General features: G+C 38.8%; 2 protein-coding genes, 1 non-coding gene and 2 pseudogenes across 15 annotated transcripts; 1 reads left to right on the top strand and 4 right to left on the bottom strand.

Annotated features, from left to right (window-relative positions):
- Window positions 1-7,258: 7,258 nt before the first annotated feature.
- Window positions 7,259-9,397, bottom strand: LOC125756065 (phosphoserine aminotransferase-like; annotated as a pseudogene).
- Window positions 9,398-14,868: 5,471 nt separating this feature from the next.
- Window positions 14,869-27,048, bottom strand: HNRNPK (heterogeneous nuclear ribonucleoprotein K). 10 transcript variants are annotated; one of them, XM_025423198.2, is made up of 17 exons: window positions 26,898-27,048; window positions 24,847-24,923; window positions 24,654-24,738; window positions 24,164-24,261; window positions 23,480-23,536; window positions 21,987-22,030; window positions 21,035-21,107; window positions 20,438-20,509; window positions 19,825-19,938; window positions 19,352-19,480; window positions 18,488-18,795; window positions 18,300-18,354; window positions 17,954-18,037; window positions 17,676-17,691; window positions 17,516-17,598; window positions 16,954-17,123; window positions 14,869-16,235 (listed from the first exon to the last, which is right to left on the bottom strand). In XM_025423198.2, the coding sequence occupies exons 3-17, from the start codon at window positions 24,709-24,711 to the stop codon at window positions 16,202-16,204; spliced, it is 1,395 nt and encodes a 464-aa protein (XP_025278983.1). In that variant the 5' UTR covers window positions 24,712-24,738; window positions 24,847-24,923; window positions 26,898-27,048; the 3' UTR covers window positions 14,869-16,201. The 10 variants fall into 10 exon arrangements, with proteins under 10 accessions (XP_025278983.1, XP_048972179.1, XP_048972181.1 ...); XM_049116222.1 differs by having other exon boundaries at window positions 14,869-16,175; XM_049116224.1 differs by having other exon boundaries at window positions 17,516-17,583.
- On the top strand, window positions 26,241-44,957 carry RMI1 (RecQ mediated genome instability 1). Of its 4 annotated transcripts, none has more exons than XM_025423190.3 (4): window positions 27,081-27,265; window positions 34,128-34,188; window positions 42,037-42,126; window positions 42,920-44,957. In XM_025423190.3, the coding sequence occupies exon 4, from the start codon at window positions 42,952-42,954 to the stop codon at window positions 44,902-44,904; it is 1,953 nt and encodes a 650-aa protein (XP_025278975.1). In that variant the 5' UTR covers window positions 27,081-27,265; window positions 34,128-34,188; window positions 42,037-42,126; window positions 42,920-42,951; the 3' UTR covers window positions 44,905-44,957. The 4 variants fall into 4 exon arrangements, with proteins under 4 accessions (XP_025278976.2, XP_025278975.1, XP_035556216.1 ...); XM_025423192.3 differs by lacking the exon at window positions 27,081-27,265 and adding an exon at window positions 27,575-27,742; XM_025423191.3 differs by lacking the exons at window positions 27,081-27,265; window positions 34,128-34,188 and adding an exon at window positions 26,241-26,392.
- LOC112645692 (U6 spliceosomal RNA) lies at window positions 36,101-36,211 on the bottom strand. The gene has a single exon (XR_003127197.1). It is a non-coding gene; the product is annotated as a U6 spliceosomal RNA (small nuclear RNA).
- Window positions 40,942-41,973, bottom strand: LOC112643503 (V-type proton ATPase subunit G 1-like; annotated as a pseudogene).
- Window positions 44,958-71,140: the final 26,183 nt, after the last annotated feature.

The following is a 71,140-nucleotide window of genomic DNA, read 5'->3' as shown; positions in this document are numbered from 1 at the left end:
GCCAGCTGGCAGCGGCGCTCCCTGCGGCCCCGGCGTGCGGCTCCGCCATTTTGTGGACGTTTCCGCCTCCCCCCGGGCGCTGGTAGTGCGGCTGGCCGCCGTGGCCCGAGCCGCGGAGACTCCAGGCGCTTTGTGCGGCGCTGCCCTTCCCGGTCTCCCGCCCCTCCCTCTCCGCAGCGGGCGAAACGCGGGCCAGGCGCTGCCGGCGACGCTCGGCGTCCGGATTCCTGGGCCGGGACGAGCCTCCCGGCGCCGGTTCTAGGGGGGAAGGGGGCAGGGAGCTGAACCGCCCCCGCCGGACCACGACAGTAGTCGGCTGGCGGGTCCCCCCAACACCATCTCCCAGCCTGGATCCTTCTGGTGTCAAATTCCAGGCCCACTGGGAGGCCGTATGGACGTTTCAGATAAGCTGAGACGTTCGGAGAAACGGATGAGAAAACAAATGTATTGAGAAGTTAATGTCGTGTGCCTGGAATCGTGCTCTCCTAGTGAACCTCACAGAATCTGTACTCCTTTTTGCGGGAGAAGCTGTATGGATCCGTGGTTCGCCCCTGGTGACAGCCGTGGGATTCAAGCCCTTCTTGATTAATCCCAAGTCTGGGGCACTTTCTATGGACCATGCTCACCGATGCCGACCATGCTGGTCAAGTGGTGACTTTGTTAGTGGCTCCAATGAGGAGACATTATAAGAGGAAATAAGTATCATCTTTCAGCCCCAAACTTAAAAAAAAAAAAAAAAAAAGACTTTTTAAAAGAATGAGTAGAGAGGCACCCTATCCATTAGTGATGATCCAAATTTGCCTAGTGATGAAATTTTAGTGTAGAGGCAATGTATTTTTGCTCTCCTTCAGAAGCTTAAATCTCTATGGGTAATATGAAATGTTCCTACCCTTTTGAAAATCAACTATTAAAAATAACAGTAGTCATCTCCAGTTATTGACAGTAACGAATCTTGGAATTGGAGAATTTGGGGAAGATTCAGAATTTTTACGTTTGACAACTGTGTCCCCAGAGAAGAATATCTTCCTATCTCCAGTTTCATTTTGCTAAGAAAAGAAACTTTAAGGACTTCACTGTGATTTGTTTTTCCAGAAGTCACTAGTACATTAATACACTTGTTGAATAAATGTAAATCTGTTGACTTGGGATTTCTCCTGTCTACCCCAGGAGCTCTAAGTCTTGGGAGTTAAATTGATTAGCAAGAGAGGGCCTGGGTGGCTCAGTCAGTTAAGAGTCTGACTTTGGCTCAAGTCATGATCTTGAGGCCTTGGGATAGAGCCTCAACCTTTTCACCGCACCCCCCCACACACATACACACACACCCTGATGTGGTTCCCTACTCACTCGGAGGTCTGCTTGTCCCTCTTCCTCTCCCTCTACCCTTCTGCACCCGCTCCACCCTGCTCATGCCCTCTCTTTTCCCTCAAATAAAATCTTTAAAAAGGTTGATTAGCAAGAAAATCTGGCAATCTACAAAAGAATTCAGGAGGGTATATAATAGAGGCCATTTTCTCTGAGGCTTCTTGACAGAAAACAAAAACCAACAACTTAGATTCCTAATATGTTAAGGATATTGAGTTAGACACTAAGAGTAGTGTAAATAATAAAATATGCTTCCTTCTCTCCACTTATTACTGAGATAAAGCATAAATTGTGTGTGGTAGATGGCTTTATTTCTTTAATATGTGTACAAGATGTTAGGAATACAAAAAGGGAATTATGTACTCGGTGTTCGCTCCCTCCTTCTTCCTTCCCGGTAGAATCCTGATGTCATTCAGGGATCCCTTTTACCCATAGCTGATGTAGCTCAGCATTATGAGCTCCAGGAATGGTCTGGACTGATCTAAGATCACTATCTTGCAAGGGCTGGGTTAGGATCAAATATGTTCCCCCACTTCACCTCAGTGAATTGCAAGATAGGCTTGAAGGATGCTTCCAGAAAAGCATTTCCAGGAGAACCTCCAGAAGTGATTCATACTCCCTGTGGACATGATTGAGCTTGGATATGAGGTGTGAAATTGCTACCATCCTTTTGATGGCAACCTGCGTATGAGGTCAACACATGGATAAGGCCAAAAGAATAGCAAAGAAATGGAGCTGGAATAGATTATGTCAACTCTCGAGTCTGTCCCATTTTTGGATCTCGTTATGTGAGCTAATAAACTTCCTTACAATTTAAAGCAATTTTGAGTTGGGTTTTCTGTAACTTGCTATGAAGTTCTGTCTTACACAGGTAGCAAATACAGATATGGTCTCTTATGATCTAGTGAGGAATGCAAATGTCTGGTTAGTAGTATATTTCAAGCAACAGTAAACTATAGTGACTAATTACAAAGGGGATTGTTTGTCTCATATAATAAATCCAGAACTGATATGGCTGTTTGAGAATGTCAGCAAGGAACTAGGCTCCTTGGCTTTGTCACCAGGGATACCTAGAATATGACTTTTGTCTTTATGGTTGGAGGATGTGCTCTATCCTTATGGCCATTGTGTCCACAAAAAGAAGAATGAAAATAAAAGGGGCAAAGAGCCCAAGGAACATGCCTGCTGAGTTTTTTTCTTTTGAAAATCTTTGCCAGGAGCTCTACTCTGCAGGCATAGGCTTTTGAAGAGAAGATCAAGATGACCTCTAAATAGTCCCTGAACTTGCATTTTCAGGGTTAACAAAGGGAGAAGGCATGATAAATGATGTGTCCCTATCACCTTTCCCCCTCCTACACAATTTCCAAGCTAGATTATTCCAGTCATCAAGAAAGCCATCATTCTGAATAGCTAAATTAAATGTCATGCATTGGCAACAATCACTGCTCCATCTGTTATTTTCTCTCATGATAGACTATGGCAGAAACTTAAAGAAATGGTGGGGTAAGAGGTATTCTTGAGGAAAAGTTGCAAAAGTTGTCATGTGCAATGGATGGACAGTAGACATTGCTAGGAGACTAATTTTTCAGATATGTGGAAGGAAAGCAGAGAAGTAAAATGGATTTTTGAAGACAGGACATCTCAATTATTTTCATTTCCCCTGACTCTCCTGAAGTGATCAACAGACAAAAGATCCAAGAAGGCTTAGGAGAAAAGAGATACAGTTCACTAGTGCAGTAATTTTCCTCTGTTCCTTTCCTCCTTGCTTTATCCATTTATAGCATTTAAATGGACCACTTCCTTGAAATTTACTCTAGGCTCCTGGGGCATTATATTATCCTGGTTTTCTTAGCAGCATTCAAAGCTTTTTCTCTTCCTACTCTCTTACTGTGTGTAAAATGTTCCATCTACAGGCTTTGGGTTAGGGATAGAATGGACTCTTTCTGGTGAAAACTCTGACTCTTAAATAGTTTATGCTTTGAAATATTTAGTTATAATGGAATAAATATATAATCTCCAACATAAATCATTAACATGATTATTTCAGTTCAAATTCAATTAGAATTTTTGAACCATAGTTTGCCTTTAACTAGAGAAATTAGTATTTCCTACTCAGGGGGAAGAACCAAACATCACAAAAACAAAAAACAAAAAACAAAAAACAGTGCAAAACTTCCAGTTTGATGAACACTTAGAGGTTTGAGGAGAATGACATGCTCAGAAGAGCATGGAAACTTTTTGCCCCTTTTCATATAATTTGCCCTATATGTCTATCTGGTTGTTCCTGGATTTTATCCTTTAATAATAAACGAGTAATCTATTGTTTTCCTTGCTATCTAGAAAACACAACAGAGGGGTGCATGGGTGGCTCAATTGGTTCAGCATCTGCCTTCGGCTCAGGCTGTCATCTCAGGGTCCTGGTATCCAGCCCTGTGTCTCCCTCCTCCCTGCTCAGCAGAGTCTGCTTCTCCCTTTCCCTCTGCCCCTCCCCCTGCTTGTGTTCTCTCTCTTTCTCTCAAAGAGCATAAACAGGAGGAGCAGCAAAGAGAGGGAGAAGCATGCTCCCCCTGGAGCAGGAAGCCGGACACAAGGCTCCATCCCAGGACCCTGGGATCATGACCTGAGCCAAAGGCGGATGCCTAACTGACTGAGCCATCCAAGCATCCCTCAAATAAATAAAACGTTAAAACAGACACACACACCAGAGTTGTGCAACAAACTACACAGCCCTTGAGAGATTTTCTGAGTTCTACTGATGTTCGCTTACAAGTCATGCACAAGACTAAAAGGTCATCAAAGAGGTGATTTTTTTTTTTTTATGGTTTTATTTATTTATTCATGAGAGACGCAGAGAGAGAGAGGCAGAGGGAGAAGCAGGCTCCTCACAGGGAGCCTGATGTGTGACTTGATCCTGGATCCTGGGATCAGGCCCTGAGCCAAAGGCAGATGCTCAATCGCTGAGCCACCCAGGTGTCCTCGAAGAGGTGATTTAAATGATGTTGAAAATCATCAGTTCCTGACAGATTCTCTTCACCACAATCCAAACTTGGTGTATGCACTGCTTTACAAATGAGATCTCTTTGAACAATCTTGAACTGTCCACTTCTGGATTTAATGCAAAATATTGATCCAGTAATCACCTTCTTTAGTTCCAGGTTGCTAGAAGCTGAACCTGAGCTGATAGTGGAATGGATCCTAGAAATGATCAGGCAAGGAATCGTTGCACCAACAAGCTGAAGAAATTTCTAGAACTGAAATTCAAATATGTAGAAGAGGGGCAGCAGGTCTTTGAGTTATTTTATTTCCGGGAAACAGAAGTAGATTGCCTGACATATCCTCTATTAAGGAGGATCACACAAATGTGTTTCCCTTGCACACTTTGATTTGGAGAATTGGTGCCAGTTGGCAATAGATCATTCAGCTAGACTATAGTGCAAAAAGTGAGGGAGGGGTCACAACAATAATAAATGTAAAAACCTGCTTTTAAAACAAGTACAGGGGCACCTGGCTGGCTCAGTCAGTAGAGCACATGACTCACTTGATCTCGGGCTTATGAGTTTGAGCCCCACATTAGGTATAGAGATTACTTAAAAATAAAACCTTAGGGTGGAGGATGGGAAGATGGGGTAACTGGGTGATGCGCACTAAGGAGGGCACTTGATGGGATGAGCACTGAGTGTTATACTATATGTTAGCAAATTGAATTTAAATTTAAAAGAAAATAAGAAAAAAATTTAAAAAATAAAATATCATTATAGAAACAATTAAAAAACTAAAACCTTAAAAAAAGTACAAAAAGCAACGAGATACAAAGGACTAACTATCTGGAAGAAGGGCAGAGATTTATCTGAGGCAGGGATTAAGTGCTGATGCTTTCTTTGAGAGGTGCCATCTGAGGACTTGGACAGTGAAGGAAAGGAAGAAAGAAGGTTCAGATGGAAAGTAATACAAGGGGACATGATAGTGTGCTAGCAGCAGCTTTGTGGTGAACGTGGAACAGACACAGCTAGTCACGGTGTAGGAGTGTTGTCATAGCCCACATTACACTGGACAGACTCTAGAAGAAACTTCCTCAGAGCAGTTTGAGAGGAAATTCTCCTTGCTCTGTCTCTGTGTCTCTCCCTCTTTTTAGATATTTTAGGGTTTTAATGTTCTTCACATATTTAACATGAAACACTGACACTGTGTAAACAATAGAGGAAAAGAATCTTCAGCAAAGATCTTCCAGAATTCATAATATCATTCTGGTCAAACACTATAAAGAGAATCATCAAATAACAGAGGATAAGGAAGTTTGGCAGAGAATTTTAGTTCGATAGCTTTTTTTTTTTTTTTTTTTTTAAGATTTATTTACTTATTCATGAGAGATAGAGAGAGGCAGAGACATAGGAAGAGGGAGAAGCAGGCTCCATGCAGGGAGCCCAATGTGGGACTCGGTCCTGGGTCTCCAGGATCAAGCCCTGCGCCAAAGGCAGGCGCTAAACCACTGAGCCACCCAGGGATCCCAGTTCAATAGCTTAACTAAAAAATAACCAACCATAGGGCCTTCTCTTCTTCTACCTGAAGAGAAAGGAAAGCAAAAGTGAATCGGAGAACTAAATCTTTTTGTGAAGTAGCTTAGAAGGTGGAGGGGAGGATGGGGTGGGGTCGGTAACTCTTGCTAATATAATGTTATAACACACAGAGTCAAGAATTCTGACAACTGTATTACTAGAAATATAAATGCATAAAGATATAAACTATTTGGTATATATTTTTAAAGATTTTATTTATTCATGAGAGAGATAGAGAGGCAGAGGGAGAAGCAGGCTCCCTGCTCCTTGTGGGACTCCATCCCAGGACCCCGGGATCACAACCAGAGCCAATGGCAGATGCTCAACCACTGAGTCACCCAGGTGCTCCTAAACCAGTTGGTATTAAAACCGCATCTTGGGCAGCCCCGGTGGCGCAGCGGTTTAGCGCCGCCTGCAGCCCGGGGTGTGATCCTGGAGACCCGGGATTGGGTCCCACATCGGGCTTCCTGCATGGAGCCTGCTTCTCCCTCTGCCTGTGTCTCTGCCTCTCTCTAGCTCTCTCTGAATGAATAAATAAATAAATCTTAAAAAAAAAAAAAAAAAAAAAAAACGGATCTTGGGGATCCCTGGGTGGCGCAGCGGTTTAGTGCTGGCCTTCAGCCCAGGGTGTGATCCTGAAGACCGGGGATTGAGTCCCACATCTGGCTCCCTGCATGGAGCTTACTTCTCCCTCTGCTCGTGTCTGTGTCTCTCATGAATAAATAAAATTTTAAAAATCTAAAAAACAAAAAACAAAAAACACCAAAACAGATCTTGCTATATAAACATACAGTATGGGGATCCCTGGGTGGCGCAGCGGTTTGGCGCCTGCCTTTGGCCCAGGGCGTGATCCTGGAGACCCGGGATCGAATCCCACATCGGGGTCCTGGTGCATGGAGCCTGCTTCTCCCTCTGCCTATGTCTCTGCCTCTCTCTCTCTCTGTGTGACTATCATAAATAAAAATAAAAATTAAAAAAAAAATAAATAAACATACAGTATGTCACTTTTATCTCTATGAAAATGACAGGATAAAGAAAGATCCCAAGTTTGTCCTTTAGCCTGGAACCCCTAAACACTCACCACATGGGCAGTGTGGACCTGAATTAACAGGTGCAGAACCCAGAAGATTCCACTGCTGTCATTTTGGAAAGGATCAAGATTCAGCACCCAGAGGACCTTATGCACCCTCCATGCTGTGTGTTTGTGTATCTCTAAAAGCAATTAACTGCATTTGCATAATTAAGTCCACAGACAAGTTTGAATACTGAGATTTAGCTAGAAAAGGTAGCAACAAAGATACATTCAAAAAAAAAAAAAAAAGGAAAGACAATGTAAGGTAGAATTTGTTAGAAAAGCAAAAGGAAGATTTTAAAAAATGTTTCCAGTTCAAGTCAGAATTAAGGTGTCTATTGGAGTGCCTGCTTGGCTCAACTGGAAGAACATGTGACTCTTGATCTTGAGGTTGTAAATTTGAGCCCCATGTTGGGTGTAGAGATTACTTTAAAAATAAAAAATCTTGGGATGCCTGGGTGGCTCAGGTTGTGATCCCAGAATCCCGGGATCAAGTCCTGCGTCGGATCCCAAGGAGCCTGCTTTTCCCTCTGCCTATGTCTCTGCCTCTCTCTCTGTGTCTCTCATGAATAAATAAAATCTTTAAATAATAAAATAATTTTTAAAATCTAGGGGCATGTTGGTGGCTCAGTTGGTTAACTGTCCAACTCTTCATTTGAGCTCAGGTCATGATTTCAGGGTCATGAGATCAAGCCCTGCATAGGCTCCCTGCTGGGCATGGAGCCTAATTAAGATTCTTTCTCTGCCTCTCCCTGCCTGCTCTCTCTTAAAATATTAAAAATCTTAAAAAAAAGAAGAAGAATTAAAGTGCCTGTTAAGTTCCACCAGCTTTGCAGAGATATGAATGTTTTGCTGTTCTTCAAAAAAAAATGATAATCTATAATAAAATGTTCAAGAAAAATACCATGTTTATTGTTTTTGTAGCCATTCCCAAGTTACTTTAAATTTTGTACATTATTCAAGGGCAGAGTATATATTGGTTGTGTTCACAGCTCATGCATCTCCAAAGAATGTTTCATGAATGCTGCCAGATTCTAAACATCTTCTATTCTGTCAGCATTATACAGAGAGGCCAGATGACTCCCACAGACCCACTCACTTTCAAGGAGATCATATTGAGTTCAAGAGTTTAACAAGCAACCTTTTTTTCTAAAGCATCATCCCCTTTGGCATTGCCAATGCAGAATGAAATATTTAACTTGCTTCTATTCTGGGATCCATATACATGGAATCCTTGAGAATTATCAATACTATCATAAATCATTTGTGCTTCTCCAATGGCTGCACTGTCCTGTTCTTAATCTACTTCAGGACCAAGCCCATGTCACAGATGCTGAAACTCAGAGGTGTGTCATATGAGGAGTGGTTTGGGGCCTGTACTTTGTATTCCAGGACCAAGGAATACTCTGAAGGCAAACCCCAGGAGGTCATCCCCAGTGATCACCAATGTGGTCCCTGCAGAGCCAGCATTCTTCTGAGCACCAGCAAAAATCACACCAAACTAGGAAACATCCATTGGCTTGGATAGGAAGCTTGAGGGCAGGCAGCAAACCACCACTGGTCTCTTATGTCAGAGATAAAGGCAAACTCCACTTTATGCATGGTCTTGTCAGTGCAGAATGCACAGAGGAGGTATCTGGGCTGAGGTTCCAAGGGCTTGGATTGGAATTCTTGCATAACTCCCAAGTTTAGGGTAGACAATATTCACTTCCCAAAGTTCTAGGCTTCTGCTGCCTCAGCTAACTAAGCTCCTGTCATCTTGTATGTAGCATACCTTCTTGCTTTCAGGCCAATCAGGTTTAAGAGGACCAGCAGGGAATTGGCCTTGACATACCTCTCTGCACAAAAATCACCTTGTGGTTGTCTGGAACAGCTGACAATTTCTGCACAAGATTCTCTGTGTTAATAATTTTAGTAAAAGCTGGCAGTCTGGGGATCCCGGGATGGCACAGCAGTTTAGTGCCTGCCTTTGGTCTGGTCATGATCCTGGAGTCTGAGGATCGAGTCCCACATCAGGCTCCCTGCATGGAGCCTGCTTCTGCCTCTGCCTCTCTCTCTCTCTCTGTGTCTCTCATGAATAAATAAATAATTAAAAAAAAAAAAAAAAGCTGGCAGCCTGTGGCTCATTTCTAGAATACTAGTGCCAACTTGTATTGTAGTCAAATACTTCTTATTCTATCTCTAAAAACATGGAATGTTTTATTTTTTTATTTCTTTTTTTAAAGATTTTATTTATTTATTCATGAGATATATATATATATATAGAGAGAGAAGTGGAGACACAGGCAGAAGGAGAAGCAGGATCCATGCAGGGAGCCCAACGTGGGACTTGATCCCGGGACTCCAGGATCATGCCCTGGGCCGAAGGCAGGCGCTAAACCGCTGAGCCACCCAGGGATCCCTTATTTTTTTATTTCTTTTAATATTTTGTTTATTTATTCATGAGAGACACAGAGAGAAAGAGAGAGGCAGAGACACAGGCAGAGGGAGAGGCAGGCTCCATGCAGGGAGCCCGATGTGGGACTCGATCCTAGGTCTCCAGGATCATGCCCTTGGCTGAAGGTGGCGCTAAACACTGAGCCACCCGGGCTGCCCATGGAATGTTTTTAGACAGGTTGGCAGCCAGAGCAGAACTGACTGCCTGCCTGGGACAGTCCACCGGGCGTCCGAGGTGGGCAGGCTTGTGGGCTGGAGGGAACTGATCACTCTGAGCATGACTCTCTCCTTGCTCTAACTCCCTTCGGTCAGTTTTCCCCTCCAGAACTGACTCCTCATTCATTCCAAATTGCATCATCCAGCCCCTTTGATAGCTGCTCCAGAAGTCAGTTCTCTCCTCTGTGAGGTGTGGCATTTTATTCAAGTCTGAAAGTGGAGGCAAAAGCCAGAAACTTGAAGCATGTTGCTGGTTCCCTAGGATAATCAGGGGCAGCCTTCAGATAGGGCCTGGCAGTCCCCCAGAAAATGACTGATTTATGCCCCAGATGGCATAATGGTGAAGGCCCAAGTGACATTTGTTGGCAGCAATTGCAGCTGAGGTGGAGCACGTAGTTGCCACCTATACTTTTTGTTGTCCTCCCTGAAATTAGCAATGCTGCCTGTACAAAATAAGCTTCTTTGATGGAAGGGTTGCATGTGACAGCAACTGACTGGCTTATTAATTTAATCAAGAACAACTTTTTGAAAAGGAGAAAGCTCTCTGGATAGAAGAAGGGAAGGCTGGGAACCAAACTTAGAAATTGGGAAGTTCTAGAAACTGCCCAAAGGTTTCTTCTACTAGTGCTGCTAAAACTTGACCATCATCATTGTAACTTGCCTGCAATCATTCTGCTCAGGATTCAAATTCCCAGGACAAATTCCCGGGTTGGGCAAGCCAAGGGCAGATGCCTACTCTCTTGGTGTGATAAGGACTTTTCAAGGACCGGGATTTCTATCTTGTCAAGTCTACATACAGCTGCGAGAGAAAACTCCAAAGCAAAGCCCAGTACTATTACAAAGGGCAAAGTGAAAGCTGCATTAACAAAAAGGTCCATTATAATTCACCCCTATTACTATTTTGTTCATATACATATACTTTAAAAAAATACTGCCTGACAGAATGCAGTTATTCTCCATAAAATGAAAAATTCTCACCCCTTCCTCAGGAGATAACTTTATGTCTCATTACTTACTGCATCAAAATCTAAGTCAGGGATGTCTGGATGATGTAGATTTCTGCTCTAGCTGCAGCTCAATTGTCTTAGGTCTTGTCCCTAAAAGCAGAGCCCTAGCCAGGGATTCTTGTTCAAGTAATCCACTAGAGGAATGCTCTCAGGTGAAAGGAAGCCAGGGAAGCAGGACAGGCAGGCAGTGAATCAAGCCATGATTTTGTCACAACTGGAGATGTGTCAGATGGATCCCAGAATTCTGGAATCCGAACTGTACACAGAATTGGTGACAATTTGAAACACAGGTATGAATAAATAATCTACATAAAGAGCCACCTGATCTACCAAGTGAAGGCCCCAACCCAACTGGGGCCACCTCCACTTAGAACTTATGATTTGATTATATATATCTCACCTTTCTTGCTTTTATGGGGACTTCCAGAGCTCTCAAATACCCATATGCTCCTTCTCATATGCTCCCATTCTCAGAGATGGCAGAAAAAAACACATAAATATGCCAAGTTAAATGCAAGTTTGTCTTTTCCAGTTTTAAATGGTCTAATATTAGGGAAATAATTATTGTTAAAGGTCAGACCCCCTATAAGGGCTGTTTTTTCTAAATGGTCTTTCACTACCACCTTTCCAAGACCAGGGAGGTTACTGCACTGCAGGGCTATCTACCTTACAGCCTCTGGCATGCAGTAACCTTCCCCTTCCCCATGGTGAGTCCAAGGCAAGCCCATTAGTACTCCTACTCAACTGGTGTCGTTTTTTCTTTTTTTTTTTTTTTTTTTTTAAGATTTTATTTATTCGTGACAGACACAGAGAGAGAGAGGTAGAGACACAGGCAGAGGGACAGGCTCCATGCAGGGAGTCCGACGTGGGACTCAATCGCCAGGTCTCCAGGATCATACCCTGGGCTGAAGGCGGCGCCAAACCACTAGGCCATCAGGGCTGCCCAACTGGTGTCGCTCTTATGCCGAATGGAATTCAAAGGAAATCCTGTGGAGTAAGCATGTGTGTGTGCCATGTGTAAAAACCTCAGGTCTCTGTACCAAAACACGATACAATTTCTGCCATGCTTTACTAGACCATGTGGTCATAGGGATACTTTGCACAGGGTTCCAAATAGAAGTGAGGCTTAAGCCTTCTCTGCTTTTAGCTTCCTGTTTAATCTACCCGGAGTCCCTGCTCTCACTAATCCTGTACTTGTCCAGCCTCAAGATCCCTAGGGAGGTCTCTTGAGGGACCTCACTGGTACCTGCTCTTCTCCGCTGTTCCTAATCTCTTTACTATCAAGATAACTTCTCCCCCTTTTGCTCTGATAAGCCAGCTGTCTTTATGTACCAACCCCCCTGCAATGCTGTGTCTGCTGACACACCATTTATTTCTCTCACAAGTGTGGGGGTTACAGGTCTGAGTTTAGGGAAGCAGGGGGAGAGGCACTGAGTGGGAGGACAGGTTCTGGACATATGAAGTCGCTAGGAAGGCTAAGGTTTGAGGTCACAGGATGGCTGGTGTATCCGTTAACCACAACCCTGTTGCTAGTGTCTGCTGCTCAGCTGACAACAGAACACAAGCCTATAAAAATTTACATCTTAGGGGATCCCTGGGTGGCTCAGCAGTTTGGCGCCTGCCTTTGGCCCAGGGCGTGATCCTGGAGACCCGGGATCCAGTCCCATGTCGGGGTCCTGGCATGGAGCCTGCTTCTCCCTCCTCCTGTGTCTCTGCCTCTTTCTCTATGTCTATCACAAATAAAAAATTTGCATCTTAGATTTCCAATATCCTCAACTCAGATCAGCTCCCCATTTTAAATATTGACAAATGTAAAATACTTCATTTTCTACTATTCCTTTTCCCCCTCAGGTCAGATTTCTTCCCTGACCATATGTGTTGAGGCTTGGTTTGGGCAAATGATGGCTACCTGTCTAGACCAGCTGTCTTTTTAAAAAATTTTCTGAGGAGCACCGGACTGAGAATTTTGGGTCAACAGGCAGTAATTCTCCTAGTTTACAATGTTTCAAACAGGCTTGTGGATGCGTATACATATATGTACACACAATTGGTTTCTGCTTTTCTAAACACCTCTCACAACACTGGTTTTATTGTTACTGGATTGTTTCTCCACATGAACTATTCCTAACCACTGTATCTTTAGGGCCTATCACTGTACCTGTATACCTGGGCACCGAAGAATGCCTGAGTTAAAGAAAACGTAGGGTAACATACTTGTATATCTTACTACACATTCCCATATTTTATATTAGTCATTAATTCAAGCTTGGGAGCCTTGGTAGATCCGTTGGTTGAGCACGCACCCCTTGATTTCAGCTCAGGTCAGGACCTTGGGGTTGGGAGATCAAGCCCTGTGTGGGGCTCCTCACTCAGTGCAGCCTGCTTGTCCTACCCCTGCTCCTCTCCCCACCCTGGCTCATGCATGCTCTCAAGTAAATAAAATCTTAAAAAAACGAACATGAGTTTGTTAAATATGCAGATTCCTGGTACCTCCTTCTACAGATTGTGATTTCAGTGAAACTGAGATGTGGTCCGGATATTTTCATGTTTAACCAGCACCACTGATTTTAAAGGTGGTCCTAGAAATAGTTTGAGAAACACTGATAAAGCTTTCCTTAAGTTCGGTGGCTCCACGAAGTAACAGTCCATTTCACCTCAAGCCTGCCAGCAATGGGCAAATCTTGGTAGTAAGTGGGAGACACAAAGTATACTTATGATATACATTTAGCCACAATCCAATCCTTTTCCGAAAAATTGATGGTATTAAACACAAAACCTCCAAACTTTATAAACATCTTCATTGGCCAAAAGAGAAAATGTAATGATTCTTTATCCAGTAGCAATCTTAAGCAAATCACCTTTGTTTTTAGAAAAGTCCATTTTAAGTACTAACACTGTGAAAAAAACAAGATTGAGAAAAATTACTGTATTCATTTTCTTGTCTCTATGTATTCCAGAAGAATCAGTGATCAGATTTAAGAGTAAACTACTAGATTATTCGAAGAAATTACTTTAAGTTTCATTTTTTAAAGATTTGAGAGCAAGCACAAGTGAGCACGGATGGAGAATCTGAAAGCAGCTTATGTGGAGTATGGAGCTTGACATGGTGTTCTTCTCATGACCCTGAGATCATAACCTGAGCCAAAACCCAGAGTTGGAGAATGCTTAATAAGCTAAGCCAAATCAGGTGCCCCTAGTCTCATTTAAAAGGCAAACTTAAAATGTGAATTGGTTTTTAAAATCATTCCTAAAAAAATTGGTGCAACCTGGTTTCCGACATGTCTGTTGACATTTTGGTAGTAACTTTATAAGCTCAAAATATTTTAGAAACTGCATTTAAATTTTTGAAGCTTCTATAGATCAAAATATGTACTAATTTCTTATAAAATTGGTTCAACGTTCCATTTTTTGGGTTCCATTTTAATTTAGTGAATTACTTTTCAGTACCAGATAGTCTCCAATCTTTTTTAATTTTTGGTAGTTTATGCTCAAGGTCTGAATTTGTTAGAGAAGGCAAAAATGAAAACCCTTCCAGTTAATAATCCATGTACTTAGAGGACTAACTTTTGAGTATCAATGACTTGAAAATCAGCCAATGCTCTCTACCAATTACAATAATGGTTCAACTAAAACATTACTTTTCTCTAGGAGACTCATTTCAACAGAATAGGCTATCCTACCCTAAAACCACCCCAACTCACCCATACAAAATACCCAAGGGGTGTGTGTGTGTGCTTAAGTAACATTCATGGGGCGAGGAGAATGTCATTCTCCTTTTGGGAAATTATACTAGTAGCATTCAGTTTAAAGTGCTGTTGTGACACATTTATTTCACTTATCAAGAAAACACTCAATTCCTCTCTCTAAACTTTCACTGAAATTCTGCCTTTAGAGGTTTGCATGCATATGCTACTTATATATATTCCAGGAAAACTACCTACACTTCATCTTCAAGTCCTTTCTCCTAAACTTAAAAGAACCGTACTGTACAGTTGTTGCATTTATCTGTCATTCTTTTCAAAGATTAAAATAGACTAGAGCTATCTTAAAAATTAAGAAACCCAAAATTTCTCAGATGTGAGAACATTACTTATTAAAAAATTGGATAATGACGCTGTGTTCATCATGCTAAACTCCTTACTTTAACAATTGGGATTTTATATTTACCACCCTTACCAGATTTCACTTATAAATTCTAGAAACACACTTCACACGAAAAAAATACAACTTAAGATTACTGTATTTCCTTACAAGAGGAACGTTTGAACAAATTTTACAGGTAGTCAATCAACCCTTGTTCAAATTGGGCACACATCAAATCTAGCATTATGGGAGTTTTATTTATTTGGAAGTGAACTTTTAACTATCCATACAAATGCCAAAATACTACACAAAACATCCACAGGAACTTTTTTTCATCGTTTTTTTGAATTTTTCACAAACATTTCCTACATAATCCAACATACAACAGAGAAATGGTACATCTTTTTCCTTCAATTTGCATACAATGGAAAAACAAGAATATATATATATTTTACAAAGTTTAACTAAGACGCTAGCAGGCTGACAGTTTGTCTATAAGTGAGAAATTATCTAATAAAAAATAATAAGGATTTATTTAGCATCAGTCACTTCCATAACCAAGTATTATTCTGATTAATAAAACTTACTGCCATTAGACTTGTGGCATATACTTATACTATTACTCAATTTGTAGTATTGCTCCCCACCCTTGGTTCTCCTTCACAATTACTAACATAGAAAACTGTTGCAGAGTAGGGGCAAGCATTTGCAAACAAAAAAAAAATCCCCAGCTTATTATAAGCGTAGATGTGTATGACGGAATTTCTTCCCAAACAATGGACTTTCAAATCATTAATAAATCACCAGAATGGAATTTGCCAAGATATTATGCCTATGTCCAAGAAGAGATGCATTTATTTATATCCAACAGAGGAGCTGAAAATCAAACTTAGTGTTTAGTTTGGGGTGGGTTGGGGAATCCAGCCATTTGAAAAATGACTGCCTTAAAAAAAATGACCACCAAAAATAGGTTCACTAAATTTATTTTAAAAATCATAAAACGTTTCTTACAAAAGAGCATTACATTCTGCACACTGCTCTGAATAGATGCCAGGGACATATGGACTATTGTTACTTTTCCTCCCTGTCCCACCCCCCCCAAAATGTTACAGTGACCACAAAGCAAAGTGTTCACAATAATTACATGGGGGGAATTTTTCTTTTAAACCACCAACAATGAACAAAAATTAAAATTCACTCACTCTGCTGCTGTTTCAAAATTTCAATGTTAGTTTTTGCACGCCCTTCCCCCCCCCACCCTGTTTGTAAGGAACTAAAACATTACATCTGGTGAACAGCAAAGATTTCACTACACCTCAAATGCAGAACACCTATGAAGCAGAGGAATGTTGGCTTTTTAAACAGAAGCAGATAAAAAAAAAAAGATGCAGGACTCCTTCAGTTCTTCACTAGTCTTAGAAAAACTTTCCAGAATACTGCTTCACACTATAAAAAAGAAAAAATATCTTGCATTAGAATCCTTCAACATCTGCATACTGCTTCACACTATAAAAGAAAAGAAAAAAAAGTACGAATTAGAATTTTTGTTCGTAACATCTTAATCAACATTAAGACAATTTCAATGCTAAATTAAAATGATAAATATGTCCATTACAATTAGAAATAAGAATTAAAAACATTAGCAATTACAAAATTAGAGCAATGTAAACTTCAAGAAAAATGAGTAGTAAATCAGACATTAGTAGAGCAGAATTAGGAAAATGAAATTAAAAGTTGTTAATATTTGGTAGAAAAGACGAAGAAATGCCAGTAAGGTGTGAAATGCTGCATTTTACAGCACCAATCATTTGTCCTGTAGAGGCATGGCCTGTGCCATATGGCAGACTGTGATTTGTTGTCGATTTAGTTATCTAAAAACAACAAAATCACTAGTCTTCCACACAGAACTAGACCAACATCCACTGAATCTTCTATATTTTCTACAGGCTCTGTATAATTTATAACAAGTGGTTTTGGCAGCAGTTTTCACCAGAGAAATGAGAAGTTTGCTTGGTTAAGGCTTCTTCCAGCAAGATTAGTATTGAATGTCTTCGTTTTTAGTAAGAAAGCAGAAGAAAATTAAAGCAAAGCTATTAGAATGTTTAGAAGTTAGGTCCCCAAAAGGTTGAGACACCATGGCTTCTAAAAGAAAAACCAATTGAGAAGAAAAGCTTTTTAAAGTTTTAGTATGGGTATGTTAACATAAAGCTAAACTCAAACTGACCTGTTCTGCAGCAAATACTGTGCATTCTGTATCTGGTCCTGTGTTCCTGTAATGGTAATGATCCGATCTTCAGACCCTTCTAGAGGTTCATCAATTTTGATCGAAGCTCCTGACTCATGACGGATTTGCTTAATCCGCTGACCACCTTTGCCAATAATAGATCCAGCCAACTGAAAAGATTTTAAAAACAAGTCTTTATGACATACTTTAAAAATAACTATTACTGGTATTTTCAATGAGTATCAGGAGTATTGACATTTCAATTCATTCTAGGATTACTTATTTAAAAAACCTCTCACCAGTCAAATTTTGAATTATAACGTATTTACAGTGCACATCAGCATTTCCTTTAACAAAAAAGGGGCTTCAGACCCTCTGCTTTTAAAAATAGTACAAGACTCAAACCAGAGAAAGATCTCACTGAAGTCCATAAACAAATTTAATCCTAGGATACAATAGCTTTATTAAAACCTTTTATTAAAAACCAAGAAATGTAAAGAAGAGGATTTATTAAATGTTCCTTGTAACATTACAAGAACATAAAAATTGAACGAATACTTACATCTTTGGGAATAGTTACTTGTGTAGTAATAATAGGTCCACCAAGATCACCATATGAGCCACGACCCCCTGCATAGGAATAATCTGATTTAAATAATGAGCATGAAGTTCATTTAGAAAGCATGAAATAATGTTTTGATTTTATAAAGGAAAAGACTTACCATATCCGGAGCCACCCTAAAAATGGAAAGAAAAAATAAAAAATTACTTTGCCTTCAAAACTATTCTTCAGGTTAATATTCCCAAAATCTTAGTTTAGGAAACTAAAGTCCTCCCATATTCTCCCTAGTATGTTTCAGAAGACAATCCTTGGGGAAGGAAACCCTTCAGGTACATAGCATAGAAACAAAACGTTGTAGGAGGGGAACTAAAACATGGACAAGTAGGCAAGCATTTAAAATTATTACTGATATGAATACAAACACCCATGATACTCAACCTGTGGTTCATAAGCCATCTGCCATTCTGATGGGCTCCATGTATCTATTGCAGAGTCCCAAGTTTCATCAGCACTGAAACCAACCTGTGTCAGAGACAGAACTATTAACATAATCTATACTGTGTTTCAGCTACAGAGCTACCACTTTCATATGCCCAACTTCTATTTCACATCACTAAACATGTATTGTTGGCAACAAATCACATATTCTCACAAACAAAAATGGCTCAATAAAGTCTTAATGTTCCAATAAACAACTGAAATGATTAAACTAGTCATTAATCATCTTCAACAAGATGTCAACTACATGATTTAAAAAACAAAACAAAAAAGAGTTCTTACTTACCATGCCATCGTAGCGGTCTCCAGGTCTTCCTCTTCTGTCATAGGCCATGAGATCCCTGGAAACACATAGGAATTGTTGTAATCTCAGCTTATTTACATGTCACACATACCAAACAAACATCTACCATATCTACCCATAAAGTGAAAAGTCTTATAGATTAAGAATGTGTGGATGGAGAAGAAACTTACCCTCCTCTAGGTGGTGGTGGAGGAGGAAGAGGAAGATTCCGAGCTCTACTACCACCCCGGCCACCTCTTCCAGGAGGTGGAGGAGGAGGTCCTCGGCGAGGGCTCATATCGTCATAATCTCTTCTGGATGGAGGCATAGGACGCCCACCCCGACCAGGAGGCATTCTGTCAAAACCACCTCTCCCCCGCATGGGAAATCCCACAGGGCGTCCACGGCGGTCATCAAACATCATTGTAAAGCCACCATAATCGTAGGTTTCATCATAAAAATTGGGATCATAAGGCTGTGCACGTCCTTTGATGGGAGACTAAAACAAAAATATAGCAATGTTACAGATCGAAGGAAAAGAGCCTTGTTTCATATCAACAAGCTGAACATTTCAAATCCTTTATTTTTCCTGAGAGGTATTGGTGGCAGGGAAAGGAATCTAGGCAAAAGTTAATAGTAGGAAGGAAAGGATTTTTAAAAAAGCAGTATTTTTGGTGTGTTTTAGCTGCCTGCTTTTCTCACTCCATCTCAAGAGACTACAACCCCATTCACACATTCCAAAAAGGGGTCTGTAAAGAACAAAGTAACCATCTCAAAGGCTGAGGGGACCAACATGTTATCTAAGCCTGTAATTCACACTAAAGCATATCAGTCTGGAAGCTGTGCAATGTAGTACTATAGAGAATTATAGAAGCTTCATTTGAAGGACCAAAGGTATTAAAAATTCTCACCAATGATCAAAAGACCCTCTCTCAAAGAATTTTTAAATGAGTAAGGACAAATAACTATTTGCCTCAACATTGCATAAACAGCTTAGAATAAAATAAAACATTAGTTACATGAAATTAAATGTAAAAAAAGTATTCCGAAGATACCTCTGATATAAGATCAAGGATGATCTTGATGCACTCTACCACCCTATCAGGTTTTCCTCCAATAAGAACAACTCTGTCAGTGGAATGAGGACAGCATTCCTGGAAAAGCTTGATTGTTGTCTGTGTGTTCTAAGTTTACAAAAAAACAAGAAATATTAGTTAATCAGAAGAAAAAAAAGATTTCCTGGGTTCAGATAAATTTACCTTCACAATCAGGACCCCTCCCCCCCCCAATATAAAAACCCTGTTAGTAACTCTAGGACTTTGCCATGGTATTGGCAGAAGAACTTGCCCCAGCATGTCCAGGCCTTTGTTATACTTTAAAAGCAAATTAGATAAAAACAGAAGTAATGGGGAATTTTGAGGAAACTCCAAAGGGGGGGGCGGGGGGGACGAGAAGCCTACTGACCCAGCTCTATACAGAGTACTATTCTTTAGTACGGCAGGAAAAGAAAATAAAACACTGCTTTTACCTCTCGAAGTTCTTTGATTTTAGCACCTTTGACCCCAATAATTCCTCCTGCCAGACTCTGATGAATCAACAGTCTCAACTCGCAGTCAAAGTCACTTCCTTTATAGTGTTGGTACTGCAGAGGGAGAGTTATAAAATTTTAGTCCCGAATTAAGGAATACTCAAAAATACACACTTATCTGCTATAAGCATGACAATATACTGTTGCAGTGAGCAACCTGAATTTATATTTCAATAACTTTACCAGTTATGTGCTTATTATCCTCAATAGCCAGGCCCAAAAAGGACATTCTGCACCACCTTAAAAAACTATTTTATTTTCAGGTCCTGCAACACCATACCCACACTGCAGCCATTTAGCATGTCGCTGTTACCACAAAATTATTATCAACATTCAAATAACACCATAATAAAAATGACTGCAAAGCACTTTGCAAATGTAGTTAATTCCCACTGCAGCATGGAGCAGGGTCAACAGTGAGTTGTAAGACCATTCATTTATCATGTTTTTAAGCCTTTTTCTAGAGATGGGAAAGTACACTATGTTAAAAATAAAATTGATCCTATGGGCCAGGCTCCATACTTCAGTGGGGTTCAATGGCACTATGACATACATTTAAGCATTCCACAGCATCAGATTCGAGCGGGAGCTGGCTGGTTGCAGTGGGTGATGGCAACTGCAGGCCCTGAAAGTAGAAAAATAAGAGTAATAGGTTAAGTGTCTAGTGTGATCAGGCTATTGTCGCATATATTGGTAAAGCTACTACAACACATTTCGTATCTATACCATTACATGAGAAATTGCTTTATCTACTCTTAAAAATCAACATGTAATTTTTCTATACATCCAGCAAATACTGTAATAGAATTAAAATCCGTAACTAGATCAAACACAGTCCTTTCCGACAGTCCACAATCAGTATTTTAATTTAAAAAACATATCTGTAACTACAGCCCATTAAATACATACTACACTCATGTGCAAGACACAAGTAGTTTATATTTACTCTGGAGTGGCCAGACTACATTAAAAAAATTTTTGAGATCACATTTTAAAACAAGCTATAGAATAGTAATCCTGCACATTATATAAAACACTGCTGCTACAAACTGTTACAGCCACTGACTCTCCACCTCCCCCCATTAAGCCCCAATAAAACATTTAAAAAGCCCCCAATTGCCAAATACATTAAAAAAAATATAGCACCTACCTCTTCCAAGGTAGGGATGATTTTCTTCAGAATTTCTCCAATTGTCTCAATATCAGCACTGATACTCAATATGCTGTCAAACATCACAAATACCAGATAGTACAAAAAAGGTGAAAAAGAAAAATGAGTTTTGTGTTCATCACCAGTAGTCATACAAACTTTTACAGAGAAGTAACATACAATTATTTAATCTCCCCATTTAAAGTAGCCTATTTATAGATTTTTCACATGCATTTTGTTTTATGCCCAATACAGACATGATAACAATATTAGGAGACTTGCAGAGAGACAGAGAGAATGGGCTCTTGGAAGGGCTCAGATTAAGTGGGCAATAAATTGACCAGAACTGAAGCAGAGTCGAATATTTATGTTCCCCGCCACCACTAAGTTAATTAAGGATACCCTCGCTGTTAACATTGGTAAAACTGGCACACCTTCTCTTAGGCAAAAGTGGGGGAATATGCAAGTGGTGAACATTATATTTGGAGTAAGGTTATGGATACCAGTTAGAAATTAGATCACTAATGGGCTCTGCAAGAAAACAAATACAAATGCGAGACAAAACAAAGACAACACAAATGAGAAGTGAAGGAAAGTGAACCAGAGTTAGCATTTCATCAGAAAAAATTATGAACAGGCAATGTTGGGAAGCAAGGTGGGCCACAAAGACAGAGCGAGAGACTACTTTGGTAACAATTTGATTTACAATGCAGCAAATATGCAACACTTGAAGCTGTGCTCCTTCCATCGAAATAAAATTAGTGGATCGTTTGGGTGGGCAACTCACGGTAAAAGTTCAGTGACAAAAAGACTTAATGGGGAAAATAAGACAGAAACTTGAAAAACAATACACCGTCTAAAGGGGATACTATTTAATTATATAAAAGGCAGGTAATAAAATACATTTCTCTCTTTCTAATCAGGCAGTGAGGCATAAACTGTTGGGACATACCGCTCGGGGCCACTGCTGTCTGGGACTGAAACACTGGCATTGTACTGCATTGGTCATTGGCGTTCGTGGATGTTGGCATTGGGCATGGGCATTCAATCAGAAGTTGTCAAGTATGGTACCCGTTTGGCAACGAGCACATTTTTGGGCATAGCCAACCAGGGTTTTCACATGGGCGTTCAGGGGCGGATGGGCCAACGTCATGGTGGGCAACGCAGGGGTAAGTCGATCCAGTACATGGGCAACGGAGATATATGGCCAAAAAAACAAGGAGAGGGAAAAGGGGGAAAAGCAATAAATTTTAATTTAATACAAACTATACTCATACTCTCAATTAATGAAACAAGCTTAAGTTGTTCTGAAGACTAACACAATAATGGACTTCTCTATATCTGACTGTGGCTTAACATTTAAGGACCTTAAATGATGGTACTATTTTTTTTTTTTTTTAAACAAACGATGTTTCAGTAGCAGGCTGGCTCATGAGGGTAGACACAAAACCTGTCATGACTCAGTTCACTGAAATTCTTGAGGAAATGGGGAAATTAATAACCCAGATAATTATATAGAACATCTGGATTAAGAGGAGAGAGGTTTATAAAAGACAAAACAAAAATTCCCACACCACCAAAAACCCTAACTCTTAAAAAAGACCAGTTTGGTTTCCTGGAGGTTTAAAACGCATTCCTAGATCCTAGCAGGCAAGTCAAAATTTAAACAAAATTTCAAGTTCAGTTTACAAGAGGAACATACAAAGATCTGCGACCAAGAGAGAAATGAAATACTATCAAATAAGTATTCAACACAAAGTTATTATTTGCCTCAACTTTAGCAAGGAAACATTAAAAGAGTGTGTACACTATGAGAAAAAATTTAGGAATTTTGGTGTAGCCAAGTCCTAGATAAATGCTCACTTCTGGTGATACCAACATTTAATGTGTCTAATCACAAGAGTCAACCCACTATATAATATGAAGACTCAAATCACTGGCATTGACAAATGGTTTCCCAATTATAAGAATAAGTTGTCTATTCTTTACCCATATTTAAATCATGCAACCTCAACATTAATATCTGTGCTCCATGTGCAAGCTGTTAAACAGATGGACGATTAAAAAAAGGAAATAAAAGTTTCTGAGTTTAATCAGCTACCTGCAATGGTTTTGATATACTATAATTGATTCACACATGGTAAATGGTGCAATTAAGGGTCTTTACACTGTTATTATTTCTAATTAAAATGTTATCTTGAAGTGAGGAATTTGGTGGAAAGTTATTAGAAAGTGAAGAGGTTTAATACAGACCCCCCCCCTTCCCAAACTCAATCTGGGCTTCGTTAAATCAGGAATGGCAAACCTTGAAATCATCTATGTAATCAATTATTACAAATGGCTTGAAACTAGACTATTAAATGATTTCTATGATGCAAATCTTTAAATTTCTACACACATAAACTGAAGCTGCTTGTGTAGTAGTTTAAACTCTTTAATACTTACGTCTGTACGGAGAGCCTTAATATTCTTGCCTCCTTTTCCAATCACTGCCCCAGCATTCTGGAGAAGATAAAAAAACAAAAAAGCTTACTTTTCCCTTTCCTTATGTTAATATGCCTTTCTATGCTCTTAACTGCAGCAAAGAACAAAAACCCTCTAACCTCCCTTTTTGGGCGACAGAACGGAAAATCTATTTGGAGGTAATCAAAATCAAAACCATCAGGTAAAAAAAAGAAAAAAAAAAAATCAAGAGTCTATGTGCTTTGGGGACCAAACCACCAAGACAGCTTTGGATTTTTCAGCATGCCAAAAATTACATGAAGCATAAAAGTTAAGCATTGATTAATTTTACAGTTTCCTTCTGACAAAAAAATAACTTAAACGTATTAGATACCCTCACACTGTTACCAACTATGTTTTCCCTACAATGCAATCAAGGTATAAACTTTAATCCATCAATGCCTTAAGCATCACCCTACTCTGACCCGTACGGACTCACTATATTAAGTGTTTTTAACTATTATCAAAATAACGTGGCCTACAAATCTGTTTGGAAAAGGACACACTAATCTTTATATTCTTCAAACTGTAAGGTTTACACTGATTCCCAGAGAGCCAAACCATAACTAATTTTAATTTCTACTTTAAGTAGAACCAACCTCAAATTTTTGAGAACAAAATTTATACCTTGCTCTGAAGCAAAATGCGTAGTTCAACCATCTCATCAGTGTTTCTAGATCTTTTAAAAGCTTGTTCCTCTTCCATATCTTCTGCAGGGCGTTTACCTACAAATTAGTTCAGATTTCAAAAAAGCACTAGTTATTATAAGAAAAAGCACCTTTATTTCAATTACATTTTAGTTTCAACCCATTGGTCAGAGAAAGCAGCTCGATTCTGTTTGGAGTTTTGCTAACTCAATCAAAGCACATTCCCTCCCAATAACACTTTCTAAACACAAAACAATGGGACAAAATACTTCAAAGGATTGATGGTTGTAAAATGCAAGTAAATAGTATTTTTATCGTCTGTAAAGGTTACAGCCATTAATGCATATGACACTCATGTCTACTTCATAAGTAAGAATCAAGAGATAGCTGAGTGGGATGTCAGACCAAACAGTTCTAAATAATGAAACAGAATGGAAAATACAGTAATTGTTAAAATTAAAATCTCTCACCAAATTCACCATTGGTTTCGGTGTTGGGGAAGGTTTCCTCTGGCTGTTCAGTTTCCATTTTCGTGTATCAAATGGACACACCAATCTGTTGAAAAATAAAGAGACTTGTACATTTGGTTTATTGCAAAGTAAGCTTTGTGTCTCACTGAATAATAATAAAAAAGGCAAAGAAATGACTGCTTCTAGAACGTACCAGGTATTATATATCCTTGCAGAGCAGAACTGAAGTGTTCTGGGCGGGACCAACTGACACCCTAGTGCTGCAGTAGCCTATAAAAACCAACATAAATCAGTTTTGCCTTTTGGTTATTACTGAATACTAGTTAACAGCGATTTGAATACAAACTAAACAGCTCTTCCTAAAACTGGGTCTTATACTCTCAAATGATTGCCTTAAGACAAACCAAAAACCACAGGACCCTATCTCATTCTTTGTAAAAAGAAAACCAAATTTTTAGCCACTGGACAGTCTCACCACGGCAACTAATTGTTTACACAATACAGAGAAGACGAAGTCTGGACGACGTAAACCCCAAAGCCTTCAATTTTGTCCCCAAAGGTGTACGTTTATAGATACAAAATCAGCTATGCTGGAATTTTAAATTGCGCGTGGCTTTGTTATCTTCCCATTGGTGACCTGAAAGGCCAGTCTCTGAAATCTCTAACTTACAAGTATGAAGGCAAATTCAAGCTAGTATATCCCACAGTCAGGTCAATGTACCGGAGAATTAAATCTTAAAACTTCATACAGGATCAGACCCCCCAACTGCTAGTATTACTCGATTATTCAAACAGCCGATAAAGCCCTAAAACGCTAATATTGTCACCGTAAGAATATCTTAAGTTAGGTTAAAAGTCTATAACCTGACAATCAGACCCTCTAGCGCGAGCGATTGGACCGCCGACAACCTTTCGCCAGCCCTCAAGGGCTAGTCTCTGGTAGGAAGGCGACAGCCTCAAGCTACATTTATGCCTCCCGATCTTCCATACCGTTTGTCGATAAACCTCTCTTCCAACGACTAACTGAAACGCTACCCTCACCGCCATCGTTTAACTAAATGTTCAGGCACGATGAAGATTTACATTAAGGAACTCCAAGGACAGCGGGCTCCATTCGTAAGGAAAACGTTGCCGCGGTTCACCGTTCAACTTTTAGTTACCACTCCTCAAACCGCAAAAAAAACGCTAAATGCGGGCGCGACCAGCCGAACGCGAACGTGCCCCGGCCCCGCCGCCGCGCAGTACCGGAGATCCGCCACAGCCCAGGAACAGGAGTTCAAAGAGCCGAAGGCGAGAGCAGAAGCGCCGCGAAGCTCTTCACCCGGACCCGACAGGAAATGGCGGCCCGCGTAATGGCGACTACGTGCTACTAGGCGGAGCCGAGCGCGGACCCCCTCCCCCACCCACCACGCGGTCCCGAGATCTCATCCCCCGCACCCTCCCCCCACAGCGGGAGAGACAAAGCAACGGAGGCAGCCTCCACCATTCCATCTCCCCCACTCCAGCTCCAAGCCCGGGCCGGGAGGGCCTAGTGCGCTGGGACCCACACAAAGAGAGCGGCGGCGTCCTCCACCGCCCTCGGGTCCCGCCCGCCGGCCACTTCGCCTTCCTACACAAGATGTCTAGTTCTGAAAACTACAAAACTACCGATCATCCTACAGACACATGCCTCACAAATCCTCGAAGCCTCTTAACCCCACAGCTCGGACTGCGGATATACGCTCAGGGAAATGGCGGAGGTGGGGGAGGGGAAACCGGGCAACGTTCCCTCTCAGAGAACCCGCCAACCATCAAGCAGCCCCCAAACGCCTCCCGCAAGCGGCAAACTTGGTCTCCGACCCTCGTCCCCGCGCGCCGTTCATCCAGCCCCGCTCCTCACCGCGCGAGGCCGCCGTCCCTGTGCCGCCGCGCCACCTCGCCGCCTCAGCCGGTCACAGCTAGACAGAGAGCGAGCGCAGGCCCCCGCCGCCTGCCCCCGCCTCCCCGCGCTCCCTACCCCGCCGCCGAGCCCAATTGGTTGCCCGGGGTTTAGCGGTGGCGCGAGGGCAAAGTGATTGGCCCAAGGCCGTGTCAATCAAAGCGCCGAAGGAGGCGACGCCACGCCTCGCGCCGGCGCCTCCCTTTAGGTTGTGAGGCCGCTACGGGCCCGAGGAAAGCCGGGCTTGAAAGAAGCCAACGCAGCCTTTAGGGAGGCCAAACCCATGCCTGAATCTATAATACCCTAGCGCCAAAAGTCCCAATTACCTATAGGCCGCAAAGAAGCGGGACGTAGGCGAGACGTCGAGGTTGCAGCAGCTGAGAAACAGAGGATAATGGCGTCCGCAGTGCTTTCGCCTGGAGCGCCCTCCTCCTTTCTCGTTCGCGCACTCACTAGTGGCAGAGGGGAGGGAGGAGGAAAGCCTCTCGCGAGAACTGAGGGCTATCTGGTTCACGCGCACTTGGGAGGGGGCTGAAGGAATTTTAGGTTTGGAGGAGGGGCGTGAGCGCGCGGGAAATCGGGCGGGAAGCGAGAGGGGGGAAAAAAAAGGCTTAGGGCGCGAGCCTGTTGGTTCCTGTTCTCAGTCGCGCGGCCCGGGGACCGCTGTTGCGCGAGAGGAAGGCGGGACGCCCAGGTCAGTGGTAGGCCCAGACGAATGCCCCGGTTTCCACAGTCCACACTTGCGGCTCCCTCCCGCCGCTCGGGCCGCTTTCCGCCTGGTGGTGAATGCGGCCCGCCCGCTGGGTAGCCCCGCTGTTTGTAACGGGTCGCAGCGCCTGGCAGGCGCGGCCCGGTCGCGGCGCAGCAGGCGGTGTGCGGCTCGCCGTCAGCCGTCCGCTCTGGCGGGATCCCGGAAGACGCGGGCCGGCCTCGCAGTCCCGGAGACTGGCCCCTTCGCCCCAGGCTCTGTGCCGGCGCTCCCCGGAGACCCCAGGCGCTTTCACGCGCGTCCGGGCGAGACCGTTCTTTTTCCCTCTGTTTCTTCTTAATCCCTTGCCCCGCCCCCATTTTTGTGAATGGGGCCTGTGAGGAGAGTATTTTGTGGTGTCGTCGCTGCAGCTTCTCTGTGAGGTGTTGCATTCTGTCTCCCCAAATGAATGCAAACGGCGCAGTAAGTGGTACACGTCCGAATCCTTCGCATCCGGCTGTTCATCCCTCCGTCTGAGGGAGTGTCGGGAGTCGGCTGTGAAGGAAACGGACCCACAATGTCGTAGCCTAGTCAAGAGCGTACTTGTGCGTTGGGTTACTTGTAAGGCCCCGTGCCCAGCTCGGAGAACTTCTTTTGTTAAGGGACTGGGAATTGGTGACGACTCTGGAAAGTGGCCTGGCCGCTGCCAGTGTCCCCAGCCTTCACCCACAACCCCACATACGTGTTGAAGCATAAAATGTTATAATTTACATGTGCAATTAAGCCCACCGTTAGGAGGATGCAGATATATACGTTTTGTAGTGTGAATTTGTGCTGACTCATCCTCTTGTAACCTTCCTTTTTTTTTTTTTTTTTAAGATTTTATTTATTTATTCATGAGAGACACAGAGAGAGGCAGAGACCTAGCCAGAGGGAGAAGCAGGCCCCCTGCGGGGAGCCCCAGGACCTGGGGGTCATGACCTGAGCCAAAGGCAGCCGCTCAACTGCTGAGCCACTCAGATGTCCCTCCCCATCCTATCATAACTTGATTTCCCTCTTGAATAATTCGCAAAGTGGCTGTGACCAGCATTGTTTTATTGTATAATTGTGTTCATCCATTATCTTTTACTTGCCTAATTAGGGAGAAACTCTTGTTTGGGGGAACTGTGGACTTCACGAAGCATGAACATTTACTGGCTTGGAGGATAGTTAAATAATGTTAGAGCACAGCATCTAGGATTGTGAAGTATATAGGTCCCTTTAAATGTGATGTGTTTTTGAATGCCCCACCTTCCCCCCATAAAGAGCCTGTCTATGAAAAGTCTTGTTGGGAGGTAATACTTAGTTCACAGTTTGGTTCTACCTTACATGGTGCAGGTCTTTTTTTTTTTTTTTTCTTTTCTTTTCTTAGAGGCAGACACACAGGCAGAGAGAGCTGCAGGTCTTTCTTAAATATTTGACTAAGAATTGATACCGGTTTGTAGGGGTTGTGAATTTTTGGATTATAGAGATTTAATCTGCCAGTCAGGATTTGCAATATTAAATTGCTGTTTGACACCTGGTACACGTCACTATCACTTATAAGGTACTGAACTGATGCTTTCTTTCAAGCTACTATTTCTGGTGTAGCCATCATTTTCTGCCTTGAGAAAGTGAAGAGAAGTAAGACAAAGTAAACAGCCCTATCAATGAACTTCCTCCTCCCAGTTTCACTGTCTTCTGACTGGGCCCTAACTGGTGAAAGCTGTTACTGACCTTTTTTTAGATGTCATTGCCAGATGGGTTTTTTTTTCCCTTCTTTTTCCACATGTTTCCTCGTTTTAATTCACTTTTTAGGTGTACTTTTTAAATAACAGTAAGGTCTGCCTTTTCACCATTTTTTTCATCCTCTGTTGTTTTCAACTAAACTACTGTATTGTACTTTTGTTCATTCAAGGATTGCCAACTTGATGGATGCATTCAGTGCCTCCTCTCTTGTATAATGAATTTTATGGTTATTTTGAACTCTCAGTGAATTTAGAGCTAGTATTTACTTTACTTTAGTTAAACCAACAATTGAGATTGTACACTAGGCAGCTGGATGATTTTTTTTTTTAAGATTTTATTTATTCATGAGAGACACAGAAAGAGGCAGAGACAAAGGCAGAGGGAGAAGCAGGCTCCATGTAGGAAGCCAGATGTGGGACTCCATCCCTTGGACTTCAGGAACATGCCCGAGCCAAAGTCAGGCGCTCAGCCACCCAGGGGTCCCCAGCTGAATGATTATTTGAAATATTGTAACTACCATTTCCTGAGTTCTTCACTATGTGTCTTAACCTTGTGCTGGCAGTTTAAAGCTTACAACAGTCCTACAAGTAAATTGTGGTTATCTTTGTCTCATGGATAAGAAAATTAAGACTGAGAAGAAACGTGTCTGAAGTCACATGGCAGATGTAGGATTCAAGCTGCTAAACCTAGTCTCTGTCTTTTCCTTAGGGTAGGTTATGGAGGATTCACAAACAGCGCCACCGATAACTTCTAATTTCAGTCACTGGGTACAACACGCCCCCCCCCCCCCCCCCCAATTTTCAGAGAATACCTTCTCAAAATTTTGAAGTTATTCCTAATGAGTTAAGACACACACTTTTATTTTTTAGATGAAGCTAGTGTAAACATGGAGTGGTGATGATTTCAGTATTTGTTAGTGCTTTTAAGTCTCAGCTATCTGTTTAATGCCATGTACAATGTCCAAAAGGATAGTACTTCTGCCTTTTGTTTAGTTTTTAAACAATTGGAATAGCTGAGGCCAATTGAAAATCTCCCCCCCCCCCTTTTTTTAATTTGAGAGAAAGCAGAGAGAGAGAGCAGGAGTTGAGGGAGATGGGCAAAGGGGGAAGCGGGCTTCCGTCTGAGTAAGGAGCCTGCTGCGGGGCTTAATCCCAGGACCCTAGTATCATGACCTGAGCCGAAGGCAGACACTTAACCGATTGAGCCACCCAGGTGAACTGAAAATTAACTTATAGATCCAATAGGTCTAAGTCTTTGTGGTGAATAATAGGTTTTACCTACTCTATTCTTTCCTGGTCAGTTCCTGCAGTGAAGAACTTAAATGTAGAGTATTGTGTTTAGTGTGTATAAAATCAGTTTTTTAGAAAACACTTTTTTTCATGATTCTAAAATTAATGGGGATTAAGATATATGTAATTTTGTATCTGGCTTTTTTTGTAACTAAATTATAAATGTATTTTCATATTCAATAGAGCTTTAGAAATTTTTTTTTAAAGACAATAACCGTTCATCTCACAGATCCAACATAGTGTAATTTTTACCCCCGTTGAACATTTTGATTGTTTCTGTTTTTTTCCATACTATACAGTGGTAAACACTCTGGCATGTAAATATTTGTCCTCCTTTTGATTGTTTTATTAAGATTCATTTGGGAGAGTAAAAGAAGTGATCATATGTTATGAACATTTTTTTTCCTTTTTAAAATATTTTATTTATTTATTCATGAGAAATACAGAGAGAGAGAGAGGCAGAGACACAGGCAGAAGGAGAAGCAGAGGGACAAGCAGGCTCCATGCAGGGAGCCCGATGTGGGACTCCATCCTGGGTCTCCAGTATCACGCCCTGGGCTGAAGGCGGCGCTAAACCGCTGAGCCACCTGGACTGCCCCATTTTTTCCCATTTTTTTTCTTTTTAAATGATTTTTTTAAAAAAAGATTTTATTTATTCATGAGAGAGAGACAGAGACAGAGACACAGGCAGAGGGAGAAGCAGGTTCCATGCAGGGAGTCTGACGTGGGACTCAATCCTGAGTCTCCAGGATCTCGCCCTGGGCTGAAGGTGGTGCTAAACCGCTGACCCACCTGGGATGCCCTGTTAGGAACATTTCTTAATGTACAATTTTTTATTTTTTATATTTTTATTATTTATTCATTTTAATGTACAGTTTAAAAAGCATACTTTTCCATATTTTTTTTCTTTTTTAGACAATGTGTTCTTGAGGACTAGGGGCTGTTCACTGTGTATGAGCAGTTGGGAGATAGTATTCCCTAGCTCACACCTCCCCTCTAGGTTGTTTCTACCTGCAGTGACTATGATTGCTCAATTTCTCCAGAAAGACAGGAAGGAAAACTTTAAGAATTCTCAGGAGGAGTAGATGCAAGTAATATAGTTAATTAAATTATTAAAAGGCTTGGTTATTGAAACCCAGTCTAATCTTTATAATAAATATAGATCCTATGTTACAATACTTTTTCCATTTAATTAAATTTGTAAATAAAATTTACTTTCTAACCTGTAGAAAACATCCTATTATATATAGAATTCTTTTATTTATTACAACTAAAAAAAAAAGATTTTATTTACTTATTTATGAGAGAGAGAGAGAGAGAGGCCGAGGCAGAAGCAGGCTTCCTGTAGAGCAGGGAGCCCCCTGGGGGACTCAATCCTGGGACCCTGGGATCACACCTGAGGGAAAGGCAGATGTTTAGCTCCTTAGCCACCCAGAAGCTCTATTACAATTGTTATAACATGCAGTTGGGGAACTACATCCATATCTGATCATTATACCCTACATATGCTTTTAAATGAAGAATTCTATGTAACATGTTCATTTAGCAGTCAGTTTCCCGCCCCCCCCAAAGTTCTTGACTCTTTTGGTAAAATATTTGAGATTAGTTATATTTGAGTGCTTCTATACTGTTAAGTATATCTTATTACATTTACTAGTGTTTTAAATGTGTCTTGGTTATCTCTTTGGGGTTTTAGTCATTAGAATTTTTTCTTTGCCTGCTTTCGGTAACATTATTATAAAATCGTAGTTGCTTGAGAAGTAGAGATTTAAATCCAAAAGGATAGTACTAGGATAGAATTATTAATTAGGACTGCCACACATTAATAGAACAATTTAGTTGTGGATCACTGAGCAGTGTTTCTCAGAATTTGTCCCAATTGTCATTTGAAAGGAGTTTGTCACTTGTCATCTTCAACAACACTAACAAGGGAGTATGTGTTTGAAGTAAAGGGAAAAAAAATGGATACCGAAATTTTAACATCAGTTTGTAAGTTTTTAAAAATTTGAAATTGTTTTATGTGGTATTTTTGTAGAGTTATAGCAAAGAAAAAGTAGTAATTAACCATGGCACTATTGTTTTGAAGCTGTTACAGATAGATGCAGTGGGTGATGTTAAGTTTTTCTTTCACTTGACACTAAATGAAATAAGTTAGGATATACTAGATGAGCTTATTATTTGAGATCTGAGAAAAGTGTGTTCATTATAATAGCAGGTAGTGCTCTTTTAGAATGACTTTTTATGAGTGCATTTTATAGTGGGTTTTACAAGTAAATAAGGGACTGGTTATACTCCCTCTTTTCACAGAAGTCAACAGGGTCTAGCAAAAGGCTTAGAAATGGATATTAGAAGAACTAGTTCTAGTTCTGGGTCTGCTACCACATGGTCTTTATGATTTGTTTTGTTTTGTTTTTGATCTTTATATTTTAATCTTCGTGCCTCAGTTTTATTTATTTTATGTAGATGACTACTTATTCTATCGTGTTATTTTGAGGTTTAGGTATAATAAAACAGATGTAAACATATTTTTAAAAAAGTTAAAAATCTTACAAATAAGAGGTTTTAATTTTGATTTTCAACAAGTCCTTATCTTTATCTCTGTTTATACAGCTGTACTTGCTGGGATATAGGATTTATATCTCTGAAATTCATCCTTGTTCATTTTCTGTCCAGCCTTGACCTTTTTCAATTCACAGCTAGTCAGTCTTTCTTCGTTTTTCATTTGTTCCTTCCTCCTCCTAAAATTACCCATAGTATTAGCTCCTAGTATTTAATAGGTTCAGCTAGAAAGTAGCATTGCTATTTATGTGGCTGCATGTCATAATGGGGGTATATACTGTCCCCAGAGTGACTTATAGTACAAAACATTCTGCAGACAACTTAATTGTAATTGTGGCATTTATGCTTGATAATTTGCTTAAACAGTTTATAACTCAACTAAAGGTACACTTTGTCCTAATTTCAGTTTACTTACTGTCATTACATTTCCACAACACCTTTGCAAATTATACTAGGTCAACCTGCCAGTGCTGTGGTGTTTACATTTTATTGGAGGAAATAGGGAACTTATTGAATGAGCACACCTAAGAGCCTTGGATTTGGCTTAATTTTTTAGGTAAAAAAAAAAAAAATGACAGCAGATACAATAAAATTACAGTTGACCCTTGAACAGAGCTGGGGTTAGGGTGTTGACCACCACACAGTTGAAAATCCATTTAGAACTTTCCACTCCCCTGTAACTACTAATAGCTTACTGTTGACCAGAAGCTTTGCTGGTAACATAAGTAGTCAATTAGCACATATTTTGTGTTACATTGTACTATATATTGTTTTTTTTTTTTTTTTTTTTTTTTTAACGATTTTATTTATTTGAGATGGAAAGAGAGCATGAACTAGGTGGGGGTGGGGGGGTGGGTAGGGGCAGAGGGAGAAGGAGAAGCAGGCTCCTTGCTGAGCAGGGAGCCAGACCGCAGTGCTGGATCCCAGAACCCTGATATCATGATCTGAGCCACAGACACTTAACTGATGGAGCCACCGGGGTACCTCTATATACTGTATTCTATGGTAAAGGAAGATGGTGAAAATATTATGAAAATCATAAGAAAAAACACATTACAGTAATATAATGATTGAAAAAAATCTGCATAAAAGTGGGCCTGTGCAGTTCAAACCTGTGTTCAGGGGTCAACTGTACAGATCTTTTAGTCTTGAGGATAAGATGTCACTAAGCTGTGGCTTCATGGAATCATGCTTGGAAGTTTTAACATGGGTTTATTTTAATTAATTTCATATTTGATGTTATTTTGTTTTAGTTCTGTCCTTTAAGCATACAACTGGATTTGGTTTATTCATTTTGAGAGTATCTTTTAACAGGTGAGTTAATCTATATTCATTTTTGATTGCTGATATATTTAGACATGTTTAAACCATTTTATTGTTTCTATTTATAGTTGGATATTGCTTAATGCCTTCTGTTGAATTGTTTTCTTTATTTCTTTTCCTCGGCTAGCTTGGAAATTACATTTCTATTCTTTTGGTGTTTACCTTCAGTTTTTATTGAGATATAATTTATATACACTAACATGTTTTTCTTTTGTATAGCTCTGTGTGTTTTAACAAACATAGCCATATCACTATCACCACCACCATCATGATTGTCACCCTCCCCCCAGTTTCCTTATGCTCCTGTAGTCAGTCCTTATATCTTTAGTCTTGGGCAACCATTGAACAGTTTTTTGTTGCTAATGTTGCTTTTTCTAGCATGTCATGTAAATGGAATTGTGCAGTCTTTGTCTGGCTTCTTTCACTTCACATCCTACATTTGACATTTGTCTTAGTCTATTCAGGCTGCTCTAACAAAATACCATAAACTGAAGGGCTTAGAAACAACAGAAATTTACTTCTCTGGAGGCTGGGAAGTCCAAGATCAAGGTGTCAGCCGTTTCAATGTTTGGTGAGGAGAAACCACTTCTGTGTTCCTGGATGGCCATCTTTTCACTAACCTTCTATGGTGAAAGGAGCAAGGTAGCTCTGTGGGGGTCGTGGTAGTGGTGGTGGTGGTAGTGTGGTCTCTTATAAAAGCCATAATCTCTTTCATGAGCTCCACCTTCCTGACCTAATATGCATGTCCCAAAAGCCCTACTTCTAATACCATCACATTGTGCATTAGGATTTCAACATATGAATTTTTGGGGGGATGCAGTCTATAGCAACATTCATGCATGGCTTTGATCTAGTCTTAGTTTATTCTTTTTTATTATTGCATAATATTGCATTGTAATGATGTCCCATAATTTATATATCCATCATCAGTTGAAGGACATCTGGATTGTTTTCGGCTGTTATGATAAAGCTACTTATAAACATTCACAGAAAAGGTTTTTAATTAGTATACGTTTTCATTTCTCTTGAGTAATTACCTAGTAATGTGATTGTTGGATTGTTATGGTAAGTGTATGTTTTTCTTTCTGAGAAACTGCTTATCTGTTTTCCCAAAATGGCTGTGCCATTTTGTATTCCCACCAACAATGTATGAAAATTCTAATATTTGGTATTCTCAGTTATTTTTTATTTTAGCCATGCTAATAGATGTGTAGTACCACATTGTTATTTTAATTTTGCATTTCCTTAAGGTCTAATAATGTTGAGCTAATGAGTTTATTTGCCTTCTGCATATCTTTGGTGAAGTGCCTGTTCAGATGTTTTATTCATGTTAACATAAGTTATTTTTCTTACTGAATTTTAAGTATAGATTCTTCATATATAATGGATACAAGTTTTCTGTCCATTATTTCCCCCAGTTTGTGGTTTGTCATGTGTGAGTTTGTATGTGTGTCTTTATATTTTTTAGTGTCTTTCACAGAGCAGAATGTAAATGGTAGTTTTATAGTTTCAGGCCTTACATTTAGATCTCCATTTTGAGTTAATTTTTGATGATGGTGTAAGATAAGGGTCCATTTTCATCCTTTTGCATGTAGATATCCAGTTTTCCTAGCACCATTTATTGAAGAGACTGTCCGTTCTCTGTTGTGTAATCTTTGCACCCTTGTCAAAGATCATTGGAGTATCTATATTTATGAGGGTTTGTTTCTAGCTCTTTATTCTGTTCTATTGGTCTATATATCTTTCTGCATGCTATTTTTTTTTTCTGTTTTAATCTATATACCTTTTATTTTTATCTTGCCTTATTGCACTCACAGCGGCCTCCTGTAAATGTTAAACTGTTGGGAGTAGACCTCTCCTTTATTCTTTATTGTGTATTGTTGTTTTTTAGTTTTTATTTCATAAAAATATGGAATGCTTGACAAATTTGTGTGTTATCCTTGCACAGAGGCCATGGTAGTCTTCTTTGTATTCCTCCAATTTTAGTATATGTACTGCCAAAAGTGAGTAGCACATCTGTTTATTTATTTATATTTTTCAAGATTTTCTTATTTAGAGTGGAGGAGGGGCAGAGGGAGAGAGAGAGAGAGAATCTCAAGCGACTCTGCACTGAGCACATAGCTCCATGGGGGGGTTTGATCCCACCACCCTGAGATCACAGCCTGGGCTGAAATCAAGAGTCAGATGCTTAACCGGCTAAGCCACTCAGACACCCCAACATCTGTTTTATTCTTGATCTTAGGAGGAAAGCATTTTGTCTTTCATACCTTTATTTATTTATTTTTTGTATAGTAGACACAATATTATATTAGCTTTAGGTGTAGAACAGTGATTCAACAAGTTTATTCGCTGCAAATGTAACTACCATCTGTCCCAGTATATCACTATTATAATTCATACCTTTAATTTTAAAAGATATACTTTTGTACTATTTTGTTTATTGCTAATAGCAGAAATGAAAAACTCAGAGCACATGGAAGGTAAAGTTAAAATCTTCTCCCCAAATTAAACATCAGTACAAAGAAATCAATGAAAGGAGAAGATTTAAAAACAAAGTTTTGTATATATTTAAAATATCAAACTTCAAAGAATTGTTTTGAAAAATATCAATTCCCTGTCCTCTTCCTCAGAAGCAACCACTTTCAACTTATCTAGCTGATTCTTTTTTGTATTTACTTTTAGGACTCAGGAAACCATACAGGTATTACTACATCTTAATTTTTCAGTTTTAGGCACTTTCTGTTGACTTACTGCAGAGATGAGAATTTAGCTCTCTCCACCTACCTCTCACCCACTTCTACCTTCACACACATTTTTCCATTTTGGTATTACATCTTTTTTTTTTTTTTTAATTTAAGTTCAATTAGCCAACATATAGTAGTACATCATTAGTTTCAGAAATAGAGTTCAGTAATTCATCAGTTGCATATAACCCAGTGCTCATCACATTATGTGCCTTCTTTAATGCCCATCATCCAATTACCCTGTTCCTTCACCCATCTCCCCTCCAGCAACTCTGTTTTCTGTAGTTGAGAGTGTCATGGTTTGTCTACCTCTTTGATGTCTTTCCATTCCTTTTCCATCTTGCTATCAAATCTGTATATTAAAATTTGTGAAATAATTATTTAGAGTGTCTGTTATGACCACATATGTTACTTATAACTAAGTACTTATAACTAAGCTGTGTAGTATACAAATACTGCTTTATCTTTCCTGTAGTACATTTTATTTTCTCTTGAGTGTCATTTTTTTTTTCTTTTCTCTACCATTTTTCATCAGGTTAACCCCTAACTCCTACAGTTACTTAAATTTCTCCTCTGCGTTGAGATATGTTGATGCTCTATTTAATAGAAGTATAAACCAAGAAAGAGAAAAACAGGAGATCCTGGAAAGAGTGGTCTCACATGATTTTATCTTGAAAAATAATTTCTCTTCAAGGCCTCTGAGCTGTTTGCCTTTACATCTTGCAAATACTTTTCACTATAATGCTTTTTTTTTTTTTTTTAAGATTTTATTTATTCATGAGAGACACAGAGAGAGAGGCAAAGACATAGGCAGAGGGAGAAGCTGTCTCCCTGCAAGGAGGCTGATGCAAGACTTGATTCTGGGACTCTAGGACCATGACCTGAGCCAAGGGCAGACGCTCAACCACTGAGTCACCCAAATGCCCCTCACTATAATGTTTTCCTCTCATTTCTTCCTCTTTCTTGTTTATGTCTTTCATATGTTAGAACATATGCTCCATTACAAAATTGTTTTGGACAATGCTGATCTGAAAATGTTTTTCTTTCACTGTCATACTTGATTGATACTTTGCCTAGGTGGAGATTTGTAGGTTGGAAATAATTTTCATTCAGAATTTGAAGGAATTGCTCACTTACCTTCCAGTTTCTATTGAGAAATCTAAAGCCATTTTCATTCGTTATTGTTTGTCATCCTTCTTTGGATGTTTGCAACATCTTTGTCCCTACATTCTAAAATTTCATAAAGATAATGCCTTGTTACATGTTTTATCCATCATATTGGGTTCTTTCCATTCAGAAGCACTTATCTTTAAGTTCTTGAAAGTTTTCTTAATTTATTTCTCTGAGGGATCCCTGGGTGGCGCAGCAGTTTGGCGCCTGCCTTTGGCCCAGGGCGCGATCTTGGAGACCCGGGATTGAATCCCACATCGGGCTCCCGGTGCATGGAGCCTGCTTCTCCCTCTGCCTATGTCTCTGCCTCTCTCTCTCTATCATAAATAAATAAAAAAAAATTAAAAAAAAAATTAAAAAAAAATTTATTTCTCTGATTATCCCTCCCTCCTCCCTCATTTATTTTCTCTTTTCTCTTTCTGGAACTCCTAGTCTGTTAGACTAACTAGACTGTTCTTTTCCATCCCCACTGTGTTTTGTTGATTTCTTTGTACTGATGTTTAAATTTGGAAAAGATTTCTTGACTTTATCTTCCATTCATTCTACTGTTTCTCATTTCCACTATCATATTTTAAATTTCTAAGAGTTGTTTTTTGTCCTATGAATATTTTTTAAGATATTATTTATTTATTAGACACAGAGAGGGAGCACAGCAGGGGGGAGCAGCAGGCAGAGGAAGAGGGAGAAGGAGCCTCCCCACGGAGCAGGGAGCCTGATGTGGGGCTCAGTCCCGGGACCCTCAGATCATGACCTGAGCCGAAGGCAGACCTTAACCAACTGAGCTGAGCCACCCAGGAGCCCATGTCCTATGAATATCTCTTGTTTTAGAATCCTATTCTTACTACATGGATATTAGTATCTTTCTTAGGGTATTAGTAATGGCTTTTTTGAAGCTTTTGTCTCCTTTCATTGTTACTTCATTGCTTTTTTTTTTTTCTTTTTTGATGCATCTTATGGTTAGAATCTTTTCTTAGATGTCTTGTTATGGTTAAGAGAGGGGAACTAGGAAGCTGATTGAAACTCTGAGTCTGTGGATGCAATTTCAACATGGGCTTTTTAATTGGAGAACCTCTTGTGTTAATATCTTTAAGTCTTTTCTGTTAAGGTAGTAAGACTGCCCAGAGGAAGATTTTCTAGTCTCCTTTCTAGGAGAGCATACTCGTCGCTGGTATTTCTGGGTGCTTTGTAAAGGAAGAGAGTAGTATGTGGTCAGTGTTTAGTAGGAGTTAGGAATTAATTTGTTCCCTCTATTTTCAGTATGGTATCTCCACTTCAGCTGTACTCTGGTATCCCCCAGTCCAGAGATTTTCTTTTTTATCCTTTGCAGAAGCAGTATCTCTGACTTGGGATAGGGGTGCCATAGTCTTAAATGTCTTCAAGAGTCTTGATCAATCTCTACATGGTCTGTTTTCAACACAATGGGCCAGGGACCTTTCCTGCCTTGGAAATTTTAAATTGTTTTTCGTATATAATTAAAAACATAATATGTATCTATATTCTCACTTTTTTCACTCTAAATATTCACCAGTTCTATAATTATAATGACCTTCTTAGCCCCTCCTTTAAAATGTTATTCATGTAAAACTCACAACTATAACTCCTTTAAATTGTAACCATTTGTTAAATTAATGTGATCTCTTGTTTAGGTTCACCAAATTTATAAGTGTGAGACAATTTGGCAGTTGTACTCTTAACCACTAGATTATATACTGGCTCTTCTAGCTATTTTATTTTATTTTATTTTATTTTGATTGGTTGATTGATTGATTTCATGATAGTCTTTACTTTTAAATGATTATCAATATACCAAATAATAACATGTAATAAAATGTAACCAAATCCTAATTCTATCATCTAATAATTTTGATTAAGAGGAACTCAAAGCAGCCCAAACAATTATACTAGTACTTATTTATTTATTTATTGAGAGAACGAGCATGCATGTATGCAAGGGGCAGAGGGAGAGAGAGAATCTCAAGCAGGCCCTGTGCTCCGCACACAGCCCAAGGTGGGGCTCTATCCCATGATCCTGAGATCACCACCAGAGCCAAAATCAAGAGTCAGGCGTTCATTTGCCTGAGTCACCCAGATGTCCCTATTGTTATGACTGTTAGCCAGAAAAGACTATTTTAAGGATCTCTGCTACTTAACACGGGTTACAAATAACTGTTTACTGCTTTCTCATAGATAAAGCTGCTTACCCTCAAGAAAGCTCTAGGGAAAAATGACAACATTTAATCCCTTTTCTTTCTTTTTTTTTACATCTAATAAAGAAAATGTCAGTATTTTTTTTTTTTTTAAGATTTTATCTATTTATTCATGAGAGGCACACAGAGAGGCAAAGACACAGGCAGAGGGAGAAGCAGGCACCCCACGAGGAGCCCAATGTGGGACTTGATCCCAGGACCCCAGCATCATAACGGGAGCCAACGGCAGATGCTTAACCACCGAGCCACCCAGGTGCCCCAAAGTCACTACTGATGTATATATGTTGCTTGAGCTAAAAGACATAGGGAACCAGACAATGTATATTCATTACATTTCTAAAAAATACAAGGTAAAAAAGAAATCTTTGGGTAAACTCCTTTTTCTGGGTGTTTTTTTAAAAATTGAGGTATAATTGATATAAAAACAGCATTATATTAGTTTCAGTGGTTCAATATAATGATTTGATACTTGTATACATTGTGAAATGATCACCACAATAAGTCTAGTTAACATCACCATATAATTATAGTGTTTTTTTCTTGTGATAAGAATTTTTAAGATTTGCTCTTTTAGCAGCCTTTTTTTTTTTTAACTTTTAATTTATTCATTAGAGACACACAGAGAGAGAGAAGAGAGATATAGGCAGAGGGAGAAGCAGGCTCCCTGCAGGAGCCTGATATGGGACTCAATCCCAGAACTCCAGGATCATGCCCTGAGCTGAAGGCGATGCTCAACCACTGAGCCACCCAGGCATCCCTTTTAGCAGCTTTCAAACATGAAATACAGTATTATTAATTATAGTCAACATGTTGTACAGTAGGATAAGCTTTTAAGTTCATACAAAGAAGCTAGATTTGTTATTCTCCAAAAAGTGAAAGGACTTGCTGTAGAATATACAGAAATAATTTACTGCCTTTTCATGAATATAATTCAAGTTTTGCTGAAATTTCATATTCCATGAAGGCATCCAAAATTCCATTCCCTGGAACGGGCACTTCTTTCTTCTTCCTTTGTCCATTTATGTGGTAATTTTCATGAATTTCTGGTTGCTGTCTCAAAGGCTAAGACGTTATCTAGGACTTCATTCCTGTTTTGCTGGAATTATGCCTGAAAGATGGTCATCATCTCCTGAGCCTCCTCCACTTCAGTGCTGCCACTGCGATGGGATCTCATAGCTGCAGTTTCCTCACCCTTGGACGTTTTTCTCTCTTTGCAGGCTGTACTGTTCTGTTTCAGCTTGAGCTGCTTTGACCTGCTTCAGCTTCAGTTTCTTTTGCATGTGGACCTTGAACACTTTCTGGGCACCCCCTTCTCAGCCTACAGAAGCTTCTGTAAATCCTCTGACTGTCCATGGTGGTGGGGATACCAGAGGCTTGCTGGATCACCCCCTTGGATCACCTGGCCCAGCTGCCCAAGATACGTGCCTGTGCCAGTGCCTTGTGGTCCATCCTCTTTCTATCTTCTTTAATTTTTACAGTAATCTTATGAGGTTAAACATACAGACTAGGAAACACACAGGCAATGTATAAATTTCTCAAGGTCACTTGTTTCTGTTTGGCTCATACCAAACCTTATGTTTTTATTGTTTTACCCCACTCTGCCCTGATTGATAATAGGGAACCCCAATACTGTAGCACCAAACTCTTACACTCATGCGAATAGACCAGTGATTCTTTCTGTAGCTTTGCCTTATAACCATTACTGCTTCTTGTCCCAGGGCCATTTCTGAACAGTAGAGATAATAATTACTCCACTGAACAAGCTGTTCCAAATCCTGTCATCAAATCCTATGTTCCTGTTCCAGATGGTAAGTTTTCTTGTGGTCACATTAAAACTTTTATAAGTTTTTTTTTTTAACTTTTATAAGTTTTATTAAGTCTTAGATATTATCATCTTTGGGAGGAAAAAATATACTTTTGTGACCACAGGGTTAATTAATGTTTAGTGTTCTGCAACTACTGTTATACTGAGAAAATCAGAAGTATAAGACTGTTGAGATTTATTTAGCCAAACAAGCAAGATACCTTATATCAGCTCAGACTCCATTGTTATTGGTTATATTTTTATCCACAGGCCATGTATTTAAATGCTAGATGGACAAACAATAGTAAAAGTTTTAATAGAATATGAATTAAACATATGAAGAAAACCTTAGTGACTATTGTTTTTTGACTAAATTTTAAGTGATTAGAATCCAATTATTAATATAATAATAACTACCATTTACCCAGTATCTTTCATAGATCTGACATTATGCTTTACAAATGTTAGTCATGTAATCTTCACAACAACCCTGGAAGATAGATGGTGTATTGGCATTTTACAGATGAAAAAACTGGGTTAGAGAAGTTAAGAAATTTATAAAGGTCACAGAATTTGTAATTTGAATATATCTGTCTCAAACCTTTTGCTTTTCTCATTATATGATCTAATTACTTGTGGTATTTGAATTTTGGCCATATAGAAAGTCAAAGAATTTTAAGATGTTGAAGAGAGAAAAATCTAAAGAGTGTGGTTATACCTGTGAGTTGTAGATAATTGTAGAAACTCTATTTAAATGTACTGAATTACCATATTTTTTTTGTTTTCTTTGTTTTCAGGTAATACATACACAATAATTTATTTTAAAAGAATGAATGTAACTAATATTGCATTAAGAGTTGAAACCTGGCTTTTAGCTACGTGGCATGTTAAAGTACCTCTAACGTGGTTGGAAGCTTGTGTTAACTGGGTTCAAGAGGAAAATGATAATGTTAATTTGAGTCAAGCACAAATGAATAAACAAGTATTCGAGCAATGGCTTCTTACTGATCTGAGAGATTTGGAACACCCTCTTTTACCTGATGGCATTTTGGAAGTTCCAAAAGGAGAACTGACTGGATTTTTTGCTCTGCAGATTAATTCATTGGTTGATGTCAGTCAGCCTGCATATTCCCAGATACAGAAGCTGAGAGGAAAGAACACAACGAATGACCTAATTACAGCTGAAACACAGGTCACCCCAAAACCTTGGGAAGCAAAGCCTTCACGCATGTTGATGCTACAGCTAACTGATGGAATTGTACAAATACAGGGAATGGAATATCAGTCTATTCCAGTTCTTCATAGTGATCTTCCCCCAGGTACAAAAATTTTGATTTATGGAAACATTTCTTTCCGCCTTGGCGTGCTCTTATTGAAACCAGAAAATGTGAAGCTGTTGGGAGGAGAAGTAGATGCTCTTTTAGAAGAATATGCCCAAGAAAAAGTACTTGCAAGATTAATTGGGGAACCTGATCCTATAGTTTCAGTTATACCAAATAATCCTAACCAAAGCATCCCAGGAATTACAGATGTTCTAGATCCTGCATTAGGACCTTCTGATGAAGAACTCTTGGCAAGTCTTGATGAAAATGAGTTTGCAGCAATTAATGATACCTCCTTAGACAGAAGATTTTTCAGTACAGATAGTTCTTCAAATACTATTACCACAAGGCAGTCAAGCTTTGAAGAACAACGTATTATTTCTCCAAAACCAAAAGAGAAACCACCAGATCCATCCATGTGTTTCACTGATGGGGAATTAGATGACTTTTCACTGGAGGAGGCCTTGCTTTTAGAAGAAACTGTCCAGAAAGAACAAATGGAAACTGAAGAATTGCAGCCATTGACTTTGAACAGAACCCCAGATGAAAGTATAGAGATAGTTTCACAAATGGAAACTGAAGAATTGCAGCCATTGACTTTGAACAGAACCCCAGATGAGAGTACAATAGAGAGAGTCTCACATAAACCTAATACTCTGGGTAATTTTTCTTTGACTTGCAAAAGCAGAAATAATAATTGGAACAAAAAAAATTTATCTGAACAAATGATTAATGAAGGCAAATCTTTTTGTAGTCCATCTGCTGGAGACCAAAACAGTAGTGTTTTTTCAGTTCATAATAATGTACCCCTTCCCCATGATTTTACAAATAAAGACTCAGAGACAGACAATAAAATAAAACAAACCTTCAGCAGTATAGATGGACATTCCTTAAATAATAAAATATCAATATCAAATGGAGAGCTGGTAAATTATGTACCAAAAAGCAGTTCACACATTTCTAATGAAAATGATCACCATTTACAGACTTGTTCAAGATCATCAGAGTACAGCACTCCTCTTTCTAGTGCCATGGATTTATATTCTCCACCCTTTATCTATTTGTCTATTCTAATGGCCAGCAGACCAAAGAAAATTACAACAGTGAAGGTCAAAGCATTTATTGTAACCTTAACTGGAAATCTTTCAAGTTCTGGTGGCATTTGGAGTATAACAGCAAAGATTTCTGATGGTACTGCATATCTAGATGTAGACTTTGCAGATGAAATACTTACTAGTTTGATAGGGTTTTCAGTACCAGAAATGAAACAGTCAAAAAAGGACCCTCTTCAATACCAAAAGTTCCTGGATGGTTTGCAGAAGTGTCAGAGAGATTTAATAGATTTGTGCTGTCTAATGACTATTTCATTTAATCCTTCCTTGTCTAAAGCAATGGTACTGGCATTGCAAGATGTTAAAACAGAACACCTTGAGAACCTAAAGAAACGACTGAATAAATGATTTAGTAAAATTGTATTAGAAAACAATTAAAAACAAAAATACTTAGAATTAAACTTGACCTTTTATGTTTGAATTTTTTTTGTGAAAGAGGAAAAGGAAATCATAACTTATTTCAGTTTAATTTTGTTTTTCATTTTTTAATTTTAAATGTTTGATCATGTTTGTGTATTTAGGCTTTTTAAATAAATTTTTTTATAATAACTTATAAGAAAGAATTTGGTGACCCATTGTTAGTGAGAATTTTGTTTTCCATTTGTCAATTCACATAAGATGATTGCTAAAATATTGTGTTGGTGTTTATTGATGGCTTATATGTTAGAAGTTGGCAATTATAAATAGGTAGTTGTACTTCTAATATGTTGAGTACCCAAAGAGATTTTTAAAAATTACTATACTTAGGAAAAAATGTAAATCCACTGGATCAGAATGTCAGGCATTCAGATACAAAAATGCTTTGCTGGTTTTTATTTTGCTGATAGTAAATATTTGTCTGATATACTTAAGGCAAATATTATGTTAACTAGATAATATTTCAGAGATTATATTGAATGATTTATTTTCAAGGATAATTTATTTCAAATGGCATATCGAAAACTTGAATATACGATCCAGTAAATACTTTTTTTAGATTAAAATAAGGTATTTGTCCATGTCTTAGGTATTATCCCATTTCTGAAGTAGCTCTATATGTAAGCCTACCTTTAATTTTGTTAAGAGTCCTGGATTTTTTTCTTTTTTGTTAATGGAGACTGTTTACCACTTTCACTTTGCTGTTTAAAAGATTTGAAAGATAGTTACTTTTATTAATCTTTTGTCTTTAGAAATGTAAAGCATCTTCAGTTGTTTTTTTTTTTTTTTTTTTTTTTTTTTTAAAGTAACGTCTATAGCCAGGATGGGGCTTGAGCTTTGGACCCTGAGATCAGGTTCATTAGGGAGTTAGGAATTTAAGAAACAAAAACAAAGTTAAAATTAAGAATTTAGTGAATGATTTTAACATCAGGTGAAATAATAGCTGAAGGAATAGTGAATTAGGTTTGGTCAGAAGGAAAAAATTCAAAATGATCTATATATAGAGTCCAAAGGATGGAAAAGAATCAGGGAAGAGCACAGAGATGGGCTAACTTTAATGTAACTGTAGTCCCGAAAGGAGAAGAAAGAGAATATTTGGAGTTAATGCCTAAGAAATATCTAAAATTTATGAAAATTGTCAAGCTACAGGTTTTGGAAGTCCCACAAACCTCAAACAAAATATTCAGAAAATCATACTTATGCAAATATTACCATTACTGGAAACTAGAAAAGGAAAAAGGTGTAGAGTAGTGAAAGAAATAAGGCATGTTCTTTTTTGTTTTTAAAGATTTTATTCACTTATTCACGAAAGACACACAGAGAGGCAGAAACACAGGCAGAGGGAGAAGCAGGGGTCCATGCAGGTAGCGGATGCGGGACTCGTTCTGGGGACTTCAGGATCATGCCCTGGGCCAAAGGCAGGTGCTAAACCGCTGAGCCACCCAGGAATCCCCCAAGGCATGTTTCAAAGGGCTAAATATATGGCAATTGATTATTCAGTAAAAACAATGGCAATCAAGACAATGGAATGGCATCTTCAAAGTAATGGAAAAAAATAACTGCTAATCTAGAGTTCTGTACAAAGCAAAAGTGTCCTTAACAGTAAAAGTACAAAAGGTAAAATTAGGAAAATTTCACACAAAAGGTGAGAAGTTTTTGTGAACAAACTATGCAAAAATGATGTCATTAAGCAGAAGGGATATGATACCAAATAGAAGTTTGGAGTTGCAAGAAGGAATGATGAACAACAGGGTAAATATGGAGGTTTAAATTAATAGTGATTTTAAAACGAAAATAATGTCTCGAGTGTTTAAAAAAACAGAACTAAAGTACATGAAAACAATTGCATGTAAATTGAGGGGTGGGGATAAATGGAAAAGTGTTTTAAGGTCCTTCTGTCTAAGGAAAGGTTAAGCTGTCATTTTATATTAAACTCGCCTGTTTTAGTATTTAGGGTAACTACACTAAAAGATTTATGAAAGTATATTACATATACTAATGGTATAAAATGGAACAACAGGAAAAAAGTACTCAACCCAAGAGAAAGCAAGATAGGAAAAAAAAAAAAAAACCCAGGGAAAACATTTGGGGAGGTGGCACAGTTAATTCTAAATGAATCAGAAATTGCAGTAAGTGTAAATGGGGTAAAATCTTCCAATAAACCTTTTCAGATAATGATACAACTGAGTTACATAGAAGAGACGCACATAAAATGTAAGAATACAGAAAGGTGAAAGTGAAAGGATGTAGAAAGATATATAAACAGTAAATGAACGATAATATGGCTATATTAATATCAAACAATTTCAGGCAAAATACTAATTAGTAGTAAAGAGACAGTTGATAATGAGAAAAGGACTAATTCACCAGAAAAGTTTAGCAATTATAAATTTATAGAATTCAATAGCTACTAAGTTTATCAGAAAACAAGGAGAAATAGAGAAATGCACAATCATAAAAGATTACGTGGTCAAAAAATGGTAGGGTTATAAAAAATACAATAGACCCAACCACCATGTATATAGGCTATTATACTCTCGACAAATACATAATACATGTTTTTTTATGTACATGTTGGACATTTAGAAAAGTTGACCACATGCTTAAAAAAGCAAGTCTGTCAAATTATTAATCATACAGAGTATATTCTCTGACCATAAATAAACTAGGGAGGTGCCTGCTTGGCTCAGGAGAGCATGCAACTCATGACCTCTGGGTCCCAAGTTTAGCCCTATCTTGGGCATAAAGCTTACTTTAAAAAAGCTAGGGGGAGAAAAAAGATAAAAAAAAAAAAAAACCTTTATGTTTAGAAACTACAAAGGATACTCCAAAGTAATTTTTTTTTAAGGATTTTATTTATTTATGAGAGACGGAGAGAGAGGCAGAGACAGGCAGAGGGAGAAGCAGGCTCCATGCAGGGAGCCTGAAGCGGGACTCAATCCTGGGTCTCCAGGATCACACCCTGGGCTGAAGGCGGTGCTAAACCGCTGAGCCACCCAGCTACGGAGGGTAATCTTGAGTTAAGGAAGGTATCACAATGGAAGTTAGAAAAAAAAGTAATCTTGAGTTAAGGAGGGTATCACAATGGAAGTTAGAAAAAATTTTATTATGAAAATAAAACCTCAAAGTTCATCAGGGTTAGATGAAGCTGTGCTTAGAGGTGATTTAATAATTTATTAGAAAAGAATAAAGCTAAAAGTCCATGAGTGAAGCATTTATCTCAAGTTATTAAAAACTAAAGCACAAAGAAGAAAGCTTAATTTATTGGAATAGAAAGCAAACATAATAGGATTAGCAAAGTTAAGAGTTGCTTCTTTGAGAAGACAAATCTCCAGCAAGACCAATGAAAAAAGTATGAAGGCACAAATATCAAAAGTGAAATGGAGATCTCACTGCTTCTGCATTCATTAAAAATCTTTCAAGAAAGTATGGGGGCACCTGGTTGGCTCAGTGGTTGAGTGTCTGCCTTTGGCTCAGGGTGTGATCTCAGGGTCCTGGGACTGAGTTCCACCTCAGGCTGCCCAGAGGGAGCCTGCTTCTCCCTCTGCCTATGTCTGTGCCTCTCTGTTTCATGAATAAATAAGTAAAATCTTTAAATACACACAAAAAAGTATTATGAATATCTCCATGCTGATGCATTTGAAATTTTAGACGGTGTTCAAAGACCTGAAAAAATACAAATATAAGAAAAAAACCTAGGGGCATCTGGCTGGTTCAGTTAGGAAAGCATGTGACTCTTGATCAAAAGGGGCACCTGGCTGGTTCAGTTAGGAAAGCATGTGACTCTTGATCTCTGTTGGGTGTAGAGATTACTGAAAAAAAAGGGCGGGGGAGAAAGGAAAGGGGAAATCTGAATAGCGTTCCGTATTTGTTAAAGTAGTTGCATCTATTTGATAAGCAGAAATAATAGTCTTCTCATAGCCACATGCCAAAGAATGAACTTGAATCCCTCCCTCCACTGTATTCAAAAATTAACTCAAAATTAATCGCCTAAATGTAAGACCTATAACTATAAAATGCTGGAAGAAAACATAGTTTTAAGTCTTTGTGGCCTCAGATGAGGCAGTCCTTTCTTAGATATACGTGAAGTATAAGCAACCAATCAAAAACTGACTTTATCAAAATTTTAAAAAGTTGTGTTTCAAAAGACAAGAAAGTGAAAAAACCCTCAGAATGAGAATGAAAGAATGGAGCAATAGAAACAAATAACATATTTGTAAGAGACTAATATCTAGAGTATGTAAGTAATTATGTTGGGAACCCCTGGGTGGCTCAGCAGTTGAGCATCTTCCTTAGGCTCAGGGCGTGATCCCAGGGTCCTGGGATCAGGTCCCACATCAGGCTTCTTGGGTGGAGCCTGCTTCTCCCTCTGCCTGTGTCTCTGCCTCTCTTGTCTCTCATGAATAAATAAATAAAATCTTAAAAAAACAATTCTGCAACTCAACAGTAAAACAACTCCATGTAAAAATAGGCAAAGTATTTGAATAGATATCTTTCCAAAGAAGATATACAAATTGCCAGTAAATACATGAAATGATGCTCAACATCATTAGGGAAATCCAGATGAGGCCATGATGAGATACTATTTCATAACCACTAGGATGACTATAGTTGAAAAGACAGACAATGGCAGTTGTTGGCAAGGATGTGGGGAAATTGGAACCCTCATATGTTGCTGATGGGACTGTAAAATGGTACAGCCACTTTGTAAAACAGTCTGGCAGTTCCTCAAAAAATTAAACATAGTTACCATATGATTTAGCAATTCCACTCATACCCAAGAAAATTGAAAGCATATGCTCACACAAAAACTTCTACATGAATGTTCACAACAGCATTAGTCATAATAACCTTCAAATCGAAACAACCCAAATGTCTGTCAACTGATAAATGGATAAGCAAAATGTGGTGTGGTATATACACACACACAATGGAATGTTATTTATAAAACGGAATGAAGTCCTGATACATGCAACAACATGGATAAATCTTGGAAAATATTATTCTAAGAGAAGTAACACAAAAGACCACATAGTTTATGGTCCCACTTAGGAAATAATCCATAGAGACAAAAACTAATTGGTGGTTACCAGGAGCAGGATGGAAGATGATTGGTGAGTAGCTGCTAATAGATATGGAATTTCTTTTTGGGATGATTTAACCGTTCTGGACTTAGTGGTGGTGATTGCATAATTTAATGAATATACTAAGTGCCAATTTTATACTTTGAAAGTGTGAATTTTATATGTGAGATATATCTTTAAAAAGTAATCACATCTGTTATTTAAAGTCTTCCCACTAATTCCAGGCCTTAATGGCATTCCCACTGAATTCTGCCAAATATTATCAAGTCTATATAAATTCTAGAGACTACACAATGAGAGAACATTTCCTAATTTTTAACCAGGCTGACATCACTTTGAACATACATTGAAGATTAAAAGAATTACAGACCAACCCTTTAATGAATTTCAAAATACAAGTTCAACCTAAATACAATATTAGCAAAAATTTTTAAAAAATTTTATTCATGAGAGACTCAGAGGCAGAGACACAGGCAGAGGGAAAAGCAGGCTCCCGCTGCAGACTTGATCCCAAGACTGGGATCACGACCTGAGCCAAAGGCAGATGCTCAACCACTGAGCCACCCAGGTGCCCCTCATCTTAGCAAATTAAACATGAAAAGGAGAATACATGGTGAAAGTGGGGTTTATTTCAGGATGCAAGGATAGTTTAATGAATCAGTGTAATTCACATCAAAAGGGAAAAAGATCATTTCAGTAGATGCTGAAAAAGCATTTGATAAAATATGTATTCATAATAACTTACCAAACTAATAAGAGGGAACTTCCTTATTCTAATAAGTATTATCTATGTAAAACTTACAGCAGACATCATACTTGAAATTGGGAATAAGATCAGGATGTCTGCTATTACTATTTCTTTTTAAAAAATATTTAATTTATTTATTCATGAGAGACAGAGAAGCAGAGACACAGGCAGAGAGAAGCAGGCTCCATGCAGGAAGCCTGACGTGACTCAATCCCAGGACTCCAGGATCACACCCTGGACGGAAGGCAGATGCTCAACTGCAGAGCCACCCAGGTGTCTCTGCTATTAACGATTTCTATTCAGCACTCTTCTGAAGGTTATAGCCACAGTAAAAGGTAAGAAAAAACCAAAATAAACAAGTATTGTTGAGGAGGAAATAAACTTCATTTGTAAATGACAGTGTGTATATAGAAAATCCAAAATCTATAAACCGTTAGTAAGTGTCTTGGCAAGTTTCCTATATATAGAATAATATAAAAGGAATTATGTTTAAAAAAAGTTGTTTTTAAATACCAACAACAAAAGTGAAAAGAGAAACTACTATTTATAGCCTCATAAATCAATCTTTGGAATAGATATAGTGAAAGAGATCCAAGAAAGACTTTTTGTACACTAAAAACTACAAGACACTGGAAGACACTAGAGAAGATCTGAGTTAATTCAGTTATGAACTGAATACTCAGTTGGAATACTTAATATTTTAAAGATGTCAGTTCAGGGCAGCCCAGGTGGCTCAGCAGTTTAGTGCCACCTTCAGCCCAGGGTGTGATCCTGGAGTCCTGGGATCGAGTCCCACATTGGGCTCCCTGCATCGAACCTGCTTCTCCCTCTGCCTATGTCTCTGCCTCTCTCTCTGTCTCTCATGAATAAATAAATAATTTTTTTTTAAAAGTTGAGAATGGGCATCCTTTAAGAAAATAAAGATGTCAGTTCTCCCTAAATTGATTTATGGATTCAGTGCAATATCAAAATCTCAGGATATTTTAGTGTACATCAAGCTGACTCTAAAATTTACATGCAAATGCAAACTCCAGTCATACATATTACCTTCAAATAGTGTAGCAAACACTTCCCATAAACAGTTATAATAAATGTACAGAATCAGAATAGCACCATCAAAATCAGGAAATACTATATTACTACCATCGAACTTTCAGACTTCATTCCAGTTTTGCCAGATGTTTCAATAATTTTTTTTTATTTTTTTGTGGTAAATGTTCCTTCCCTAGTTAAGCCTCAGATGCAGCAAGCCCTGGCCATTACCTTGACTGCAGTCTTGCGACCCTGAGCACAGAATCCAGCTAATCTGTGCCTAACTCTTCTTTACCCATAGAAATGATGGGATAATAAATGTGTGTTGTTTTAAGCCACGAAGTTTAAGTGTGAATTTGTTACACAATGGAAAATTAATACTCATCTCTTTCCAATTGATTTTAGTTGTTTATTTATTAAATTTTAAATTCAATTAATTAATATATAATGTATTGGTTTCAGAGTTAGAAGTCAGTGATTTCATCAGTCCTATATATACCCAGTGCTCATTACATCACATACCTTCCTTAATGTTCATCACCCAATTACCCGATCCTCCCCTACTGCCCTCTCCACAAGTGACCCTAAGTTTGTATCCCATTATTAAGAATCTCTTTTGGTTTGTCTAATTTCGTCTTGTTTTATTTTTCTCTCTCTTCTCCTATGACTCTCTGTTTGTTTCTTAAATTCCACATATGAGTGAGATCATATAATTGTCTTTCTCTGATTGGCTTATTTCACTTAGCATAATATCCTCTAGTTCCATCCACATTGTTGCAAATGGCAGTATTTCATTTTTTTTAATGACTGAGTAGTATTCCATCATATATATATATATGTATATATATATATATATATATACATATATATATATATACCACATCTTTATCCATCTGTCGATGGACATCTGGGCTGTTTCCATAGTCTGGCTATTGTGGACATTGCTGCTATAAACATTGGGGAACAGGTGCCCCTTTGGATCAATACATTTATATCATTGGGGTAAATACCTAGTAGTGCAGCTGCTGGGTTGTAGGGTAGCTCTATTTTCAACCTTTTGAGGGACCTCCATACTTTTTTCCACAGTGGCTGTACCAGCTTGCATTCCCACCAACAGTGCAAGAGGGTTCCCCTTTCTCCTCATCTTCACCAACATCTGTCATTTCCTGTCTTGTTAATTTTAGCCATTCTCACTGGTGTGAGTGGTATCTCATTGTGGTTTTGATTTGTATTTCCCTGATGCCCAGTGATGTTGAGCATTTTTTTTTCATGTGTGTTGGCCATTTGTATGTCTTTGGAGAAATGTCTATTCATGTCTTCTGCCCATTTCTTGATTGGATTATTTGTTCTTTGGGTGTTGAGTTTGATAAGTTCTTTATAGATTTTCAATACTAGCCATTTATCTGATATGTCATATGCAAATGTCTTCTCCCATTCTGTAGGTTGCCTTTTGGTTTTGTTGATTGTTTCCTTTTCAATGCAAAGGTTTTTAATCTTGATGAAGTCCCAAGTCCTAATAGTTCACTTTTGCCTTTGTTTCCCTTGCCTTTGGAGATATGTTTAGCAAGAAGTTGCTGTGGCTGAGGTCGAAGAGATTGCTGCCTGTGTTCTCTAGGATTTTGATGGATTCTTGTCTTTCATCCATTTTAAGTCTATTTTTGTGTATGGTGTGAAGAAATGGTCCAGTTTCATTCTTCTGCATGTGGCTGTCCAATTTTCCCAATGTCATTTGTTGAAGGAGACTGTCTTTTTTCCATTGGATGTTCTTTACTGCTTTGTCGAAGATTAGTTGACCATAGAGTTGAGGGTCCATTTCTGGGTTCTCTGTTATGTTCCATTGATCTATGTGTCTGTTTTTGTGCCAGTACCATACTGTCTTGATGATTACAGCTTTGTAATAATAGAGCTGGAATTGGGATGCCACCAGTGTTGGTTTTCTTTTTCAGCAATCCTTTGGCTATTCAGGGTCTTTTCTGATTCCATGCAAATTTTAGGAGTATTTGTTCCAATTCTGGGAAATAAGTTGATGGTATTTTGATAGGGATTACATTGAATGTATGGATTATTCTAGGTAGCATAGACATTCAATTTTTGTTCTTCAAATCAATGAGCATGGAATATTTTTCCATTTCTTTTGTCTTTTTTTAAAAAAGTTTTATTTATTTATTCATGAGAGACACACAGAGAGAGGCAGAGACCCCGGCAGAGGGAGAAACAGGCTTCAGTGTGGGACTTGATCCCAGAACCCTGGGATCACACCCTGAGACAAAGGCAGATGCTCAACCACTGAGCCACCCAGGTGTCCTATTTCTTGTGTCTTGATTTCTTTCATGAGTGTTCTATATTTTTCTGAGTACAGATACTTTGCATCTTTGGGGTTAGGTTTATTTCTAGGTATCTTATGGTTTTGGGTGCAATTGTAAATGGGATTGATTCCTTAATTTCTCTTTCTTCTGTCTCACTGTTAGTGTATAGAAATGCAACTATTTCTGTGCATCAATTTTATATCTTGCCACTTTGCTAAATTCTGCTGTGAGTTCTGGCAATTTTGGGGTGGAGTCTTTTGGATTTTCCATGTAGAATATTATGTCATCTACAAAAAGTGAGAATTTGACTTCTTTTCCAATTTGGATGTGCTTTATTTCTTTTCATTGTCTGATTTCTGAGGCTAGGACTTCTATCACTATGTTGAGCAGCAGTGGTGATAGTGGACATCCCTGCTGTGTTCCTGACCTTAAGGAAAAAGCTCTCAGTTTTTCCTTGTTGAGGATGATATTTGCTGTGGGCTTTTTGTAGATGGCTTTTTATCATATTGAGGTATGTTGCCTCTATCCCTACACTATGAAGAGTTCTAATCAAGGATGCAGTACTTTGTCAAATGCTTTTTCTATATCTGTTGAGAGGATCATATGGTTCTTGTCCTTTCTTTTATTAATGTAATGTATCACATTGATTGATTTCCGGATGTTGAACCATCCCTGAAGCCCAGGAATAAATCCCACTTGGTTGTAGTGAATAATCCTTTTAATATACCATTCAATCCTATTGGCTAGTATTTTGGTGATAATTTTTGCATGCATATTCATTAAGGATATTGGTCTATAATTCTCCTTTTTGGTGGGGTCTTTGTCTGGTTTTAGGATCAAGGTTATGCTGGCCTTACAGAAAGTTTGGAAGTTTTCCTTTCATTTCTATTTTTTGAAACAGCATCAGAGAACAGGTATTAATTATTCTTAAATGTTTGATAGAATCCCCCTGGGAAGCCATCTGGCCCTGGACTCTTGTTTGTTGGGAGGTTTTTGATGACTGCATAAATTTCTTTGCTGTTACGAGTTTGTTCAGATTTTCTATTTCTTCCTGTTTCAGTTTTGGTAGATTATATGTCTCTAGGAATGCATCCATTTCTTCCAGATTGTCTACTTAATTGATATATAATTCTTCATAATCTCTTATTATTTGTATTTTTGTAGTGTTGCCTGTGATCTCTCCTTTCATTCATGATTTTATTTATTTGGGTTCTTTCTGTTGTCTTCTTGATAATTCTGGCCAGGGGGTTATCAATCTTACTAATTCTTTCAAAGAACCAGCTCTTAGTTTCATTAATCTGTTCTATTATTTTGGTTTCTATTTCATTGATTTCTGCTCCAGTCTTTATTAATTCTCTACTCCTGCTGGGTTTAGGCTTTATTTGATGTTCTTTTTTTAGCTTCTTAGGTGTAAGGTTAAGTTGTATATTTGAGGCCTTTCTTCTTATTTTGAGAAAGGCTTGTATTGCTATATACTTTCCTCTTAGGACTACTTTTGCTGCATCCCAAAGGTTTTGAACAGTGTGTTTTGATTTTCATTTGTTTCCATGAATTTTTAAAATTCTTTATTTTCCTGGTTGACCCATTCATTTTTTAGTAGGGTGCTCTTTAGCCTCCATGTATTTGAGTCCTTTCCAAATTTCCTCTTGTGATTGAGTTCCAGTTTTGAAGCACTGTGGTCTAAAAATATGCAGGGAATGATCCCAGTCTTTTGGTACTAGTTGAGACCTGATTTGTGACCCAGTATATAATCTATTCTGGAGAATGTTCCATGTGTACTTGAGAACAATGTGTATTCTGTTGCTTTAGGATGGAATGTTCTGAATATATCTGTGAAGTCCATCTGGTCCAGTGTGTCATTAAAACCCTGTTTCCTCGTTGATCTTCTACTTAATGATCTGTCCATTGCAGTGAGTAGGATGTTAAAGTCCCCTACTATTATTATATTATTGATGTATTTATTTATTTATTTTTTTATTAATTGGCTTATATAACTGGCTGCTCCCACATTAGGGGCATAAATATTTACAATTATTAGATTTTTTCTTTCTTTCTTTTTTTTTTTTAATTGTTAGAGCTTCTTGTTGGATAGATCCTTTAATTATGATATAATGTCCTTCCTCATCTCTTTGCAGTCTTTGGTTTAAAATTTCATTTGTCTGATATAAGGATCACCACCTAAGCTCTCGTTTGATGTCTATTAGCATGATAAATGGCTTTCCACTCTGTTACCTTAAATCTGGAGGTGTCTTTGGGTCTCAAATGAGGCTGTTGCAGACAGCATATCAATGGGTCTTACTTTTTTATCCAGTCTGATACCCTGTGTCTTTTGATTGGGGCATTTAGCCTGTTTACATTGAAACTAACTATTGAAAGATGAATTTAGTGCCATTGTATTACCTGTAAAGTCACTGTTTCTGTATATTGTCTCTGTTCCTTTCTGGAATATTTTCATTTGGGCTCTCTTTTGCTAAAAGGATCCCTTTCTGGGATGCCTGTGTGGCTCAGTGGTTGAGCATCTATCTGCCTTCGGCTCAGGTTGTGATCCTGGGGTCCTGCGATCGAGTACCATATTGGGCTCCTTGTGTGAAGCCTGCTTCTCCTTCTGCCTATGTCTCCTCCTCTCTCTGTGTCTCTCATGAATAAATAAATAAAATCTTTTTTAAAAAGGATCCTTTTTAATATTTCTTGTAGGGTTGGTTTGGTGATCACAAATTCTTTTAGTTTTTGTTTGTCCTGGAAGCTTTTTATGTCTCCTTCTATTTTGAATGAGTTCCTGTCTAGATAAAGTATTCTTGGCTTTATATTTTTCTCCTTTAGCACCCTGAATATATCATCCTAGTCCTTTCTGGCCTGCCAGGTCTCTGGATAGGTAGGTTGTCAGTCTAATGTTTCTGCCATTGTAGATTACAGACCTCTTGTCCCAAGCTTTCAGGATTTTTTGTCTCTCAGATTTGTAAGCTTCACTATTATATGTCAGGGTATTGACTTATTTTTATTGATTTTGAAGGAGGTGTTCTCTGTACCTCTTAGACTTGGATGCCTGTTTCCTTCCTTAGAGGAGTTCTATTGCTGTAATTTTCTTTTTAAAGATTTTATTTATTCATGAGAGAACGGAGAGAAAGGCAGAAACATAGGCCGAGGGAGGAGCAGGCTCCTTGTGGGGAGCCTGATGCAGCACTTGATCCCAGGATCCCAGATTCACACCCTGAGCCAAAGGCAGGTGCTTAACCACTGAGCCACCCAGACATCCCTCTCTGCTCTAATTTGCTCCAATATACCTTCTTTCCTGCTTTTTCTGGGATCCCAATTATTCGAATAATTATGGTATCGCTTATCTCTCGAATTCTTCTCTGGTGATCCAGTAGTTGTCCATCTCTTTTTCTCACCTTCTTTATTCTCCATCATTTTGTATTCTAGATCACTAATTCTCCCTTCTACCACATTTTTTTCTAACAGTTAGAGCCTCCATTTTTTATTTCATCTCATTAATAGCCTTTTTGATTTAGACTTGATTAGATTTTGGTTCTTTTATTTCTCTGGGAAGGGATTCTCTAGTGTCTTCTATGTTTTTTTCAAGCCCTGCTAATATCTTTATAATCGTCATTCTGAACTCTAGCTCTGATAATCTTACCTATTTCCCTACTGATTAGGTCCCTGGCAGTCAGTACTGCCTCTTGTTCTCTTTTTTGAGGTGAATTTTTCTGTCTTGTCATTCTACCAGGGAAGAATAGATGGACTAGGGAAAAAAATACAAAAATGGCATCAACAACCCCAGATAAATATACACTAAGCAGGGCCGCCCCGGTGGTTCAGTGGTTTAGTGCCACCTGCAGCCCTGGGTGTGATCCTGGAGACCTGGGATCGAGTCCCACGTCGGGCTCCCTGCATGGAGCCTGCTTCTCCCTCTGCCTGTGCTTCTGCCTCTCTCTTTCTCCCTCTCCCTCTTGAATAAATAAATAAAATCTTTAAAAAAAAAGACAAAGGAAAAGAAAAGGAATTTAAACAGAAATGTGAACAGAACAGGACAATACACTATATCCTGAGTGTATTTTGGTCTATTTATTAGAAGAAACTACATCTCAAAATTGTAAGGAAAGAAAAATATATACAAAAATCAAATTAAATGCATTGAAAGGATGGGATGTAGCTATAAAGATGAAAATTAAAAAAGACTTTAAGAAAACAAAAAGAAGAAAAAGCAAAAGCTAATATGATCAGACAAGTGAAGAGAATAGAGCCATACACTAGATTCTGGGTGTATGCAGAAGAAACTGCATCCCTTGGGACACCTGGGTGGCTCAGTGGTTGAGCATCCGCCTTTGGCTTAGGTTGTGGTCCTGGGGTCCTGGGGTCCTGGGATCGAGTTCTGCATCAGGCATCCCACAGAGAGCCTGCTTCTCCCTTTGCCTATGTCTTTGCCTCTCTCTCTCTGTGTCTCTCATGAATAAATAAATAAAATCTTTAAAAAGAAGAATGAAAAAAAGAAAGTGCCTCCCAAATTGTAAATAAAAAGTTACATATATATACAAGATAAAATTAAAGATTTTTAAAAAATTTATTCATGAGAGACACAGAGAGGCAGAGACACAGGCAGAGGGAGAAGCAGGCTCCATGCAGGGAACTCCAGGATCACGCCCTGGGATGAAGGTGGCGCTAAACCGCTGAGCCACCCGGGCTGCCCATATACAAGATAAAATTAAATGCAATGAAAGTGTAATATGTAATTGTAAAAATGAAAAATAAAAAAGATTCTTTAAAAAGTTGATAAAATAAGAAATTGGTTGAAAAAGGAAAAAGAAAAAATCGAAAGGCTAAAGAATTGTAGGGGGGAAAAAACCGCCATGAATTCTGTATGCTATATTCCCCTAGTGTTGGAGTTTTGCAGTTCTCAATATTCATTAGAGTTGGTCTTGGCTGGATGTTGTTGCTGATCTGTGGAAGGGGCCTGTAGCTTTGATTCTCCAGGGTCTTTGCCCCCAGTTGAATTGTACCGCTCTTGCCAGGCGGCAGGCTAACTAATCTGCTTCAGATTGCTCTAGGTGGCTTTTCTTCCCTGAAGACTTTCCACACTTATTTAGAGGATGAGAGTGAAAATGGTGGCCTCCCAATCTCCAACACCAGAGCTGAAAGCTGCAGTGCATCCTCAGCATCACTCCTGTCTCCCTGGTCCCTGTCTGCACTCTGCTCACTAGCCTGTGACTGAACGTTTCTCTCAGGAGGGGTTCTTGCTGCTTCTGCCACTTTCTGGGCTCCAGCTCAGAGAGCTGACAGTGCTGACTATGTCCTGGTCCCCAATTATTGCGATCCCAACTGAGAGCTGACTCCTGGGCTCACTGATTGCAGCCGGCTTCCTTATTCCACTGCCTGGACACCTCCAGTCTTTCTGTGACCCCGAGGATTCTGACCCCACTTTGTGGACTGAGCACCTTCCAGGCAGAGATGTCCCTTACTGAGCAGACTTCTAAAAGTTCCCATTTTGTGCTCCACTGCTCTATCACTTTCTGGTGCCTGCTGATGGAGGCGTCCTCCCACTATGGTTTATCTTCCCATTTATCTCCAGGGATTCACTTCTCTGCATCTGCCACATTGCAGAAAGTGGTCACTTTTCTATTTGTAGAGTTGCAGCTATTCTTTTCTTAGAGTTCTGGTTGAGTTTGCGAGTGTTCAGAATGGTGTAATAGCTATCTAGCTGAATTCCTGAGACCAGGTGAAACCAAGGTCTCCTACTCCTCTGCCAACTTGGACTCCTCCTTTAATTTTTTTTTTAAGTTTACTTATTTTAGTAATCTGTACCCAATATGGAGCTAGAACCCACAATCCTGAGATCAGCAGTTGACGTTCTTCTGAGACAGGCATTCAGATTTTAGCTGGGTTATTACTTCCTGTCTTGATCCCTTTAGCCCCAGGTGTTAGCAACTTCTCACTTTCTTTGCTCATCTCTGGGTTGCCTCACAATTGCCTCAGGCTCGTCAGCATTTTCAACTCCTTTGTAAGCAGTTCTCTCTATATTAAAGTTTTTCTGTTGAATTACCTGCCTTGAGTTCTGTTTTCTTGATCAGCTTTGACTAGTATATGTGGCTAAGAATTGCTATTCTCTTGTGCACCAGGGTGGCTCAGTCAGTTGAGTGTCCAACTCCTGATTTTGGCTCAGTTCATGATATCAGAGTCATGAGATGAAGCCCTATTTTGGGCTCTGTGCTGGGTGTGGAGCCTGCTTAGGATTCTCTCCCTCTGCCACCCCCTGCCCTTCCCCTGCCTTGCTTGCACTCTCATTCTCTCTCAAAAAAATTTGTTACCACAATTAAACATTTAAAAGAGGGGAGGGAAGAATAACTATTATCTACATACGTATAGTAGTGGTTTGATAATAGGCAATATTCTTTTAACTTTTACCTCCAGAACACAGCTCCAATATATTTATTTACTCTTCTCCATCATGTTTGAATCATTCTAACCCTAAGCCATCGTTATCTCTTGATCAAAGATGCTCAGGTAATAGGTTTTCTAACAGATTCTCCTTGCCCTTTGCTTGTCTGTTCTTCATCAGCTTGTCTGATGATGCCAAGTAACATGGCAGTGGTTTGAGAGAGAGACAGAATTCTAAGTATTCTGTGTTAGATATGCTTCATTTAATTTGGAGTTACTGGTATAGACCTGTCTCTATATAATAGATTAAAATACTTTTTGACTTTGTTGATAAACATGCATTTTAGGGGGATCCCCGGGTGGCTCAGCGGTTTGGAGCCTGCCTTTGGCCCCTGGCGCAATCCTGGAGTCCCGGGATCGAGTCCCGCGACGGGCTCCCTGCATGGAGTCTGCTTCCCCTCTCCCTCTGCCTGTGTCTCTGCCTCTGTCTCTCTCTCTATGTCTATCATGAGTAAATAAATAAAATCTTAAAAAAACAAAAACAAAAAAAAAACCCGTGCATCTCAATTATCTAACGAGTCTGAACTATAATATCAATTTATTTCCAAAATCAATTGTAGTTCAGAGAAGAAGTTAGAATACAGACTGACGTAAGGACGACTTGTGATTCATGTTCTCCAGTGTTGATTACCTTAAGTCATTTTCAATTAGCTCTTTCTAGAGCTATTTCTAGGGTTCATTTTGTTACATATTTGTTGCAGATTTGAATCTTTTTTTTAAGATTTTATTTATTTATTCATGAGAGACACACAGAAAGAGAGGCAGAAACAGAAGCAGAGGGAGAAGCAGGCTCCATGCAGGGAACCTGACTTGGGACTCGATCCCCGATCTCCAGGATCACTCCCTGGGCCAGAGGCAGGAGCTAAACTGCTGTGCCACCCAGGGATCCCCGCAGATATGAATCTTTATAAACTCAGAGATACAAGAAATCTTACATTTATTACTTTCTGTGAAAAGATAATTTTTTTAGAAAGTAAATTCAGTCTCTCATACAGGCATAAAATTGAACACTTTATAGATTTTATTTAACCCAAGCAATGAAGGAACCGGGCAGATGTTATAACTGGTTGAGAGGAAAAATTGAAAAAAGCACAAATTTATATGTAGTAAAGAAATGTTGAAATTAGATGTAGAAATGGAAACAAAACTAGTCTTTCCACAGTATAGGAGTAGAGTGAATGCATCTGAACCTCTGTCAGGACAGAATTAGGCAGATCTATAGACAAGAATTATTTTGCATTGCTATCAGTTATCTACAATTTACAGACTTGTAAAATAGCTCCTATATGAGGATCATCATAACAAGGAGAAGGGTGTTCTCTAGACTCTCTAGACAAGACAATTTTTTTTAAAGATTTTATTTATTTATTCATGAGAAACATAGAGAGAGAGGCAGAGACACAGGCAGACAGAGAAGAAGGCTCCATGCAGGGAACCGGACGTGGGACTCTATCCCAGGTCTCCAGGATCACACCCTGGGCTGAAGGCGGCTCCAAACCGCTGAGCCACCTGAGCTGCTTGACAAAACAATTTTCTATTGCAGCACATATTTTCTTCTGTATCTTTAATTTGACTTTAAGCCCAAAGTTCCTTGGGCTGCTGGAAAACTCAACCAGAGATAATAGTTGGATTTCCATTCTTTAACTCATGTGACATTTCCAGAGGGCTTTAGAAAGAGCTGAACACTTGGTGAAGCCCTGCTGGTCCCTTATGCTGTTTACTGCTGATCTATTTATGGCATAAATCCAAATGATTCCTTTTGTGCAATGCAAAGTACATCTGGGTTTGCTAAGCAATAGTTTAGAGCATATAAATGGTTCAGGAAGGTGAAAGATAATGGAGTGGGTTTTTTGTTCACCAGAATTTTTAAAGACTTGCTTCTTTTCAGCTTCTCCATGGATTGGCCATTAGGTTATGTGACCCTCTTTACCCTGGTTTCTTTAGGTGTTCGAGCTGCATTGTCAAGTCCAACTCTCCTGTGTCTTCCTAAGCAGTCATTCCTCTGAGTCCTGTTCCCTGTTAGAGTCTGGGAAGGAGGACATGGTCTCATTATTTGGGGTCCCATACCCCACCCTCTGGGTTTGCTCCTCCTCCTCTTTCCAATTTCTCATTTTTCTCCCCTACTTCCCTCTAGCTTAATTCCCTGAACAATTCCAGGCACACTCTTTTTTTTTTTTTTTTTAAGATTTTATTTATTTATTTATTCATGAGAGACACAGACAGAGAGGCAGAGACACAGGCAGAGACACAGGCAGAGGGAGAAGCAGGCAGGAGAGGCAGACTCCCTGCAGGGAGCCCGATTTGGGACTCAATACTGGGACTCTGGGATCATGACCTGAGCCAAAGGCAGGTGCTCAACCACTGAGCTACCCAGCTGCCCTCCAGGCACACTCTTAACAAAAACTAGGAAGGGAAGCTGAAGCAAGGGAAAGCTTTCCTGGTTACTTAGGGGACATAAAAGGGGAAAAATCCAGAGAACAAAATAAAATGCTTATTTCATTTTTTTGTTCTTTTACAACATAAGAAAATGAAAGTTTCATTAAGTTATCTTGCTACCACCTTTCCTCATTCATTCACTAAAACATTTAACATTTATTGAGCATTACCTGTATTAGCAGCTGGAATTATTACAAATTCTTTATATAAGGATCTTATAGTCAGGGAGATAGAGGAGTAATGAAAGTGACAACGCAATATTTAAAAATAAACAGAGTAAGATCATTGTAGGAAATTTAGCTCTCTAAGAGTTAAAAAGTATAATTACAAATATGACAAAGTCAGTTTTATATCACAAAATTTCTACTATCTATGTAGGTTATAAGTTCAAGCCCAATTCCTAAGACCAGTTTGTCATTTTAAGAGACAACCAAAAGTCTAGTTTTGTATTAATATAATTTTGGACAAAACTCTCACTTGTTGCAGGTATGAAAATTAATCCATAAACTTGAATGTGGGATATGTCACTTTTTTTGTGTGTGTTCTTAAAATCAAATTAGATCTGACTGTGAACCTAGCAAAGTCAACTACGTGGGTGTGTGACCTGTGTAGTCTCATAGGGCTGCATACTCAGCAGGGTTCTCTCCACACTCAGTTCAATGCTCTGCTGTTGCTGTCTTGAAAGTCTTGATAATTTTATCTTTGGACTTGTGTTTTGTAACTGAAGTCCAATAGGACTGTGGAGCATGCACTGGAGCAGAGGGGATAGGTATAATTCATGTATCTGATGCTCTTCCTTGCTGTTTCTGCTTGGTAGGAAGCATTTGAGATGCCCGTGATTTCAGAATTCCAGTGGACACACAGTGCATAAGTCAGCAGGTCTCAAAGGAGTAAAAAGAGGGTTAGGTCTACCCCTTTGTATGAGGCGAGGAGGGGTGGCTGATGGTCCTAGAGCTTATGCTTTCTTATTGAACCAGAACTTCCTTTGCAGAAGGAAGACAATGACATATTAAACACAAACAACCTAGGAACGCTATCATCCTTTCATACTTATGTCACTTCCCTGTTTTAGCCAACCACTTATCCTGAAAAAGATGACACAGAAGGAGAGGGAAAGATAGGGCAACCCACAGTTCTTTTTTCCATCAGTTCTTCCTTATTCAGCAGTAAGCTGAAGGTAGAGTATTGATAGAATGTGTGCATATTAAATGAAAAAAAGAATTAAAGTGACTTTTGCAGTGTTTCCCCTCTTTTGGTAAGAATAAAATACATATACATGTATGAGCTACAAAATAAGAATTATGTAATTTTGGTGATTCCACAGATGAGTTATATGTTCTTATATTTGCATCTAAAACTATCCTTGCACAGTATAAATATGAATTGTGAAATCCATGCTAATAATTTAAAAATTTTCTTTACTTAGAATGACATTAAAAAGCAAGTAAAGAAACCTATGAAAAGTTGAGGGGTGTCTGGGTGGCTCAGTTGGTTAAGCATTTGTTTTTGGCTCAGGTCATGATCCTGGGTTCCTGGGATTGAGCCCTCCATCAGGGTCCCTGCTCAGTGAGGAATCTCCCTCTCTTTCTACCCCTCCATCTTGCTTGTGCCCTCCTGCTCATGCTCTCTCTCAAATAAGTAAATAAAATCTTTGGGGAAAAAAAAACATGAAAAGTTGAGAGAAAGGAAACAGTTTTGTTTTTTAGTATCTTTAACCATATTTAAAAGTATTTAAATTCTGTTTACTAGCTTTTACAGTATTTAAACATATGAACAGCACTTTTTCTCCTCCATTTTTATTTCTTACTGAGCCCTGGTGAAAGGTCCTGAGAGGTTTTACTATGAGCAGCATATTTGGCGATCTGGTTAACAGAGTATACTCTATTGTCCTAACTTGGAAGTAGGTAGGATTTGAAGATTCTTCATATAGATGAAGAATATATACATACAAGAATCTTTGTCCAGGCTGTAAGCTCCTTGCTGAATGCCAGGCACTGTGCTAAATGCTTTACAAAGATGATTACATTACAAGCTTTTCAAAACATTACCAAACTTTTTATCAAGGTAGTGCATAAACATATTTAACAAAATTACGTGGTATAGAAAGACCCGTAATGAAAAGCAACAATCCTCTTTTCATTCTTTCCCACCCCTACTCCCTTCAGCTCCCTAATTTCTAAACTCTGTTTTTAGTATATCTGTTGATTTTTCCCTACTCTCTAAATAATGTGAGAATTTCTATTATTGAGACATCTATGAAATTCCAGCTCTGATAAAGTTTCAGCTTCATTTCCCTATCTCTCTGCCCTGCCCTCCTCTCTGCCCCTCCCTCTTTTCTGTAATTATATCACTCTTTTTTAGTTTCTCTACTGGTTATTGTAGGGAAGGAAAAACTTCTCCAGTTCAAGGTGATGTGGTTGGGCCTCAAAATTAAACTGACATAAGACAAGTTGACAGGAGAAAATCATACAAATTTATATGTATGTTTAATATTTTTATGTGTACAAGGAATCTTCAAAAGGAAAATGAAGACCCAAAGAATCTGTTAGGCCCCAAAAGCTTACATATCTTTTTAAACAAAGAATAATGAATTATGGGTTGGGGAAAGACAAGGACTTGGGCTAGGAGTTAGTAAATTGTGGAACAATGACTAGGAAATACATGTACAGGTCCATTTTGGGTTGACTCTCATGGTGACAACAAACTTCTCTTCCTGGTACAGGGAGGGCACTTTTCTTGTGGGAAATTTCAAGACCTACTTTTAGGTAGAAGAGGGGAGTTAGGGAGTCTTTCCTGCATCTGCTAGTTCTCAAATGGCTTCGGGTCAAAATAATATGCCAAAGTGGTATATTTTGACTGGCATAGTTCTGAATCCCTACATGTTCTGAATCCCTACATTATCTTTAAAACATGAAATGATGGACTTACCCCTTGATTTTTTTCTTTCAACTATAGACCATTTCTTCTAACCACTCATTATACAGCAGGCTCATTCATACCTATAATTTTCCCTTCCATTTCATATCTCCCCATTCCACCTCTCAGCTTTGGGCAGTCATACTGCTATTTACCATTATGAGACTAATAGCATTTGCATTCTGTTAATTAATCAGATTTATGGCATCTGTTTTTTCTAGAGACTTACTATAAAACAAAAATCATCAAGCAGTGATCACACTGTTACAGCTATTTAAGTATTGTCATTGCATGAGTATATGTAGTATATTGGAATTGCCAATCTCGTTACAGAGTTGGAGAATTTAATTGTCTTTCCATTTTTAGGGAATTATTTCACCTTTATCTCATCATTAAGTTCTTCCAACTTATTAGGGACAGTATCAAATCTTTTGAATCTTTCCTTTTCCTAGATACCTCTCTCTCTCTCTCTTTAATAATAGGTATTTTATATTTACAAAAAAATTGAGAAGATAGCACAGAGAGTTCTTAAACTTCCTATACTCAGTTTCCCCTACTATTAACCTCTTACATTATTAGGATGGTACATTTCTACAATTAATGAACAAATATTGTTACATTTTTACTAACTAAATTCATGTTAAGCATACATACTATCAGCATGATTCATTCATGTTCACATTCACCTTAATCATCAGGGCTGAGATAGTGTTTGTAAGTTTCTCCACTGTAAAGGTATTTTGCTTCTCTCCTCACAACTTTCTATACTGTATGCTTTGGAAAGACGTCCGCTATTTGTAAACTACACTTAAAGAATGGGCATTTATAATCTCCTTCTTGAGAGCAGAGTATCTGCAAAAATTATTCAAAATTCTTCTGTATGAAGATTTATCTCCTCTCTTATTCATTAATTTTTTCAATCATATCAATATGGATTCATGGATAGGCGCCTGGGTGGCTCAGAGGTTGAGCGCCTGCCTTGGGCTCAGGGCATGATCCTGGGCTCCTGGATCAAGTCCTGCATTGGGCTCCCCACAGGGAACTTGCTTCTCCTTCTGCCTGTGTCTCTGCCTCTCTCTGTCTCTCATGAATAAATAAATAAAATCTTAAAAAAAAGTATGGGCTCATAGATATTCATTTTATACTGTGGGTTATGATTCAGTATTACTTTATTTTGTAATACTGAATCATAACCCACATTTCAAATCATTTCAAATCATTTCAAATTATTTCAAATCATTTCAGCTTTGGCTATTGGGAGTTCTTTCTCTTGGCTCCTGTGTCCCTTTGACATACCCTAATTTTTTTTTTTTTAACACTTCTGTACTTTCTGATACCATAGATGCTCTAAACTCATGATTCTTTTTCCAGTCATTTCTCAAAAAGTCCTGTTTCCTTTTATTAGAGAATGGTATTAGAAATAAAGATTTAGACACCCGAATCTTTAGGTATCTTTGTTAGATACCTCTTTTTAGAGTCATTGCTTTAATCTGCTCAGTATTTTCTAAGCCTGCCTTTCAGCTCTCATCTTAGATTATCTTCGATTTTTCTCCGGTCTTGTATCTTCTCTTTCTGAGGTTTGATTTTATATGTTCTAATTTTTGTGGGAATACATCCTGAAGTAACTTTCTAAAAATGGGGTATTTAAGGTAAAATTTCTTTCTTTCTTTTTAAAGATTTTATTTATTCATGAGAGACACACAAAGAGAGGCAGAGATATAGGCAGAGGGAGAAGCAGGCTCCCGGAGGGGAGCCTGATGTGGGACTCGATCCTGGGACTCAGGGATTGTGCCCTGAGCCAAAGGCAGAAGCTCAACCACTGAGCGACCCAGGCGTCCCGAGGTAAATTTTCTAAGTCTGGCATGTTTTAAAACTTCTTTATCTACACTTATACTTCTCTTCCCCCCCCCAAATTTTATTTAAATTCTAGTTAATTAATATATAGTGTAATATTGGTTTCAGGAGATGTTTATCATCACAAGTGCCCTCCATAATACCCATTGCCCATTTAGCTCACCCCACCAATCTCCCTCCATCAACTCTCAGTTTGTTCTCCATCTTTAAGAGTCTCTTATGCTTTGCCTCCTCCTCTCCTCCTTTTTCCCCTTCCCATACATTCATCTGTTCTGTTTCTCAAATTCTGCATATAAGTGAAATCATATGGTATTGGTCTTTCTCTGACTGACTTATTTCACTTAGCATAATACACTCTAGTTCCATTCATGTCACTGCAAATGGCAAGACTTCATATTTTTTGATGGCTGAGTAGTATTCCATTATATATTACATCTTCTTTATCCATTCATAAGTCAATGGACTCTTTCCATAGTGAATTGTCAATAATGCTGCTGTAAACATTGGGGTGGATTTATCTTTTGAATCTGTATTTTTGCAGCCTTTGGATAAATACCTAGTACTGCAATTCCTGGATTGTAAGGTACTTCTATTTTTAACTTAAGGAACCCCCATATTGTTTTCCAGAGTGGTTTCACCAGTTTTCATTCTCACCAACACAAGAGGGTTCCCCTTTCTCTGCATCCTTGCCAACACTTATTTTTTCCTGTGTTGTTAATTTTAGCCATTCTGACAAGTGTGAGATGGTATCTCATTGTGGTTTTGATTTGTATTTCCCTAATGATGAGTGAGGCTGAGTATCTTTTCATATGGCTGTTAGCCACCTGTATGTCTTCTATGGAAAAATGTCTCTTCATATCTCTGCCCAGTTCTTTTTTTTTTTTTTTTTTTTTATTTATGATAGTCACAGAGAGAGAGAGAGGCAGAGACACAGGCAGAGGGAGAAGCAGGCTCCATGCACCGGGAGCCTGACGCGGGATTCGATCCCGGGTCTCCAGGATCGCGCCCTGGGCCAAAGGCAGGCGCTAAACCACTGCGCCACCCAGGGATCCCTCTCTGCCCAGTTCTTAACTGGAGTTAATGTTTTTTAGGTGTTGAGTTTGATAAGTTCTTTATAGAGTTTGGATCCCAACCCTTTATCAGATATGTCATTTGAAAATATATTTTCCCACTCTATAGGCTGACTTTTAGTTTCCTTGATTGTTTCCTTCACATTACAGATTTTCCTCAAAAGTCTGGCAATCTTTGAGTCCATTTACTTTGAAGAATGAGGCAGTAGAAAGATTGACTTTGAACTTTGTATACCTGGATGAACTTCTAGGACAGCAGTGCTCAGTTCAGCTGCCCTAGTTCTTCTTCTTAGATGATCCAATACATTTCTTTATAGAAAACTGCTTTTTAATTTATCTTTCTTTCTTTCTTTTTTTTTTTTTTGCCTAGAAGACAATCACCTCCCTGATAAATATTTTGCTCTCTGGATTTTGAGAGGAGAGTGGGTGCTTTCTATATGCAGGCTTTATTTGTTTATTTATTTATTTATTTATTTATTTATTTATTTATTTATTTATAATATTTTAATTATTTATTTGAGAGAGAGCAGAGTAGGAGGGAGGGACACAGAGAGAAGTATGCTCTAGGCTCCCTGATGAGCAGAGAGATTGACTGGGGTAGGGGTGGTGGGCTCAATCCCAAGACCCTGGATCATGATCTGAGTTGAAGGCAGACGCTTAACTGACTGAGCCACCAAGACATCCCTATATGCAAGCTTTAAATAATATCCCTGTTTTCAGACCACACTCTAATTCCTGTTGTCCTTCCTATCTGGAACTTCCTGTTCTAAGCATTTTGGGTTTCTCTGGGTAAGGTGGGTGCTTTCCTCCATGGCCATCTTTTCTACTCAAAATATATTCTAGAGTAGTGTTTTCTCCTGCCCTCTTCATCAATCATTAATTCTCCATCTTCTTTCTGTTTCCCAGAAGTTTGTTAAAAATCACCTGTTTGCTGATAGCTCTCCTTCCTTTCTCTCCAATGTTGTGGATTTATACCCCAAACATAATGTTTGCTATTATTTTAATACGGTCTTAGGAGGGGCTAATAAAAAAGGATATAGCTCATCATCTTGGAGAGGAAAAAATGATCTCATTTAATTCTTTTTTTTAAAGATTTTTATTTATTTATTCATGAGAGACACAGAGAGAGAGGCAGAGGGAGAAGCAGGCTCCTCACAGGGAGCCCGATGTGGGACTCCATCCTGAGATTCTGGGCTCACAACGTGAGCCAAAGGAAAATGCTCAACTGCTGAGCCACCCAGGCATCCCTCATTTAATTCTTAGAACAACCCTGTACCATTCTGTTTTACAGATAGAGAAGCATTGACATGAGCAAATAAGTTATTTAGTGATGGAATAGGTATCAAATCCCAGGAAATCTACTCCAAAGTTTCCTGTTCTTTTTTTCTCTTTAAATTCACTAAAAAAAAAAAAAATAAAAAATAAATAAATAAATTCACTACAGCGATATTCTAAGGCAGTTAGAAACATCTTAGGAGATAACAGACGTATTATATTTTGGACTATTTCATTTTAAAAGACTCAGGAGATATCTGATTAAGTATATGGCTCCTAATTACCTATGTTTGGCAGATGATTCTAAAACGAATCAGGTTATCTCTGCTCTCGATTATTCCACTTTACATCCTCGTATTCAATCATTAATCAGTATATATTATTTGATTTGTTTGCCATCTGTTTTTGTCTGTTTCAGTTTTTTTAAAAAGGATTTTATTTGTTTGTTTATTTTAGAGAGAATGAGAGAGAGAGCTTGAGTGTGGGGAGCAGCCAAGAGGGAGAAAGAAGGTGGGAGAAAGAATCTCAAGCAGCCTTTGCACTGAGCATGAGCTCATCACTGGGCCAGATCTCATGACCCTGAGATCATGACCTTAGCTGAAACTAAGAATTGGATGCTTAATCAACTGTGCCACCCTGCTGCCCCTGAAAATGTTTTTAATCAGAGAAGCACAATGAAAAAGAACAGAATATCATTTGGAGAAATAAACAATAACAGGGAAGTGGGATGATTTAAAGAGGCATCATAAAATATGTTTGTTCTTACATCCTTTTCCCTCAAAGGGTTATTAAGGGACTTTTATAAAATGAAATGAAATCAGATGGCTATGCTGATAGCTGGTTAACACTTTCTAGCAAATACTTCTTTGTAAGCTCTAGTTGAGACCTGTATGTTTGAATATAGTAATCTGCATATTGAACACCAGAAACCTGATTTTGAATATTTAGTATATATTCTGGCAACTGACCATTGAGTAAAGTCCTCGATTTTCTGTCCAGTTTAGCTGTTGAGAGTAA

This window comes from Canis lupus, chromosome 1, assembly GCF_003254725.2.
Source record: "Canis lupus dingo isolate Sandy chromosome 1, ASM325472v2, whole genome shotgun sequence".
Lineage (NCBI taxonomy): Eukaryota > Metazoa > Chordata > Mammalia > Carnivora > Canidae > Canis > Canis lupus.
Note: the sequence above shows the minus strand (reverse complement) of the source record. Positions and strands in the feature narration are given on the sequence as shown.

What these genes read in the sequence shown, in the direction of transcription:
- HNRNPK (XM_025423198.2), bottom strand. Translation starts at nt 24,711, where the DNA reads ATGGAAACTGAACAGCCAGAGGAAACCTTCCCCAACACCGAAACCAAT. An exon ending in TTAAGGCTCTCCGTACAGAC is followed by an intron (nt 22,031 to 23,479) that starts GTAAGTATTAAA and finishes TGACCAATGCAG; the next exon opens with TACAATGCCAGTGTTTCAGT. An exon ending in GAGACCGCTACGATGGCATG is followed by an intron (nt 18,038 to 18,299) that starts GTAAGTAAGAAC and finishes TCTCTGACACAG; the next exon opens with GTTGGTTTCAGTGCTGATGA.
- RMI1 (XM_025423191.3), top strand. Translation starts at nt 26,272, where the DNA reads ATGTCTAGTTCTGAAAACTACAAAACTACCGATCATCCTACAGACACA. An exon ending in CGCTCAGGGAAATGGCGGAG is followed by an intron (nt 26,393 to 42,036) that starts GTGGGGGAGGGG and finishes TTCTTGTCCCAG; the next exon opens with GGCCATTTCTGAACAGTAGA. An exon ending in CTATGTTCCTGTTCCAGATG is followed by an intron (nt 42,127 to 42,919) that starts GTAAGTTTTCTT and finishes CTTTGTTTTCAG; the next exon opens with GTAATACATACACAATAATT.